This window comes from Cibotium barometz, chromosome 4, assembly GCF_041138505.1.
Source record: "Cibotium barometz isolate CiBa-2024 chromosome 4, ASM4113850v1, whole genome shotgun sequence".
In the NCBI taxonomy this organism is placed as follows: domain Eukaryota; kingdom Viridiplantae; phylum Streptophyta; class Polypodiopsida; order Cyatheales; family Cibotiaceae; genus Cibotium; species Cibotium barometz.
In genome coordinates, this window is record NC_141049.1 from 34,658,505 (window position 1) to 34,730,593 (window position 72,089).

General features: G+C 45.6%; 1 protein-coding gene across 1 annotated transcript; it reads left to right on the plus strand.

Moving 5' to 3' along the window:
- The first annotated feature begins 11,124 nt into the window (after positions 1–11,124).
- Positions 11,125–46,701, plus strand: SLP1 (Calcineurin-like metallo-phosphoesterase superfamily protein). Its single transcript, XM_086788199.1, has 9 exons — positions 11,125–11,476; positions 12,307–12,407; positions 22,648–22,761; positions 23,193–23,405; positions 23,578–23,713; positions 23,911–24,086; positions 45,571–45,659; positions 45,918–45,987; positions 46,122–46,701. The coding sequence occupies exons 1-9, from the start codon at positions 11,176–11,178 to the stop codon at positions 46,230–46,232; spliced, it is 1,311 nt and encodes a 436-aa protein (XP_086644325.1). The 5' UTR covers positions 11,125–11,175; the 3' UTR covers positions 46,233–46,701.
- The last annotated feature ends 25,388 nt before the right edge of the window (positions 46,702–72,089 follow it).

Sequence of the window (72,089 nt, forward strand, 5' to 3'; positions counted from 1 at the left end):
CATGCCACCTACAATATATCCATGGGCTTTGCATGTAATAGACACATAGGCACTATTCTTTCATGAACCTGTATTGAGCCTCATCATCTTCACTGATAGCCATCCAATTACATTTATGGATGGGGGGAATATGGTGGGGGTGCAAGCCTAGCCCATGGTATAAACCATCACACCTAGACCGTCCTACAATTAGTAGGACCCTTCCATGCCTCATCTTTGACCACCCCATTCAATCCACCTTGGCTCTATGCCAAATGCTCGATGCCACTAAATCCCTCGAGCCACAAGGGTTGCCTAGCTCCCTCGTAGCTGTGGGCACCACCATGCACAAATTCGTTGCCATGCCTCTAACAAGATAGTGATATTGACTCCCTAAGAAAAGAGATGTCAAGTAAATGTCATATAAAACAAGAAAGTAGTTTTGTTGGAGAAGCGCTTGTGTTGGAGAAGTGCACCCACATAGGCACACCTTTCGCCCATTGCCCATGCATGTCACTCGCCTATTTCATGATGAGCATCACAAGTTTTTTCACTTCTCGTATCTCATGTCACACACAAACACATTCATCGTAACATCATCAATGCCAACCCTTCAAGTACATCTCTAGATGGGGGGACCATGGCAGGTGCAAGACAATATAACAGTATGACCCATCACCTGGAGAACCCTTGACTTTGCAGGTACCTCCCTCAAGCTTCCATGCCTATATCCTCTACTTCAACTCTGATTCAACTTCAACAAAACCGCACCTTGGATGACATATTTGTGAAGTAAAGGCCCAATCTCGACATCACACAATGAGGTAAGAGCATAATACCCTATCGTTGCCAAGTTGTTTTGGACCTCCATGTAGCCATGCCAATCATTCCATGGTGGTCTTGGCACTAATTCCACCACTCATAGGGTATAGATTGCTTCTCCTAGCTAAATTATGTTAAAGGGTCCACACCACTTCCACAATCAACATAGGCTTGGCATGAAGGATCTCTACATTGCCTATCACTTTGCATGCCGCCTTGACAAGCTGCCTATCATTAGGGTTTCCCAAAGCTTCCCATCACTTTGCCTTACATATAGTTCGAATCAGTCTCTAACTAACCACATAACCTCGGCTACCAACTCTATGGAATATCTTGGACCATTCACGCCATCCACTGCTTGGTAGTAGCTTCACCACCAACTTGGGTGATGTGAGGATGCTATCACCATTAGAAAGTAAACTTACTTAATTGTTGTCACATGATGCTGGAACAAATAAAGCAACCTTATTATATGCTTAATGTCAAAGTCTGCACATTTAGTGTACATAGTTGCTTAAGACTAGTAATAGAGGCTAGACCATTTTTAAATAGAGTGAGGATGCAAAGGACGAGCTACTGCAGCCACAATGGGAAGTTGCATTTGTGGCTTAAAGGCAAGACCCAACGACACATGCTTGAAGGCTAAGGTAAGACCCAACGACACAATGGGAAGTTGCATTTGTGGCTTGAAGGCAAGACCCAATGACACATGCTTTGGTAAGGCTAAGGTAAGCTCTTAACTTGAACATGTGTCTAGACGTTGGTTATTACATGATGCCTTGTAGAGTGGATTTTAATGATGAACAAACCTCCTAGAATGAAGGTGCATTAATTGAACAAGAGAGGGAGAAGGTCATTGTCAAATGTCTAATTCTACTTTCTGAAACAATTTGTACTTTTCCAAAACTGCCTGATTTCTATGTGGAAATCTAAGAACTTCTATAAATGTAGGAATACTCATACTGTTGGTTATACTACTGATCATACAATGTAGAAGTAAGACTGCTATCGACATAAGTAGAAGACCAAACTACACTTTTATGGGCATAGAAGAGACCAATTTGCACTTCTATGGGTGTAAAAGTGCTTTCCCAAGATCAAGATTCTAGAGCAAAATTTAAAATTTGATAAACTTCCCATATATAAATGATGCTAGATTAATCCCGCTCCTATTATAAATTGAAAGTTCTATGTACGAATACAAGAGTGCAAGAAAAAAAAGAGATTGACTATGATTTTTATGTTTTTTCCAAAACATAAAAATTGACAAACATCGAGCTTTTCCACATGGCATTGACCATTGTATTTACTAATGCCTTCCACGGTATCCTCATTTGTGTGGAGTACAATAATAAAAACATAAAAACCAATACAAAACTTCACAAAAACCTCCACTCAACACAACCATCAAAATCGCGAGTTTCTCAACTCTGGGCCATTGATGCTTTGGTAATTCAAAGATGCATGGCACATTTAAGCATGGTGCATAGCAATGGCACCAGAAATGTTTAGCCTTGTTGATGCAAGGGTCATTAAGGGACTCAACGTTATGCTGCCGATTGCTCAACCTCATAGTGGTTATTACACGTCACTCCATAGTGGCCCTCGATCTGTCAGGTATGGAGTAGTGCATAGATGGAGAGATACATGGGCATCTCCAACTCCATAACACACTAACCTCACACACTCTTATGATATAGAAGAGATAGAGAATCAATCTTTTCTAGCTTCCAATTGCATGCAAGAAATCCCTCTCTAGCATGCACTCACAAAAGGGACTCACAAGACAAGAGAGCAATCTCTTCCAGCTTCCAATTGCATGCAAGAAATCCCTCTCTAGCATGCACTCACAAAGAGACTCACAAGACAAGAGAGCAAGAAAGTACACACAAATTTAGATAATGGGATTGTGTCCTTTCTCATTATCAAAAGTATCTTATATACATGACTACCTTTTTACATATGACTAGCCACGACTATGCATCTAGGGTGCCCATGATTCAAAACCCTTATATATATATACATGACTACCTTTTTACATATGACTAGCCAAGACTATGCATCTAGGGTGCCCACGATTCAAAACCCTTATATATAAGGCTATCCCCAGCTTTTATAATTTATAGGTGGGATCTTCATCATCTCTTAACATTAAGTACTTAGTGTGGAAGACTTACAAAATGTGTTTTATCTCTTAACATTAAGTACTTAGTGTGAAAGACTTACAAAATGTCTTCTATCACACTTACAAGAATATGGCATTAAGCCCCACCAACATGTTAACCATAGGGGTTAACATGTTGGTGGGCTTAATGCCATATTCTTAACATAGGGTTTAACATACATCCAGTACCTTAACATTCAAGAAGGAAATAAACAAGAAAAAGAGTCACCGCATTACTTATTGTCGTGCCTAGGATATTTAGTCCTAAGGTTAGAGTGACATAGAAATATGAACTCAAGAGTAGTCACTCAACTAAATCTACTCAGATGCCACTAAATTCACTCAATGGCTTGATGGTAGATTAATCAACATCCAAATTTACAATATGAGAAAAAGAACTTAGGAGAAAACTAACCTAATGACTTGGTCTTATTTAACAATACACGAGAGATGCTTTGTATTATAATTAGGAATATGTATAAGGTATGATGCTACAAGAATGATTGAGTGAAAACAATTCTCTCTACTACTCCTGTTACATTCCCGTAACGCCGCTACGGGCGTTACCACAAGAGGGGACGGCCTCTGGCTCACCACCCAGCCATAGAGGAAGAATGAGAATTGCCCCTCATCCCCCAGGCTATATAGTGTGTGGCCTGCCGTCCACACTAGCCTGGCCGCCCATGACTCCGCATGGGCGTCCTCTCCCACTGAACCCCGGATATGGCCATCCGGTCTGCCGCCGTCGGTCATCACAGGCATTACAGCCTACGTGACATTACCCCCCCCTTAAGAAGAGTTTTCGTCCTCGAAAACAAACTGGGGAAACCTTTTGGAAATTGCACTACGGCATTCCTAGGTAGCTACCTCCTCATCCCTATCTATCCATTTAACAAGTACCTCTTGGTACACGTTATGGCGGGTTTGTCTGTCTTGATACCCAAGAATCCTTTCCGGTTCATGTGGTATCTTTGGTGGAGTGATCAATTCCACCAAAATATCTAGAGAAACTACGTTCTCTAACCCGTGAACTGATTTCTTCAGTTTACTAACATGGAAGACAGGATGAACTTGAGAACTCTCCGGTAACTCAAGTTTGTAGGCTACGTCCCCAATTTCTTAAGGACCTTGAAAGGACCGCAATATCTAGGAGAAAGTTTATCACACTTTCCCGTTTTCATGGTTGCTGACTGCGCAGGAACCTTTAAAAATACAAAGTCACCTTCTGCAAAGGTCACTTGTCTGCGTCCTTTATCGGCAAATGTTTTAGCGCGATCCTGGCGCTACGAATGCTCTCGCGTGCAGCTTTGAGCATATCATTCATATCTTCAAGGGAATCCTTGACAGATTGAATCTTCTCCTTTTCTAGGCCTACAGCCATCGGAGATCTCGGCTGGAATCCATACATTAACATGAATGGTGTAAATCCAGTCGCTGAGTGTTTGGAGCTGTTATAGGCAAACTCCAATAAGGGCAAGTACTCTTCCCAATTAGATTGCTTCTTACTGACATAAGAACGCAACATATCCTCGAGTATTTGGTTAACCCTTTCTGTTTGACCATCAGACTCCGGATGATCTACCGTACTCATACTCAGAGTAGTATCCAACTTTTTGAAGATTTCCTGTCTGGACTCACACAACTATTTGAGTTTATGTGATATTTGAGGATATCCCTCCTTTCCCTCAAGAAAGGTTTTTGTCCTCAAAAACTCTACTCTCAAGCGGACTACGCGCTAGTGTCATAGGTCCAAGAACAAATCTAGACCGTGTTTAATATCATATGTTATATTCTTGAGTCCTTCCAAGAAACTTTTAAACATCTTGCAACGAAGATGTGGTATAGTGTCTACGCACATATGGTGGTACTATTGATAAACTGCTTTGCAACAGATCAGTGGTTTCACACTTGTAACAAAGTGCTTCATTCTTGCATATTATTACCCTTCATAAGCGGTTACACACTTATGAATCATTTGGGTGGGTCGTACCATCTATCAAGAAAAATTCCAAACTACTAATAACCACATTATCAATCCATAGATAATGACTGAGCTTGCTGCGAAGCCATAGGTTGCTAGATAATTGATGGTAATTACACAAGTCCAATGTCTCATTACATCATACATTCAATATAAATGCAAACATCACATTACTTCGTGATGATGAACTTAGGAATTTCATCCTATCCCTGTTTGGTGTTGGTATGAAGTATAACTATGAGAACATTATTTGCTGCCTCCTCATTATAGTGGCAAAGCTACCTACCCATCACAGGTGGCAATCTCTACCAAGCTATAATCAATGACAAGCAAATAAACGAGTACTCTTGTAAGAACTTCATAACCATATCTCACACCAAACTCATAATCACTACGGATTAAATGCCAGGGCTTGCAAAATTGAATGTTATCTGATAGGTAGAGGGGATCATCAAACTACAGATGACCTTGACAACTCACTAGGACTAGTGATGTGTAACTTTTAAGTTACTCCACTCTCCTTGCTTATTCCATACCATCGAACAAATCGGTCCCTCGATTTGAGCAACGTCAACATATTTATGAGTACCTCGATACTCATGGATTGTGGTTCGGTAATTTAAAATGTTGATCTAGAGTATCTTTCACTCGAGGATCTTAATTTTATTAGCAGCTATGTATTAGTAGTGAGTAACTACGTACCCACTATCATCACACTAGTAGTTCCATACTAGTCTGTGAGTAACTCCGTACCCAATGGCGTACCTCCCCCGAGTGGGAGTACCATATACAACCATCTATAACAAGATGCTTAAGTCACTTGCTGCTAAGAAGTGACTACACAAATTGACCCCTCCATTGCACATTGCATTACAATTTCTGGTATTACAACACGAATTTTTGGACATCTTATCATAGAGGTCAACTTAAAAACTAGTGCATAGGTCTTGTGGAGTCTCGGCTGACCTAACCACACCACTGGTGACTTCCTACAAAAAATGTGGCGCCGAAGTCACCACCTATGTACTTTAACTCCGTAAAGTACATGGTCTTCATCTATCATCTATGGAAAGTTGTACAACATTCCTGCGATAGATTTTTATCACCCTAAAATTATTGTGCACTATTTTAGTGTGAAGAGCTTTTTTCCTGGGTACCATGGTTCACCCCAAGCTCATCTTTTGCTAAATTCGCCGATTTAACAAAAGATATGTCTGCCTTCGAACACTCCGGTTCAGCCCCAGACTTTGAGTTTACTTCTTAACACTCCGGTTAAGTCAAAACTCACCAAATACAGTAGGATTTACCACTAAGCTCTCCGGCTTAGCCTTCTATCCTAACTTAGCCCGAGTTTATGTACACCTCATATGTCGGATCCGATACTAACAACAACCAGGCTCGTCTGGAGTGAGATACTACTCACTATTGCCATGTAAAACCTTATTAAATCCTAGAAATGCTCCACTCATTCACAGGGGTCATACGACTCATAGGGTTTACACGCACATGAACTTTGTAAGCAACATAGCCTGTCATGCAATATTACAATTGCTTATGTAGGAAAGTAATATATTTTCCAAATTCATATGGTAGCAACTAAAATGTGCTCACAATTGCACACTTATGTTGAACATAGGCAAGACTACGCTTGCAAAATGTTATAGGGCGTCCCCCATGCATGAAACTATCCAACCAAACTAGTCTTACTGCTAACCTCTAGATTTAGATCACTCCGGAACTAAATCACTCTATTAGCACTAGTACACCATCATGGTCTTGCTACCTAGAGCTTCTCCGAACTCTGTAACTGGGTTTTATCCCCACTTATGGCTATATTTGGTAATTTTCAAAGTTCAAATTTTATTTTGCACACTTTATCACTACAGACAAGTGTACATACAGACCTGCCAAAGAGTTAAGTTACATGCACAAGCCTTGGCGTCCCATTCCACCAATCGATTCCGTGAGAATTTGATGTCCCATACCATCAAATTACCACCAAACCAATTGATGTGACATATAAAAAGGCTCTTTCCCCCCTCAAAAGATCACCACAAACTCTCGAGCAGTGGGATGTCGACGCATGGCAATAAAAAGAAGAGAAAACCATGCTAGTAAGCTTAAGAACAGTTCTCTCGTCGATCAACTTTTATAAGGGCATTGAGCATTACATCTCAAGACTATACCCCTTCAGATTTACCTTTGATTTCTACAAATCAATCTTAAATCTGCTATTATATCTAGGCGTGTTCTAATCACTCAGATTAGTACTCGTAGATAAACCATTCAATTGAGTACTGTTAGCAGCACTCCTAGCCCCTTTATCCCAAGTAATACACACCTTAGGGATTACTTTTACCAGGCAATCACGTGACTAAATCAAACTAGTCACCACTCTCTAGGCTCAAGTAGTGACACTATTTTGTTACTTTTAACAAGGGCCAGCTTGCCTCTACGGGCCAAAGCTCTCTTGTTGCTACAAACAGTAAGCAACTTGTTTGGACACAAGGCATAACCACATCAAGACTACGCTTGTACATGGTTTTCATTTGCCAAAGTTTATCACAATCTTCTAGCATCTGTTAAAAGATTGTGAAGGGTTATGAGCACTACGACTCAATTAGGCTTACCTTGGTTTCTTGTGATAAGCACTTCGTCTAATTTGGGCACAACTGACGCCATTGCCAGTCCTCTTAGCCCAAGTAAAACAGTTTTAGATTTACACTATAGCCAAACTACGTGACTGATGGTCAATACTATATGCTCAGCTTAAATTTAGTCTCTCTGAACCAAATGTGTGATCTCTACATGTGCTACTCTCGGCCATAGACGTGTTCAATAGGCACAACGGCCATAGAACGGCTCTCTCTCGAAGGACTCGGCACTACGGCCGTGGGATTTGTCTCTCTCTTAGCACGCGGCGCTACGGCCGTGTGCATATATCATCGTGTGTGTTTCACACACACCCCGCACACACATTTAAAGCATGTGCGAGGTTACGTTATGTGGGAACCTCCCCCAGAACATTTTAAAAAAAAAATTAAGGCTCTACGACCTTATCATGATCGTGTGGTGCTCGTGTGGTGAGGGATGCTCGCAATGAAGGCAAGAGAGAGAGAGAGAGAGCTAGTATCTTTACTTGCACACGGATGTGTGTCGCCTCTGGGCTATGTTGTTGTGGCCACACACTGTGGCTCTCGGCGATGCTAAATGCACCGTTATCCGCTCGTGTCTTCTATGGTTTGCTATACAGACTGCACACGGCAAAGTTGCACCGTTGTTCAGTGGTGGCTCTTTGGTGGCCGCACTATTGTGTGTTTATCAGACAAAGAGAGGTCATCTCTCTAGCTAGGCCACCCCCGCTATAAGCTCCTTGCCTTACACGGGCATAGTGGCCAAGCTTGTTGTTGCCGCTTCCTCTTCTTGTCTTGCAAGCACCCAACAGATGTGGCATAGCTCACTGTCTTGCAACGCACAACACATGGTGATGGTCAAGCAGTGCTCTCTTCTTCTCTTCTCTTGCAACGCGCCCATCACATGGGAGTAGCACTCTCTTTGTTTGCAACACCCCCAGCAGACATGAGCTTCTTCTTCTTCTCTTAGTGGCGCTAGGCACTACAAACATATAACAAGAGAGAAGAAGCACCCGTGTGCTCGGCGATGCAAACAGTGAGAGAGAGGTCATCTCTCTAGCTGGGCTGCCCTCGCTAGCTCCTTGCCTTATCCTCATTTGCAATTGTTGCAAACGCAGAGAGAAAGAGCCTTTCATAGGTGAGAGAAAAAACTCAGAGAGAAAATAAAATAAAATAAAATGATTTTCTTTCTTCTCACACACAGTTTAAAATTGTAGAGTAAACAACCATTGAAAAAAAAATTTTGAGATAAGACTTATCTCTTTCATAGCCAATTCATGTGCGAGAAGTGAGTGATCGATCCAACCACGCTCTGATACCAATGTTACATTCCCGTAACGCCGCTACTACGGGCGTTACCACAAGAGGGGACGGCCTCTGGCTCACCACCCAGCCATAGAGGAAGAATGAGGATTGCCCCTCATCCCCCAGGCTATATAGTGTGTGGCCTGCCGTCCACACTAGCCTGGCCGCCCATGACTCCGCATGGGCGTCCTCTCCCACTGAACCCCGGATATGGCCATCCGGTCTGCCGTCGGTCCACAGGCATTACAGCCTACGTGACAACTCCCAAAGATGTTACTGCTGAAATCAATTCTCTCTCCTACTCTTAAAGATATTACAACAAACAAGAGGAGCTTTGTATTATAATTAGGAATCTGTGTAAGGTATGATGCTACAAGAATGATTGAGTGAAATGAATTCTCTCTACTACTCCTGAAGACATAACAATAGAGAAGAGGTGCTTTGTATCATAATTAGGAATTTGTATAAGGTATGATGCTACAAGAATGATTGATTGAAATTAGTTCTCTTTACTACTCCTGAAGATGTTAGTGCTAAAATCAATTCTCTCTACTACTCGTGAAGATATTACAATAGACAAGAGATGCTTTGTATTATAATTAGGAATCTGTATAAGGTATGATGTTACAGAATGGTTGAGTAAAATGAAGATACTACTGTTGAAATCAATCCTCTCTATTACACCTAATGATGATATTTCATAACAAAAATTGACGTAAGATGTGCTTCTTACATAGATTTATGAGATGCTAACCACTATCAATGACATTCTTTATCTTGTTATCCGACAAGCAATGATGAACAAGTTTAACAACTAGTTTGGAACAAGTTTAACATGTGGCATCATTGACCTTGTTTTTTACTACCTTCAAGTAATGTTTAGTTATCTCCAGTCATCCTCTTTTGGTTAGTTGATTGCTTCTCACATAAGCCTCCATTATCACCTTGGCTATAGGGTATACATAGGGCATGCCTCCATGCCAATCTATATAATAGATATTTTGAGTGGCAATTACATGTTAGTGCCATTAGGCACCTTGACACTTGCAAATAATCAACTAGAATAGCTTAAGGTATTACTAATTGTATTGGATTTACAAGGACATGAAGGGAGCTCCATTAGAGGTTATGATGTATACCTAGGTTGTGGGGGGTTATACATAAGTCTAGTATATTACTTCTCACATCATGGGACTTAATTATCACCTTGGCTATAGGTTATACATAGAGCGTCACCCCATGCTAATCTATGCAAAAGAGACAATTTACCAGGTGATAAGGTAAAACATCTTAAAATACATAGATTATTCTCTACATGGAATTACAAGGACATGAAGAGAATTCCCCAGAGGGTTGTGACATATATTAACCCCCTTGGTGGTCAATGTAAGACCAATCGCACACGACTTGTGTAAAAGCAAGCATAGATGATAAAAGAGAAGATCTAAAAAGTATATAATGCACACCCCTCCATCTCTACCCACTAACCACCAACACTTAAATGTAAGTCAACATGACCCAAATATTGGTAAAGCGTGAGGCAGTCCTCTCACATGTACACACACACACCCACGTGCCAAGCTCCACATCTACTAATCACACATGACTTGTGTAAAAGCATGCATAGATGATAAAAGAGAAGATCTAAAAAGTATATAATGCACACCCCTCCATCTCTACCACCTAACCACCAATAGTTGGACGTAAGTCAACATGACCCAAATATTGGTAAAGCGTGAGGCATTCCTCTCTCACACACACACACACACACACACACATGTGCCAGATTCCACATCTACCAATCACACATGACATGTGTAAAAGCATGCAGAGATGATAAAAGAGAAGATCTAAAAAGTATATAATGCACATGCCTCCATCTCTACCACCTAACCAGTGACCACCAATACTTGGACGTAAGTCAACATGACCCAAATATTGGTAAGCGTGAGGCATTCCTCTCACATGTGTGCACGCGCACACACACACACACATGCACCCAGCTCCACATCTACCTCCATCGGTTGTGAGTCAAGACCCAAATATGAGTAAGTGTGAGGCAGTTGTGAGTAAAAAATCAAGGTATACATCGAACAAGGCTCCCAATTCCACACACGTGATGCTGTGGCAAGGGGAGGGGGTGACTAGGATGATGATAGGGAAAAAGGTGGGGATGGGAAGGTTACAAGTGGCAAAGGCTGTGTGTATGATCTAATTTAACTATACCGCTTTGCAAGCTTCTCTTTCTCTTTTATGGGATGGGAAGAAGCTAGCTCACGACTCGTCTAGCTATGGCAGACCCATCTTCATCATGCCTCGCCAAAGTGCCCCATTTCTTGTGTAAAGACCCTATCATACCTTCACTGCAGCAGACTGCACGTGTTCACTTGAATAAGCCCCTCTCAGTCTCCTCTCTCCACCATCGGCGAGGCCTTCTTCTAGGCTCTGTTGCAGGCATCTGCTGTTCAAATTCTCTGCGCAGAGATGGTACCCTGCTCGATGATGGATTTGAACCCACCTTGGAGCCCATCAAGATGGACAATGCGCACCCGCCCACTGTTGTTTCGGCTCCTCATCGCCGCATTATCGCAAGTACTTATCTCCTGCACTCAAACCCCTCTTGAATCTTTTAGTGTAGTTTCTCTTTGTCAATTCACTTGACCTTGATGGGTTCAAATGATGGTTCTCTTGGCCTTGATGGTTTCTAATGATGGTTCTCTTGGCCTTTATGGGTTCTAATGATTGTTCTCTTGGCTGTGATGGGTTCTCGTGCATTTTTGGCCTCATTGTTTCTGCTTTTATTTGGCCTTTTACACCTTTGCTAGATTACTTGGTCAAATCAGCATTTCTTGATGGGTTCTTGACGAGCTCAACAGATATTTTAGCATTTTCAACTCACCCTCATACACTCTCAGATGTGTTCATTCAATGGATATTTTGGCTTACACACCCTTGATTGTTTTTTTGGTCCCAAAGTAAGTGTTCTTGATTAATTATGATGTGAAATTGCAGTGCATTGACCTTATTTTCTCTATTTCGACTCACCCTTCATGAACTGCGGAATGGGTGGAGAGGCATCCATTCTGCAGGTTGCCAGGAGCTCAGTTGCAGAATGGGTGTCTCGACGCCTAATCTTTGATGTCATGGGCATAGGGAGCATGCAACATCAGCCTCCTGAAATGCTTTCCGAGGGAGGATTTGTTCTGCACTCACCATGTCAGCACTGTTGCAGAGTGTATGGCAGGTTGACGGTGGCTTGGATATTTTGGCCTTTATAACTTTGCTGGGTTCTTTATAACTTTGCTGTTAAGTTTCAATGTTTTTATTTTCTTTGTTTCAAGTCACACTTACACACCTGTGATGGGTTCAAGAGATACTTAAACTAATTGATGGGTTCTTGCTGTGCTTATTCCTTTCTGCAGTTGGAGATCTTCATGGCGACCTCAATCAAACCAGAAGAGCTTTGACATTGGCTGGACTTTTAAGCTCAGATGGCCTAGACAGATGGGCGGGAGGTAGTGCTGTAAGTTTGACCAAACCGCTGTGGTCTTTTTTTTTCCCATTTGTTTAACTGAGGTGATTTTATCCCTTAAACAATGATTGCTCTTAGAAGCACATATTAAACTGCTTACAAAAAAAAAACTGTTAACAAGCAGCCAACTGAGAGGTGCTGCTGTCCACCTCCTTAGCTTTACTGCACCCAAAAACAGCCCAACAAAAACGAGTTAGTTTAAGTATATGTTATGATGATGAGAATGGCCATGCATGATTCTAAGCCCTTTTTATAAAGGGTTCAGCATGAAGATATGATTCAGGGTGACCACTTGGGACAGTTTCTGCATCCAAGAGCAAACCTGATGCACCTATAGTGAGGGCTTCCCACTGACAAGTATAGTGATGGCATTGGCAGGGGAGATGTTCAGTAGTTTCTATCATGGGAGTTGGCATTGCAAGAGCAGCTCTTTGATTGTTAGTGACAGGTCCCTTTAGGAGTGTAAGCCACTTGACAATCCTGACCTTAGGCAGGTAGCTCACCTCCCAAAGGGAAACAGCCACAGTCATACAGAAGGAGCGAACTTGTTTTGATGAGCAGGTTGAGTTTTGTTCAATAGAAGCAGTGTTGCCAGAGGTCAAGCCCTAAGCTTCAAGGGGAAATCATTGGAGGGACCCCATATTTCTAGTGTGAACGTCTTGGTAGAGAGTTCTAAATCCACCACAAAGCAGGTTCACTGAGTAGTCTTACCATTCATCCAAAGGATATGGGCCTGCTGATGGGGATCTCCGATCAAGAAACCACAAGAAGGAAGATTCCTGCTTGAGCTGCACTTGGTGCTGCACAATCTTTCCTTCGCTATTCTCTGTGGAAATGACCTCTTTAGATATTTGCTCAACTCAAGTAGGCAGCTTTGATTCAGGGAGACAGGATGTTGGAACCTTGCGTGAAAGTGTAGTCAATCAAGACACCGGGGATACAGCCCTTCAGGCAAGGAGCAAATATTTCCCCATGTGAGGGGCTTCACCATCCTGGGTAAAGGTACAAGCAAGAAGAGCCTGGGGTCCCCTTGGACTCAAACTTTTGAATGCTTTGGGAGCCATACAAAACCTCCAATGGACCTGGGGTTGGCCTGGTTTTCCCTGGAGCTTCACAAGAAGATTCCTTCCAGGCAAGAAACTTTCAATTCATATTCCGAACCAGCTCTTTCTCCACCCACACAGTGATTTTGTTCAGGAGACCAAGATGAGGGGTGAGATCAGTAGACTTAGCTAGATAACTCTGGATGCCTGAGGTTGCACAGCAGACATTCAGTAAGTCTGGGATCCTAAAGTTGATCGCAGTCGAGACAGTGGTGCTGAAAAGTCTTAGGAGGTGAACCTAGGGGTGCACTTGTTTGTCCTTGACATGAGGAAGGAGACATGTAGAGCTATTGAGGTGTGATAGAAACTCAGTATGGTGGTTTATTTACAAAGATTTGTCCACTGAGGTGGGAATAGTTTTATGCATGAACCTACACGTACTCTTGGGTGCTGATGATATGAGTGGGGATGTCATTGCAGTAGTCTAGAGCAGACAGAGAGGGTGGGATCAGGTTCTAGAGGTTATGCTTTGTGCATATGGTTCCAGGCGATAGCTAGAATATGTTTGGTAGGAGTTGGGTTAAAACTCAGATTCCCTCAGACTTTGATAGCTTGAAGGATACATAGTTGTGGTGCCTGATAGTTAGGAGTCTCCGAGAGGGGGATATGATATCCCCTAGGTGCGAGTATTTACCAAATCTTGGAAAGGATGGGTATTATGCTATAGCTAGCAGATATTTGTCTCGGTGATTTCAAGTTTCCGATTCTGTGAGGAGTTGGAGGATTAAGGGATGGTTTATATTCTTCAAGGACCTAGAAAGGTTCTGTTTTTGTCTTGTTTCCACGATCATATGTTGGAGGAACAACAGCTTCAATTGAGCTGGTTCCTTGATACGTGGCTATGTGGATTTGATAGATGGGTATAAACCTGATTTTGGAGACAGTTGATGTAGGTAGTTGGTTTCTCCTTCATTTATTTCGAAGAGTGGAATTGTCCTTAGTGGGGAGGAATGTTATGTACCTACTAATCCTGGAGATTAGGGACTAATCCAACAGGGTTAGGGGAGCCCTGGGAGGATCAGAGAAAGCAGGCTTGGATGGGTGGCTAAGGTTTAATATTAAAAAAAACAAGGTTATTGGCTATTTATGACTAGATTGCTATTTAGTAACAATATGCATATATAAGTGACTCTTGGGTTATTATTGATTCATTGTGGTTTGGACGTGGACAAGAGGCTTACTCCTACCATGAACGTGGTGGATCTTAGGCGGTCTTGCCGAAGGTTTGTAGGCCAAGCTTTGGTGGTATTGGACACTAGGGCTGACTGGCTTGGCCTGTGGGAGTTGAACCTTACCCTTTGGCTCGGGGGTGGTTTTAGGCGGACGCGAACCTACGGTTGGGTGGTGAGCTTGCTTGTTTGTGCCTGTGTATTAGGTTGAATCTTCGAGGGATCTTACATTAGCACTACTATAGGCAAACTCGACCATTGGGATGTACCGCTCCCAATTAGATGGTTGCCTGGAGACATACGTACGAAGAATGTCTTTTAGAACCTGATTCACCCTCTCCGTCTGCCCATCGGACTGAGAATGATCAGAGGAACTCATACTTAGCGTAGTCTCCAATTTTTGGAAAACTAGTTGCCAGAAGTGTCCAGGAAACATCGAATCCCTGTCACTCAATATGTGACAAGGCAACCCATATAACTTGAAAGGTGTCCAGGAAACATCGAATCCCTGTCACTCAATATGTGACAAGGCAACCCATACAACTTGAAAGGTGCTCAACAAACTATTGCGCCAAATCAATTTCTCTAATGGTTGACCTTGTAGGTAAAGCCTCGCCATCTTTGTCAATCTGTCTACTACCACCACCCTAATGGCATCATGCCCTCTGCTGGTCTGTGGCAATTTGACATCCATATTTATATGTATTAAAAGCTTGCTTTTCAAAAAGATAACTCCAAAAATAAAGCTAAAGAGTTTTTGAGTTTGGCACACAGGAGTTTGGCGGTTGGCACGTGGTTGGCCATTTGCGGTAGACCAGCAGCTTGTCCGAGGTGTGGCCACCCTCAGGAGTCTCAAGGACATTGTATTTGGGATTGCCCGAAGGCTCAGCAGGTTTGGCAACGGATTCTCTGCACTGGCTGCTGGAAATTTCCAGCCAACGTTTAGAGTTTGTTTTCAAAGATTTTGGATGCCTAAAGCATGTGGACATGCATATTGAAGTTTGACATCACATGGGATGGTCAAATCTCAGTCAACCTTGGTCAAAGTTGGTCTAACAGAGCTGAAACAAGGGCTACGATTTGAAGTTAGAGAAACACTTGAATTTGTGGCCTAGGAAGTGCTTGCAACCATCCGGAAGGAGAGTCAATATGGCTGAAAGCACTTGTATGGTATCCGGCGGCAAACTAGACAAAAACAGTTATCTGGCATGGAAGTACAGGGTTAAAAGTTTTCTTCAAGGCAAGGAGCAATGGGTTTGGTGTCAGGTAAAGAGCTGCAACTGGGTGAAGATCAAATCGAAAGAAAGCGTAGGAGCATGGATCACGAACGCAAGTCATGCATTATTTGGGTATATCTGTGTCTAATCACATGATAGATCAAGAGTGTTAAAGTCCAAGGGAAGCTTGGGCTAGGTAGGCTGTTCGAGACATCTACCAAAGCCATGAAGCTTCGACTAATGTAAGAGGCTAGAGCTGAATGACATATAGAAGAAGAAATATCAATGACATCATCTTGAAGATTAGAGGCATAGTTGATCTGTTGGGTTCTATTGGAGTCAAGGTTGATGATGATGGTCTCATCCTTGCTACATTGCATGGTCTAAACAAGGTGTCTTGTAGGCAAGGATTACAAGCCCTTTGAAACATCTCTATCAGGTAGGGAGAAATATCCTACTTTCCAAGAGCTGATCCCTCTTCTCATCAATGAAGAGTTGAGGCTTGGACATGAGGCTTCATCTAGGAGGGCATTTGAGCAAGCCTTTGTAGCAGGCAAGGAAAGAGGAGGTAGAGGTTAAAGACGTAGAGAACATGGCAGGTTTTGGGCAGCAAAATGCCAACTCAAACCAAGGCTGAAAAGCCAGTCTGGAGCTAGTTAACATGGGTAGAGTACAGGCCCACTTGGATGTGCAACTTGTAGAGGCTAAAAATTATGCACGAGCTGTTAGCACATTCATCCCCAGTTTTTGCCCATTTCTGGTGTCCTTTTGGTCCCATTTGTATGGCCCTTGATTGTGGGCTGGCCACCCCTATTTTACATATTTTTCTGGGATTTTTCCCAGCCCTTTTGGTATTTTACCAGTCAGCCAGGTCATATGCTCCTGTCGGCCAGCATATTCAGCTCCAATCGGCCAGCCCTCCTCACCTATAAATAGGTGGGGCTGGCCTCTCATTATTCATTCAGTCTTGTACATATTTTGCTCCCTCACTTATGAGACTTGTAGTGTCTCTTGCTTGGGACTGTTTTTTGCTTCAGTATATTCAGCATAGTTTTCTCCATATCTCTCTCTCTCTTGCACTCTCTGTTCAGCACATTCTAGTGCCACTCTGCTTCCGCTCTGTGCACTCTTTCATGGTATCAGAGCTCCCGGTTTAGCAACCTCTTTGTTGCCCCAGATTCAGCACTCTTTTTTGCACCTCCTTCTCTGCGTTTTCCTTCAGATCTGCAGCTCTTTCATGCTGCGTTTTCTGGACCGAACCTACTCACTTTGCCTCCGCGTTTTTCTCTCAGATCTGCAGCTTCCTTTGCTGCGTTTTCTGAACTGAACTGGCTGGTTGCTGCGTTTGGCTTCATCAACACAGCCTTCTGGTACTTTTGGTACTGTTTGACCAGTTTTCTTCTCTTCCACGTGGAGTTTGGGACATAGGTGGCCTGTTTTCTTTAGGACAGCAGCTTCCTTTGCTGTGTTTTCTCCTCTCCCGTGGGTTTGCTCCTTTGCAGAGGGGGTCTTTGGTGTTGCAGGCTTTGGTGGCACTCTTGGTACCTGTGGAGGACACTTCTTTTTCAGAGATTGTGTGTTTTTTGAGGAGAGCCCAAGCTACTGTCCTTGTTGTTGCCTTTCCCTCTTACACCCTCTTACAGCATATTCCCAGGCTCTGTGTGGTTGCCTTTCCTCTCTATATCAAATCCGCATTTTTTGCTTCCCTCTTTTGGTGACCTCAGGGTTTTCTTATTTTCAGAAACTGTTTGCACCCCCTGCTACCACTTCTTTGCATGAAGTACAAGCTCGGGATACTCTTTTATAGCATGTTCTTCCCATTCTCAACCCACAGGAAGCTCTCAAACTTGATATGCCTTTCACTGATGTGGAGCTTGATGATGCCTTGTCCCATCTCAGCACTGGTAAGGCACCAGGGTATGATGGCCTCACGGTGGAATTTTTCTTACACTTTTGGGAAGACCTTAAAGGTGTTATCCTGCAAATGATTAATGAGGCTTGGCATACAGGAGTACTCCCCCAATCATGGAAGCATGGCATAGTTAAACTCATCCCCAAGCGGAATTTGTGTGAGCATCTCATGGATTGGAGGCCCATCACATTGATGCCTGTTGTTTACAAACTCTTTGCTAAAATGCTGGTGCACCGTCTTCACCAAGTGCTTTATGAAGGTCTGCATCCCTTGCAATATGGCTTTGTTCCTAGGCGGCAGATCCATGATAATATTGGCAATGCTCTCATGGCTATTGAATATTCAAAATATTCTGACCAGGATGTTTTTATTATGCAAGTGGACTTTGATAAAGCTTTTGACACGGTCAACTGGGATTTTATCTCACAGACAATGGCTCAGATGGGATTCGGGCCAAAAATGGCTAATGTCATCTACTGCTTGTATGCTGACTCTACAGCCCAATGCATCCTTGGCAATCATCTTTCTCAATCTTGGTCCTTGGGTCGTTCGGTCAGACAAGGGTGTCCACTCAGTGCCCTCTTATATGCCATTGCCACTTACCCACACTCTCTCTATATATGGCATGGCTACTAGCCTGCATGTCAATTTTGACAAATCCAGCCTCATACCTCTGCATTTATATGATTGGCATGTTCTTTTATGGCCCGGACACATTATGTAGCCCTATGATGTGGTCCGCCATCTTGGTTACCCTATTGGCTGGTACATCACTAGGAAACAACAGTTAAAGTGGATTTTTGACAAACTTCATGCCAAGCTCCACTACTGGAAGCTCTCCACCTGGCCACTCCATGTTAGGCTCCGGATTGTCCAGTCGATTATCATGGCCTATGTTCAGTACTATTTGCCTTTGATACATTGGACCTCTCAGGACACTTCTGCTTTCATGTCTCAGGCTATGGAGCTGTTATGGAAAACAAAGTCTTCTGCCAAAGCTTTAAGACTTATGCGGATGGCAAAAGTTTGTTCCCCGAGGATGCATGACGGATTGAATGTGTTGAATATTGCGCATCATGTCTTGGCAAGGAAAATTCCTCTCCTACTCACCTTTTTTCGTCAGACGCAGCCATGGACTCATATGCTTGCAACCATGTGCACGGCCTTATGCACTTCTGCACATGGTGCATGGATCACTGATCACTAGGAGGTCATTTTGGGCTGATTTGTAGGTTCTATCCCGGGCTGCCCTTTTGCCACTTCACTTATTTGCGATTGGAAACAGGTCCTTTCGCATGCTCATTGGGCACCCTTCCTTTTGTCTCATGCCAATTCCCTTCGGCAGGAAAGCATTTACTGGAGTGCTGTTTTTGATTCTCCATTGGCCCTGCAAGAGCCGATTCGGGCATACAATCTCAGCAAATTGGGGATTAGGTGCATAAATGATGTTGTTGATGCTACTGGTCAAATGCTTTCCTTCCCTCAGGCTATGGCTTCCTATCCACTAACCATGCATCACAGGTTCATTTGGGGGAAAATTGCTGACTTGCTGCAGCCTTTTCTTCCCATCCCTCCTTTATCTAACAGGGACAGATTACAGGATTGGCAATTACACCCGGTGGGCTCAAATTCTCGTCCTGTTATTCTTTCTGACCTAACGGTTAGGACGACATACTCTTTCCTCCAGCCATCACCATGGATTCATTCACATGCTAATTCTCTTTGGCATATGACAAAATCACTTGCTTGGTGGCGAAAGAATCTTTGCAATTTATGGAGGAGTAAATTGCCTCTCAAGCAAAAGCTTTTCCTATGGCGTTGTCTTACAGGTTCCTTATCTGTGGAGGTCACTCTTGCTAAACGAAGGATTGCATCTGCTTCTTGTCTTCGATGCATGGCCCCTTCTGAAACGGTGCCTCATTTGTTTTGGACGTGCTCCAGCACTAAGGCCTTCATCCGCAAAATTTCCATGTTACTTCGCCTTCGTTTTCCTAACTCTTTTTTGGAAAACACTTTTGGCTTTTTGGTAGACTCCCTACAACCACGGTCCATTACTCTTTACTTTTGTACTGGGTCAGATATTGGGCTTTTTGGACCATATGGCAGGATCACAACATGAGATATTTTGGGAAACCGTTCTTGCAATCTTATCAGTATTTTAGAAGCTCCTTATGGCAATCTGTTTATGATGCTTGCCACCAAGGAGATCTTCATCAGTCATGCCTGGAAATAGTTTCTCTTTGCTTTTGATTTCCCGTTGAGGCTCTCCGTTTTGGAGACTCTCATGTAAATTTCATTGATAATATACTGTTCATGGATTTACCAAAAAAAAAAGTGAGTATATGCTCTTATGTAGTTATATATATATATATGCTCTTATGTGTGTGGAGTGCGTGTGTGAGAGCATATCTTGATACAGAGTTCTACACCCACTATTGGGCACTGATGACGTTAGTGGGGATGTCGTAGTATCTAGTCCATACTATGCATAATGGAGTTGATAGTTATATAGTCTTGTGGGTTGACTACCATGAGTATATAACATGCACGTTCCTAAAAGGTGAATTTGGGCATGTTCTTGGATTCATCTAGGTGTATATATATATATATATATATATATATATATATATATATATATATATATATATATATATATATATATATATATATATTCAGTACTTCCCGTCCCTTGACATCTAGATTGAGCTTCACATACAGAGGGGATCTTGTGGAGATTGTCTCATCCTATGTCTACCTTGGTGTCACTTTCAATGGCCCATGCTTCACCATCCTTCCCGCAACACATGCTAGAGTGACACGGGGATATGCAGCCTTGAGCTTACTTGAGCGGCAGTGCTTCCAGGAACATTTCCAAGAGCCCAAGATGAAGGGTTGGCTTTTTGACACCCTCATCACACCAGCCTTGATGTATGGAGCAGCCTTCTAGAGGCCAGATTATTTAATGAGGATTGGCAGTGAGTTGAGAGGCCCCTAGTCATGATGTTCTCCCACAGCGAACCATTGATCCCACACTAGATTATCCAGGCAAAGTTTGCTACCAGCCCCGATGGTAGTGGATGCACTCTTCTAGACAGTCACATACCGATGGTAGTGGATGCATTCTTCCAGACAGTCACATACCTCCATCGCATCAGTCACATGGATCCCCACAGGTAGCCGAGGCTTGCCCTGGAGTCCTCAAGACAGCTATCACTCGAGGGCCATTCTGGAGTATGGTATGCCTTAGTTTCCACTTGGTTCTCAATATATGGGCTCCGGATGGACCGCCTACCACCCCTTCATTACAGTTTGGACTCCCCTTTTCTCCGGTTCTCTCACGGGGACGATCTTCTCAGCCTCTACACCCTTTGGAGCTCCCAACCAAGATGCACTTGTAGGTAGATCACTTCCTCATGCTCACTGAGGATGGATTCATTCGGCAGCCGAGATACCTGAGTGTTCACATTTCCTGCTTAGTGCAATTGGCCAGATACGGGTTTCATCCCACCGCCTCAGAGTGGAGATAGGTAGAGCTGAGGCCATCCCCTAAATCAGTTCATGAAGTTCATGGGTTTTTGGTAATCACGGGATGGTATAGGATTTTTATCAAAGATTATGTCTTGGTAGCTGCACCTTTGATGGATCTTCTTAAGAAGGATTGCAAAATAGTGTGGCTGCTATCAATCCATCAAAACAATTTTGATCAGCTCAAGGTCATTATTACTTCTGCCCTAGTCCTGAAACTTCCTGATTTCACCAAGGAATTTGAAGTGGTTTTACTGATGCCAGTAGTCTAGCACTTGGTGGTGTCTTAGACCAATAAGGAAGACCAGTCGCTTATACTTCCTGCAAGCTGAAGCAATATGAAGCAAATTATGCCACCCTCATACGGAGACCCAGAGAGGAGAGGATCTAGTGATTATGCAACAGAGAGGTTTAGATGGAGGAGCATTACATATGCCACTGTCTAGTATACTATGAGATCAGCGGGAGGTTTCATTGTCTGTTTCGTGAGGGATTTGGTACACTCTCCAAGATCATTGACTTCCCTGACCAGTGTTGCCTAGGCCTTTTCCTGCTGGAGCTCCGTAGACACAGGGGCACTTTCTTGAGAGAGCTTCGGTCCCAGCCACCCAGCCCGCTCCCTCGCCAGCCCGCTCCCGACCCACCTTGCCTGAGAGGGGTTACCTCGGACCAGGCCTCCGCACTGCAGCGTGCCCGACGCCCCCAACCAGTATTCCAGATGAGTTTCCATGGACAGTTTTGTATCACCCCAGTGAGATAGCTATGTTTATGTCTTTTTTTTGTTTTATTTTCCATTCCATGATGAGATATGCCATGGACATTATTATATCACTTTGGTCTCATAGGCCCATTGGGTCTTTAATAGACGCTTAATATCTCTCTCTCTCTCTCTCTCTCTCTCTCTCTCCCCCCCCCCCCCCCCCCATTTTTTATCTATTAGTTTCTGGATTTAATTTTTAACTTGCCAAGTTTCAGTATTTACTCTATTAGTTGAACTTTAAATTTTCAGAAATTTGTATATTTTCTTTATGTCCTCATACACTTGTTAAATAAGTGCAATTATTCTCTCCATTCATAAGGTGGGCTATATTCCAATCTTATGAAGGTATGTCCAAGTTTGGTATTACAACTGTTTTTCAGTTACCTTTATTTTGTTTGCATTTTCTATATGTAATGCATTTCAGCAAAATGAGTGTAAGCTATAATCATTCTTTTTCTTCTATATTTAGTGTTTGAAAAATTTTCATGAACAATCCTGAAAAAATATGCAATCATTGGTACAAGTGACCTAGAGTGCATGTGCAGGTGTTAGTGCAGGTTGGCGATGTTTTGGATCGCGGGGGAGATGAGATTGCAATTCTCTCACTTCTGAGGGGGCTAAACATTCAAGCACAACTAAAGGGTGGGGCTGTCTTTCAGGTTCTAACTTGAATCTTACGCAAACTTTTTGAGCATTTCAGAATTCAACGATTGCAGATTTGGGATTTTACATTTTGACTTTGAGAAAAACCCAATGTTGTTATACCCCTCGGTATATACCAACTCTTGAAAAGTCTTAGAGGCTCATCCGAAATGAATGCCCATTTTTTTCTCCCTCTCTCTTGTACCTGCATCTCAAGGGTTCGCGGAATCATAGGATGCCCTTCTAGCAAATTATGATCTGGTGGGAGTAGTGTTTTCATGATTATTTTCTTAATTAACTATCCTGATCAATGTATTCAGGCTCTCAAACAAGAGCAAAGTTTTTTAAAATAAGAGCAAGATACATAAAAGTAGGGTATTTTCTGTACAACTTTTGGAGAAAAGTTAACCCCAATTAGCCTTACCGAGTTTGTGTCACCTTGTATCAGGTTAATGGAAACCATGAGACTATCAATGTAGAAGGGGACTTTCGATACGTGGACCCGACTGGTTTCTTTGAAGTGGATAGTTTTGTGGATTTCTGTGAGGAAGAGCACCAAGGCAATTTCGATGCTGCTTTTGCAGAATGGAGGGTTGTCTCTGAAAGACGAAAAGTAGCAAGACACCTCTCACATAATTGGATGCCTTGGAATCTTTTGAAGGTGGGAACAAGAGCTTTGCTTTTCTCTTCTGTATTTAAGATTTTGATGAGATGACATTTGCATTTTTCTGTTTCTTCAATTTTCTAACCACTCACCCATGGTTTCATTGATCTTTTTATACACATGTAATATGATGTTAACATGTTGATCCTGATTCCTGATACAAAAGCAGATGCAGAAAGGTGTGGCTGCCCGAAACTTTTTATTTAGTCCTGGGGGACCATTGGCTAAAGAGCTCTCTCGACACGGGGTGGTGCTAAGAGTGAATGATTGGCTCTTTGCTCATGGTGGCATTCTTCCTCATCATGGTGAGTTATCATTCAGTCTGATTGTCATGCAAAGATTATAAAGACGAGTAAACATGATCATCGTGGGATCATCAGTTTTCAAAGTGAGTGCGAGTCCTTGGAGTTGTGGATTTGCCTACTTTACCATGCTGGATGTGTGATGTTAACAAAGTTTGTATTTATGGCATTTGAAAGATAAACATTGTAGCTCTTTGCAGTGGAGTATGGCCTTGAACGGATCAACAAAGAAGTGAGCCAATGGATGATGGGAGCTCGAAATAGTCTTGGTCACCCAATGCAAATGCCATTCATTGCAACAAGGGGATTTGACAGTGTTGTTTGGAGTCGATTATACTCACGAGAAACTTTTGAGAAACCTGAGGAGTCAATAAGGGTAAGTGGGTGGCATAATACATTTTAAATAATATTGATCGGAGTCAACCTTATGCGGAATGCCTATCTTTGTTAATAAGACTCTATATTCTATTGAAAATATCTTGGAAACTGTTGCTCAGGGTCCTCTCTCTCTCTCTCTCCCTGCTTTACACTAGTTCTTTTCATCGTTCAGCAGTCCGTATGGAAATCATTTCAGAGTGCCTCTGCCATGCTTGGTTCTGCTCTTCATCTCTAGCAAAACGATAACAACTTGGCATAGAAGTTTATGCATTGTGTATTTGAATTTCATGTTTTTACACATGATTTTATACATAACCAGCAGTACTGAAACGTGCACTTACATCCCATTGGGCTTCTGTAACCCAGCATGAGTTCACGGAAGCCCTTTAACATGGTCATGGATAAACATACAAATAAAGACCAATCAAAGGGTTTGTTACTGTCCTATATTTACAGGATTCTTCTAAGGATGAATGCATAATTAGGGAGTATAGATGGCTAGTCCAGTGCTTGAGGTAGCCAATGTGAAGAGAGAAGGCCTAGGTGTCAGCAGTTTGACCCCTTGCTTCTTCCTACAATATTTTGAGAATGGGAGATGGTCCAAGACAACATGTGCATCACATCTATCATATTTGTTTATGGAATTTTATGGAAGTTGTGAACTGTTTAATGAAATGCATATTGCCGGGTTTATACTGCTGGTGAAATGCCCGATTGGATCCAAGGACGCCTGGAACCACTCCATGGACATATCTGCATGCATTGCTTGAATCAAGCTATACTTTTGTGTGTGATCCTCTCTAGGAAACAAAATCAGGGAATCTCCTCTCTAAACTAGCAATTGTCTCCCAAGTCGAGTCCTCCACACTCTGTCTTTCCACTTGATCTTATACTCGGGGATCAACTTATCCCTAAGCTTCCTCTCCGTGAAATCTAGTATAAGCTGTGGCTCATGTGAAACAAAGGACAAGTGCTCAACCTCTACCAGTTCTTGAGGTGTAAATACGTTATTCTCCGCTCCCAATTTCTCCTTGAGTCTACCCACATGAAAAACTGGATGAACTTTTACATTAGGAGGCAATTCCAATTTATAAGCCACATCACCAATCCTTTTCAGGATCCGATAAGTTCCAGAGTATCTAGGGGACAACTTCCCAATCTTCCCGGGGTCCGCAACATCTCAGAACTCTTGGGTATCCGTAGATAAACAAGCATTCCCTTGAAAAAATCCCTCGGTGAATGCTTCTTATTAGCATAAAACCATGCTCCATCCAAAGCACTTCTGATAGATTCCCATGTAGTGACTAGCATCTCTTGCATATCCGCTATGAAATCTCTAGCTGCCGTGTCAATCTTTATACCCTTATGTCCCGATATAGTTACTGGAGTTCTAGGTTGGTACCTCCACATCAACATAAACAGACTGTAACCAGTAGCCGAATGCTTAGCACTATTATAGGCAAACACGACCATTGGGATGTACTACTCCCAATGAGATGGTCGCTAGGAGACGTATGCACGAAGCGTATCCTCGAGAACTTGATTCACCCTCTCCGTTGGCCCATCAGAGGAACTCATACTTAGTGTAGTCTCTAATTTTTGGAAAACGAGCTGCCTAAACTGTCTAGAAAACTTCGTGTCCCTATCACTCACTATGTCACGAGGCAACCCATACAATCTGAACAAATGCTCAACAAACTGCTTAACCAAATTAGTTGCTCTAACGATTGATCTTGTAGGTAAAAATCTTGCCATCTTTGTCGGTTTGTCGCCCACCACCCGTATAGCATCATGCCCTCTGCTGGTTCGTGGCAATCTGACAACAAAATCCATGGAAATACTTTTCCACTTCCCAAAAGGGATCTCTAGAGCATGTAACAACCCTCCAGCTCTAAAGCGCTCAGCCTTATTCCCGTGACATTGATGACACTTCACCACGTATTCCTAGACTTCCATCTTCATCTTAGGTTAGTAAAACATGCATTTTACTAAGTCATAGGATGACCTGCTGTAGGAGAGTTATGACATTCATTAATAATCTTCTTCTTCCTAATCTCAGCAGAATCCTGTACACAAACTCTATCATCCCAAAACAATAATCCATTCGGGATCAAGTATTGACTCCCAACCACCCTAACAAGTGATATGTCCCCTCAGTCCTAGTCTAAAGCTGTGGAGCTCCTTGCTTGAACTTGCTGGCAATACCGAATGAAATGCCCATCGGTTCGACATGGCCCTCTCAAGGAGTCATACAAGTCAACACTAATCCGGTGAAACTCAAAAGATTCACCTCTCCAATGTGACTCAAAGCCTCTGCAACCCTGTTCTTCAAACTGCCCTTCCTATACTGAATCTCCATATCAAAGTCCTGTATAAGCTCTACCCACCGTGCCTTCCTCCCTCTCAACTCAGGTCTATGACAAATATACTTGATCGACTCATGGTTAGTCAAGATAACAAATTTGGATCCATACAAATAACGTCTCCAAATTTTCAATGTATATAGCCACATACAATTCTTTCTCTTGAGTATGCCACTTGAGATGGCTATCATCAAGCTTCTTGCTTTCAAATGCCACAGGTCAGCCCCTCGAGATTAAGGCAGCTCCTATTGCGTAATCATTGGTGTCAGTCTCAACCACAAATGGTTGGCGAGGATCTGGAAGGCTAATATAGGTGCTTCCTTCACCTTGAGCTTGAGAGTACAAAAAGCCTCATCAAGCTTTTCATTCTAGGTAATAGGACTATTGGACTTCCGTCCCCGTCCTTTGAGAAGGTATGTGAAAGGAACAGTCAGATTGGAATAACCCTTCACTCACCTCTTAAGAAAGACAATAAATCCCAAGAATGCCCAAAGTTGCCTCACTGTCTCTAAGGAATTGGCCAATCCAACACACTTTGGATCCGCTCAAGATCAATGCTCATACCATCCTGATAAATCCGATGACCTATGTATGTGAGTTCCTTACAAAAGAGCTCACACTTAGAGAGTTTAGCATACAGTCGTTCTTGTCTCAGAATCTCTAAGACCACCCTAAGAAGCTCAACACGCTCCTCGAGGGTACGACTCTAAACTAAAATATCATCTAAGAATACCACAACGAATTTCCCCAGATAATCTTGAAAGAGATCATTCATCATCTATTGAAAAGTAGCAGGAGCATTCGTGAGCCCAAAAGGTAATACGAGAAACTGGTAATGGCTATATCATGTACAAAAACTTGTCTTATAGACATCCTCCTCGGATATACGTAGATATCTGGTGATAACTAGTACGAAGGTCAATCTTCGTAAAATAGGCAACACCTTGCAACCTCTCTCTCAAGTCGTTTGCTTTGGGAAGATGATACCTATTCTTTATCATAACCTTATTCAACTTTTTATAATTCACTCTCATCCACCAAGTACTGTCCTTCTTGTGCTTAAAAAAAACTGGAGCTACCAAAGGAGATTTACTCCTGCGAATCTTTCCCATCCAGAGATATTCTGATAATTGTCGGGTAATCTCATCCTCTTCCAGCTGGCTCATCCCGTAAGGTGCTATACTCATAGGCTAAGACCATGGAAGCAAATCAATCTTATGATCCACCGACCTACTGGGTGGCAAACCATAAGGCAATTCAGTAGGGAAAACATCGGCAAAATCTGCCTTAATATCCTCTAAAGCATGTCTTCCAAGCATCCAACTTAACCGTGTTCAAACTACAATTAACATTAGATGAAAGGGGATCAAGCACACACTGATACACCTCATAATCTGAATTTCCAATAATATTATGAAGCTCTACTGAATTTAGTAGAGGATGGGACCGTAAAATCACCCTTAAGACAATCGGAAGACAAAGGACAAAGTATGACCCTCCATAAGAAAGGACAAAGGATGATCCTTCCAATCGACATGAACATCATGGCTAAAAAGTTACCTTTCACTTCTAGCCATATGTGAGTTGCATTGGGCACTTTCTTTGCGTGCGGACAATTTGCTCTCATATGGCCCTTCTGGCCACAAATGAAACACCCGCCATCTCAGAAAGTTCGGAGGCCTTGGTGGGTTTTCTTCTCTTTCTTCGAATTGGAATTGCCCAAAGCTTGGGTTTGATTTTTGTTATGTGAAGTCTTCCTGAACCTAAACATATGTTTATGTTGGGAACTCTGTTCGGAACTGCATGGAGTGTGAGATTTCCGAGAGACTTGTTTTTGATTCTGGCTAGCCATGGTCCTCTCATAAATCCTAGCATACTTGATGGCATCCTCAAACATTCTGCTATGATTATTCCTCACCTGGAGATTGTGATCTCGAGTAAGTCCATGGATAAAGAATCCACATAAAATAGTAGCATCCATGTGTCCTGCCCGAGATTGCAATCCCCTAAACCTCTATAGGTATGTGTCAAAAGACATGTTACACATATTCAAGTCTGCAAACTTGGCCACAACATCAAACTCCTCCTCTGCCTTGTCGCAAAACTGTGCCTCAATTTGCCCAAGTAGTGGGCTTATCCCCGAGTTCTTTCCACCAAGTAAGAGCCTTCCCCTTCCGGAGAACCCTCACCATCTGAATCTTTTGGGCATCTAGGAAAGGGTGAAACTCGAAGTGCACATTCCACCGGTTGAGCGAGGAGTCTACAATCTACTGTGTCCTCTCCTTCTCACCTGCAAAAGCGTTTGGCGTGAAAGAAGGTGCTTACTGCAACTGTACCTGGAGTAGGGGCTGATCCAATCACTGCCTGGTGGAGTATCACTTGATCCCGCAACTGCTGAATATCAGCCTGTAAATTGGCCTGGAGTCTGACCATTTGCTCGGATGCCTTTGATTAAAAACACCAGAAGGTACTAAGGCCCCCCCCCCCCCCCCCCCCTTTACATTTTTTCTAAAAAAAAACAAGGGCTTCCTGTTTTAACACGCCCACTTGCTTTTTTCCCCTAAAAATATAGTAGCGCCAGCTTTAGCATGGCCACATTTGCTCACAGGCTGTACGGCTGCCTGTACGGGCTGTACGGCTGCACGCCTGCTGTACGATCTGCACCAAATCACCCTTCCCTGTCTTGCGCCACCTTGCAGTAGCACACCTGTTTGCTGTGAACAGTCTGGCTGCTGTCGACAGCTTATGCCAGCACAGGACTGTACGGCCAGCAGTGCGCGGCATTGCTGCTGGTTGCCTTGGTGGACAGCCTCACTGCTGTACAGGCTTGCTGCTGTACCACCTGCTGCCATGTGCTCACACCGCCAAAGCACCATCCCATGCTTACATAGGAGAGCAGCAAAATCATGTGAACTACAACATAGCACCGGCCATTAAAAACAAGAGACTTAGGGTTTCCCGCATTTTAGGGTTTCTTTGTTTCCTGGAACAGCATACCCCCCAGTCACTCATGCGCCTCTCTCTCTCTCTCTCTTTCCTCTCTTTGCACAGAATCTACAACTTCCTTCATGCAACCCTAACAAGGTAACACTTACCAAATTTGCAAATCAAACAAGAACACGGTGACCAAGAGGTATTTGGACAAGGCGACTAGTGACAACACATGGCAGACACGCAAACCTTATGAACTTCTCTGCTTCCGTGATCAAGGAAGCTCTAATATCAACCGTAAAGCTCCCATAGGACCACCTGATACACAGGCTAAACACTCAAGATTAGAACATATACAAGGGTGCAGGCAAACTCACCTCCCGACCGTAGATTCCATGAGGAATCTCCCCCGAGTAAGGGGCTAAGGTTCCTCTCCCCACAGGCCAAGCCAATCAGCCCTGGTGTCCCATACCACCAGAGCCTGTCCTAAAGGGGCCTTCGGCAAGACCACCTGTGAACCACCATGTGCATGGGAGGAGTTTGGTCCAGGCTAAGACCATCAGTCAAGTAATATGACTAAATGAATCACAATGACCCATAAGTCACGTCACTTTTATAGTGACTACTACCTGCTATAAATAACAATCCAACTATAAATAGCTAGTAACCATGGATTATCACTAATAATCAACCCTAGCCACCTGTAACCTGCATGTGGCCTTTTTTTTTTTTCCGAGAAAAGATCCTTTCATTAGTTATATAAAAACGCCCGTAGGGCTACAAAGGATCTCTCCTGCTCCTAAGAGAGATAGAGCAGCGAAAACAGCATGGCATCCCGGGAGACTCTCCCTAGGTGCTGCAAAATACAAGCATCAGTACAAAGAACTGAGCAGCTAAATCATACAATAGGGGGTGGGAAAAGCCAAACAGGTGGCCTGTAGTGCCAACGGGGGGATCCCGTGTGTAAGGTGTAGAAAGGGCCACAGCGCCAAGTGGTGTGAAAGGCTTGGCGCCGTAAGATCGCCTCATCCGAGTCTCCCCGGATGCGGTCGTACTGTCCTCGCAGGGTGTGGATCAACTCCTGCCAAATCCCCCGTACAGTCTCTGCTGGTGGCTCCAATCTCCCCTCAAAGGCCGTAAAGCACCCGGCCCTCCAGGTGAACCAGATGGTGAGGCTGCTGAGGAGCTCCCATCGTAAATCCCTCTCCTGTGTCCAGCTGGCGGACGAGAAATCCGGTGCCGGAACCAGGCGAGGCTGGCCCCTAATAAATCTAATGGCCTGACTGCCTTGCTCCATCTCATAGCCCATAGCAGGCCCTGACGAAGTCGACCAAGCAGCGGCACCCCACGTAAACATACCCTCTGGAGAGAGGGGGGCCAGAATACGCAGCATCCGCCGCCAAATTTGCTATGCCTGAGGGCAATCCCAAAGGCAATGTCTCTGTGTCTCCATAGGGTGGCCGCATCGGACGCAGGCCGCCGGAAGACCACTGTAAACAAGCCAAGTGCCAACTGCTGAGCCCCTGTGGGCGACCAGCCACACTGAAAAGTCGAGATTCTGCGGGCCTGTCGACTAGCCCAGAGCTGAGCCCAGAAATCCTCCAGGAACTCCTGCGAGAGTCCCTGTAGTCGCCAATGCCCCGCTGCCACTGGAGAAACCGTCCTCCTCGCCGTCAAAATATGCCGCCCCAGCCGAACAGTATACTGGAAAAAGGTGATCTCTGTGGCCTCAAGGGATGCATAAGGATCATGCCACTCGTACTCCCCGGGGTCCCACTGTAGCCGGGCCAAGGGGCGCGCTGCATATGCCCATATGCGCCAATCCGGGAGCACATCAGCAGGGTCGGGGTCAATATGCCACTTCCGAGAAGCGGCGGCCACTACCCGAATCCTCTGAAAGGTGCACTCTGCAACCAAAGGGGACTCCATCTCCACTCTCTGGAGTCTGCCCTCATCCTGAATCTCATAGTAGAGGCATCTGCCATCCTCAGTGCTAGCTCTGACAGCAATCAGGATCTCCAACTGTGTAAAGGCTCCCATCCACCGTGGGGCCACTGGCTCGAGAGGCGTGAACCACTCCTCTGTGAGTGCCTCCTGAATATCATCCCTCATAATCAACCCCCCTCTGAAGTGACTCAGCCTCTCCACCTGGATCTCCTCTGGTAGACTGCAGAAAGCCTGCCAGTCTCCAAAACTACGAGCTGGGCCTGCCGCTAAAGGTCCCCAGGCTAGACGAGGCCGAGAACCCAGCATATGACCCTGCTCCGTGCGAACCACTGGGCTCCAGATGAGCGGCTGTCTGGCCCGCTCCTCAACACAAGGAGGAGGTCGCTGAGAGAGCCCCGGTCTCAGCAGCTCCCAAGCTCTCAGGATGTCCTCCCATCCTCTACTGAGGCCTGTCCTCCTCATCTCAATGAAGATCCAGCGAATCTCTGGTGCCCAAGTACCCCCTGCTGGGGGCGCCCGAGCCTGCAGCCGCTGCAAGAGGAGCTCTTTCCAAGGCTCAGCGCCTGGAAGCAACCCCCGAACAATAAGCTTCCCCAATAGGGCTCTGCTCTGATCGACTGGATCTATAATGCCCAAACCGCCCTGAGCCAGCGGAACTGTAATAACTGCCCATGCAACCTTTGCCCGAGCTGGCTGACCGTCTCGCCCAGACCACAGAAAGTTCCTGATCAGCCTCTGTACCTGGCTGATGCAAGAGCTCGAGAAAATCCAGCAAGACGTAATGTACCACATGGTCGCTAACAGCACGTGATTTGCCACCACCACCCTCCCAGCCAAGGATAGTCGAGCTGTACTCCAATAGTTTCTTCCGAATGCTCAGAAGAAGCGGGGCAATCTGCTGCTCAGGTGACAAATCTAGGCCAATCTGGCATCCCAAATACCGCATTGCTGTGCCTGGAGGAATCCATCTAAAACCGGGGTCCGGGCTCCATGCCGGAGTGGGAGCACTACTGATCCAAAAGGCCACTGTCTTGCGCCAATTGATCAATGCTCCCGAAGCTACACTAAAAACCTGGAGCGACTGCTCAGCCCGAATAAGATTGGCCTCATGGCCATGCAAAAATAAGCCCGTGGCGTCTGCAAACTCAGCATCAAGCAGGTCCTCCCCCCGGACTGGGAGCTGCAGTCCTCTCAAACCAACCTCTTCTGCCGTCAAATACATACTCATAGCCTCCGCAAAGAAGAGAAAAAGGAAAGGGGCGAGAGGACACCCCTGAGACAGACTGATCTGGTCAGCTCAAAACTCGGCCCCCGTCCTCCTGCAATCAGCACCTGGCTGCGAGCTGTGGAATACAGAGCTGCCACCCCTCTGATCCATCCTGGCTCAAAGCCCAGGCGAAGCATAGTGCCCTCTAAGAAACCCCAATCAACTCTATCGTATGCCTTCTCAAAATCGAGAAGCATCACGACCAAGTCCTCGCCAAGAAATCTAGCTCGGGCCGTCGCCTCCCAGAAAGTAAAGATGTTGTCAAGGATACTGCGCTCCTTGACAAATCCTGTCTGAGTAGCATGAATCAACTCCCCCAGGAAGGGCTGGATCCTCAAACTCAAGGCCTTTGCTAAGACCTTGTAGACAGTATTGAGGATCGTAATAGGCCTCCAATGCCGAATGTCATCTGATACTCCCTCCCCCTTGGGGATAAGATAGATCAAGCCCTCTGAAAAGCTCTGCGGCATCACCCCAGTGTCCAAAACATGCTGAAAGCCCCTGCGGAGGCCTGGCCCCAAAAGGTCCCAATAGCGCATAAAAAAGGCCGGCGTCAGACCGTCCTCCCCTGGGCAACTATGTCGCGGCAGGACCCTCAAGGCCTCGGCAAGCTCAATCTCTGACAGAGGCGCACCTAGAACTGTACGCATATGGTCTGTGACCCTCCTCTGCACATGGCCCACACGGTCTGCCTGCAAACATCTCGATCCTCAGTGGCTGGCTCCGCTGAAAGCAGGTCACTATAAAATGCAGTGGCAATGGCTCTGATCTCCCCGAGCTCAGTAGCTACCGATCCATCCTGTCTACCAAGCTGGCGGACTCCTGCTCGCGCATGACGGGGTCCAGTGATCTCAAAAAACTCTCCAGTCACTCTATCACCAAGCTGCGTCCACTGAGAGGCCTGATGACGATAGTAAAACTCATGTCTCTGCTCCTCTACCTCTCTAACCTCCTGGCGTGCCTGGCTCAGCTGGGACGCCACCCACTCACATGCAGGCTGCTGCTCCTGAAGGCGCTGTAGCGAAGCAAGGCTGCGTCTCAGCCGTTGCTCCCGCTCACGAATCTCTCCCAGTCGTGTCAAAGCTGCAGCGTGTAGAAAAGAGCTAAGATCAATGAGTCCCCGGGCACACTGGCCTGCTGCATCCTGGTCAGAGCACTGACTATCATGCCAGATCCTCTCAATGTCCTCAGCGAGACTGGGATCTGTAAGTACCCTCTCTGGGATCCTCAACTGCAAGCTGGGCTCCCGTGTCCCCTCCTGCAAAGTCAATATAACTGGCGCATGATCTGAAAATGAGGTGCCAGTGAGAATGCCAACGGAGCCCCCTCGCTCCCCTAACCAGTCGCCCACATAAAAGCGATCAATCCGTGATAGATTAGTCCCTCCCTGCCGGCAATCCGACCAAGAGAAACTAAGACTGTCCTGAGACCGGGAGAAAGCCCCATGCTGCCATGCATCGGTGATCCTCAATGACATGCAAAACCGGTCCCAAGCTGCAAGCTCCGTGCCGTGCACTGTAACATGACTGCCTCCCACCCTATCTGCCGGGTCCTCAAGCATGTTGAAGTCTCCCCCAACACACCAATGTGCGGCCTCTGGCAATGCATCTGTAACCTGAGTCCAGAACTCTGCTCTGGCACTAGCATGATTGGGCGCATAGATGTTGAGCACACCCAATAGCTCATCATGCATCCTCAGAATGACATACTGTGCTCTACCAGGCACAATGATCCCTCGATCCACAATGGCCTGCCGCCATACATCTGCAATGACCATGCATACTCCTCCCTGTCCACCCAAAGGACCAAACCCTGCAGACCAAAAAGTGTCCCATCTACCAGGCATCACCGAACCATATCTCCGGATCCTGCTCTCACCCAAGTGGTGCTCCTGCATCATCAAAATATCAATGCTGCCACCAATCAGCATCTCTGAAGCTCCTGCCTCAAGCAACCACGATAGCGTATAAAGTGTGCTCCGCCAAGGCCCTGTACATTCCATGAGATGATCCTCATGGATGCCCTGCTGAGGTGGATGCTGTCTCAGCCGTACGGCGGGCCTTCGCAAGCGGCTTGGGTGGAGAGTAGTCCCCATCCGAACGGCTGCGAATCTGCCCACCCGGTGTACTGCAAGAATCCCGGATCAGGCGCCAGTGGCTGTGGCCCATGGCGACTGCCTCCCGCTCTGACAGAGCAACCTCGTGTATACACACATATCCAGGGTCGTGTGCTAAGTCTGCCACTATGCGCACGACCAAATGCCGAATCCCTGAGGTATCCACACTCCCGGGATCCAAGAAAAAATGAGCCAACTTCCAAAGTCGGCCTATCACATCTGTCACCTCCAGATCGCTCATGTGATGAGAAAACTCAACTGCCTGAGTCTTCAAAGTGCTGAGAGCGAGCTCTAGAGTCCACTCCCGATCGCAAGGGCCACATAGAGGGAAGGAGAAGGCCATCGCTGAGTCTAGTGCCTCCTCCCCGCGGGCCGGAGGTATCACTACATGAACTCGGATGGGTGCTGGCTCATGGGGGCCCTCTGCTCCAAAAAGCCGTGTGAAGGTATAATCAAAAGCCTCCGAGCGCTGTCTAATGCCAAGGCGACTCAGCCGACTGCGGATAGATGAAATCCGTGAAGCCCTAATCGGCATAGGTCTCCTCTGTGATGCTCGAGCGAGGTCAGTGCTCAGCGCTCTCCAGACTGCAGGTGAGCGCCAGGGAACTGCCAAGGCCTCCCGGGAAGGTGAGGCGGGCGGAGGGGGAGGAGGGGGAGGCGAGGGAGGTGGAGAGGGAGCCGCTGCCGAAACCGGAGCGGAGACGGGAGGAGGCGATGGTGGAAGCGAGGCGGTGGGAGGGGACGGGGGTGGGGGGGGCGAAGGTGGGGGTGCTGGCATCTCCTGGTCCTCAGACGTCGCCGCAAGGATTTCCTCCTGGAGGGGAGAAAAGCTGTTCCTCACTGGGACCCAGTGAGGCTGAGACTATGGCTGCTGCTGCAGCGGTCTCTGGGCGTGCTGCTGTGGCTGTCTCCCTCGGCGGCGCCCCTGTCCAGGCTGCCACTCCGAGGTCTCTGTGGCCTGAGCAGGTGTCCCGGAGGTAGCCTGCCGAGCCGAATCTGTGGGCGGGCCATCAGTAGCCTGCTGTTGTGGTGGGGGTCGGGGTCTCCTGCGAGGACAGGCCTTGGCCAGATGACCGACCTGCCTGCAAATGAAGCACTGGTTCGGGAGCCCCGAGAACTCCACTCTCTGATCTATCCACCCCCCCCCCCCCCCATCCTAGGTAGCTAAATGACCTTAGGAAGGGAGGAGATGTCAGACACCAACACTCTTACCGAAGGTAGCCCAGCTGCTCTGGCCACCACTGAAGCTGCTGAGGGGCCCGTCTCTAGTACCGAGCCCACCAATGCTCCGAGCCTGGAGAGGAGCGGAAGATACTCCCGACGGAGACCAGGGAAACAAACTGTAACATGGAAGAGGCGCTCTCCCTGCTCCGCCGCTGCTGGGTCAAATCCATGCTGCCAAGGTCTGAAGAAAGCCCGAGCACCCCTGATGTCAAGGGGACTCATGGCAAGGACCTGGGCGGCCTCGAACTCGATCTGATAATGTCCCCGGCCCAGAAGCTGTAATCCAGGATCTTGCCCACATCTGCAAGAAGGCGGGCCTGAAGAAGATCCCTGATCTCCCCTCTGCTGGGGCGAGTGCCGACTATACGGCAGATGGTGGAATGAGCCTGGAGGGGTTCCACCTCTGCGGTGAGGCTCGCTTCCTCTTCCGGCGAAAGAGAAAGCCTGATGGGGGTGACCTCAGGGGCGGGCGAGGGGGCTGCGGATGAGTCCCTCTGAGGTGGGGCGGGAGGAGCCTCCATCAGAGTCTGAAGCTGCGGCGAAGGCGAGATCCTGCTGGAACCGAACTGCACACAGAGAGGCGGGATACGGAGCGAAAAAGGGAAAACAAAACCCCAAGGGGGGGCGGAAGCAAGAAAAAGGAAGGAGGGGGGGGGGTGGGAGAAGGCGAAGGAGAAAAAAGAAAAAAAACCCTAAAAAAGGGGGAAGGCGGGGGCTGCGCGCAAGAGGGAAGGGAGGAAGCGAGCAGGCGGAGGGGGGGGGGATGAGGCGCAGCAGAGGGGAGGGGGGCGCGAAGACAAGGGGGGAGGCGCGAGGAGGCAGCAAGCGGAACAAAAAGGGGGGGGGGCGCAAATGCAGAAGCAGGCGGGGGGGGCTAAAAGGGCCGGCGGCGGGCAGTGCAGGGAGGGCGGAGGGGGAAGGAGCAAGGGGGAAGACGGGGGGGCGAGCTGGCAGGGGGGAGTATCGCGAGCAGGGAGAGGAGAGGCGGGAGCTTCAGCGAACCCGAAAACCTCCTGATTTTACTTAAATCTTAGTCTCTGCTCTGCATGTGGCCTTTCCTTAATGTCAGGGCTCCCCAACTCTGACCAGATTAGGACCTAATCCCGAGGATTAGTGGTCCGTAATTGAACACTGACAATGAATACCAACACAAGGCGCATGGCCCCCAGCTGACGGCAACTTCCCAATACTACTGCCTAGCCTTAGGTCTTGGCTGCTTGGGAAAAGGCTTGCTTGGGAATGCCTCAACAACTTCTCCCACATCCACATTTAAGTGGCTAAACCGAAAGTGCCACAAATCACCAATCTAAGAACCTGTCAAAGAGGAGAGTGCGGAGAGTTTATATATACCATTCTCCACGCCCCCTTCCCAAACAACCTGGCCAGTCTCGCGGGGTCCCGTAGAGCGACAGATTGCTCCTCAAACTCCACCCAGAAGCCAGTCTTGCACACCTCATGTACTGACAATAGATGAAAACCAAGTGTGGAGACGTAAAGAACACGAGAGGAGTGCTTCCCCCTTCTGCCATCGGGAATGATATCCATCCGGCCCTCAGTGTGAATCGGTATGGAGGAGTTGTCGCCAATGAAAATGTGACTTGACTGCCGTTTCAGATCCTGAAAGAAGTCACGGGAAGGAGTCATGTGCCTGGAAGCACCACTATCTAGAATCCATTCTCGAGTATCCTTGGCGGTGAAGCCAACTACCTCCTCGCTGGAAGAAGATGAAGCATCAGTGTCCAACATCTCTAAGTGCACAAAAGCTGGAGTCTTTGCAGCAGAAGCTGAAGAATCAACACTCTTCCTAGTCCGCTTGGGTCACTTCCTCCAATAGTGGCCTTTCTCGCCACAATCATTACAGGTTCTCTCGGCCTCTCAAGGGTAAAAAAGAAGAAGAAGAGGCTGCAAATAGAATGCAAGGTGGCTGTCCAATGGTGATGGCCGCCTTCTACCCGATCTCCAAGTCCCGTACAGCCCAAAACAGCCTCCAATCAAAACCTCAATCAGCAAACCCTCGACATCCCACTGTCTCCAAGCTTCAAGCCACCTGGGGCTTTGATACCATGTCAGAATGCACAACAAAAATGAAGACAATTGCTGTAGAGAGCAATACACAGATGAAAGAGAGAGAGGAGCTAGTGTAACTATGCTATATACACCAATAAATCCCGAAAATATACAATGATGAAGCACACTATTTATGGCACAAGCAATAGTACAAGTGCACCTTTGTTTAGGGACCAAAGAGTATATGAGACCAAGCACGACTCAATGTAGACTGGTTTGATTGATATGAAGTACACCAAGTACATGCTTTTTTATAGGTTGCAAACCTTATCTTTTGACTCACATACAGTAATAAGATAAGTACACATGACATACTTATCTCATCCCCATTTAAGGGTGGGTTCACACACACTTACACAAACAAACTCGGGTACACATACAGAAGGTGGACACACACGAGACTGGCACACACATGAGACTCTGAAATATCCAACATCGTGTTCAAATCACCCGCCTAATCTTAGTCACAAAATCCATTGAGGTCCTTTTACACACCATATATTTTGCCATACTTTTGAGTACCTAGGATGTATCTGAGCACCCACATATCTGCTTTTCAATGATTCTCTCCAGGCTTGTTAGAAAACCTACTTAAAAGACCAGTAGCAAAATTGATGTCTGGACTTTGGCGTGGTATCTCATAAGAAGGTCACACTCCTAAGTGATCTCTTATATAAACAAGATCTAAAGTGTCTTCCTTGCTTACTTCTACCGGGAGATGAAAATCTTATCTGATTTCTGCCAAATCTCAATCCCAAAACAATAATACATAAGTCCAAGATCAATCATCTCAAACACTGCACTTTTCATCTGCTTTGTTTCTGACTTTTGATGATCCTTTGTCAAGATAAGGTCATCTACATAGAGAACAATGGACATATACATACCCTAACTCACAAAAGCCATACAAATTTGCATATATAGTGCCTATTGTAACCTGCAAACCTTGCTCTCATAATTAGGAACAACAAATCCTAGTGTTTTCTCCACATCTACCTCCTTCTTGAGGCTCCTGTTGAGGAAAGTGGATTTTACATCCATCAGGTGGAAGGGCCAAATCCCCCCCGCCCCTGCACTGCCAAGGCAAGGATGGCCTATGCAAAACTTTCAGCAACCAGGTACGCCTTGTACTCCTCCAAAGCACCATCAGATTTGTATTTTTCTTTGTAAACGCACTTGATGCGAGTTATCTTGTGTTTTGGAGGGCAATCCATATTGTGCTTGCATTTGATTTCCTTGTTTTACGAAGCGAAGCTCCTCCTCTATCCTAAGGTGATTGTTCATCTAGACTCACCATAATCTTCTTTGCTTGAGATAGAGCCGATAGCCCTTTGCCTCCATGCTATAACCCAAGAATATGCATTTCTTGCTTTTGGCATCTGTTTTGGTCTTGTGAGCATTGGAACATGTACATAACATTCACACCCAAAAACTTGTAAGTTGCATGTGCAGTTGAGGGGTTCTTACATGAGTAGGCTTGTAGTGGAATCATCCCTTTGACAGCCTTTGTTACATTTCTATCAAGAATCTAAACAACAATATTAATTGTCTCATCCAAAAAGATTTTTTTCCCTTGAGCATACTCCTTGCCATTTTGATAATAGCACGTTTTGCACTTTGCAATATCTATTTATTTGTTTCGACGTAAAAGCGGTAGTGAGTTGCCACTAACATTTTCCTTGTACTCTACTCATCATACTTGAATTCTCCCCCTCTATTTGTCTTTAATTGCTTCAACTTGGTTCCTGTCTCAATGCCAACCAGCTAGCTATTCCTTAGACTTTCCAAAACTGTTCTGCAATCATCAATCAAAGTGAAAACATAGGAAGAACCTCCAAGTGCAATAATACTCATCTTTCCACAAATATCTGTGTTAACAATGAGTTGAAGGGGAGCCTTTGTCCTAAAACTGGCCTCTTGTGAAAAGGGTTTCCAGTGCTACTTATCCATCATGCAAGATTTACATACATCTGGATTGTTTGAAATTGGTAGCAAAAGAATCTAGCTTACCGTTCTGCAATTTTGAAATTGTCTCCATAGCCAAATGCCCATATCTCTCATGCCATAGTTTGTTGCTATTCAAATCAGCTTGGATTGTAAACATCAAGAGCTCGTATAAGTTGTTGCTTGGAATGCTGTTGGCAATGACCTTATCATCTACATCAAGAATGAGAGTCCCATTCTGTTCCAAGTGAACTCCCAAATCACGGTCTGTAATGGCCAAGATAGAAAGGAAGTTCCTCTTTATTTGGGACCCAAAGAACTTTTCGCAGAACCTTCTTTAGACACGAGTGAGATAGTGCATGTGTCTTTGATAGTGAAATTGTATAGTTTTCCACACCATGGTGTCATCTCTCACATGCTTAAAAGAGGAATATGAATCCTTGCAATTGGTGATATGCCTAGAAGCCTCACTATCAATGATCCAAGAATCATTTTAAACTGCTACATTTGCTGTATCATTGCACACCTCCTCGATGGCCACAAACAACTCTTTAAACAAGATGCCTGGATCCTGTAGTCCTCATTCATCTCGCCTCCCCTATTCTTGATCAAAATGCAAGCCAGCATAGCATAGCGTTGAGAGTCGCCTGGTAGATGGAAAACAGCAGAATTCCAATACCCGGATGTAGATAGGTGTATGTGGACAGAAACGTAGCTGGACAAGCTGATGTAACTTGACGGAAATCTTTGAAGAGTTCATGGTTTGGTAATTGTGAGAGCACAGTGAGGTAAAAATGACCCATTCTTATATCAAGAAAGCAAATACTCCCCAGCCCTGGCCACAGGGTTGGTGGGCGGGGGGGTGTTGTGCGTGCTGTCCTTGCCGTTGGGACCTAGTGCAGTGTCCTGTACATGAACGTTTTGTATTTCATGTTTAATTGTTTAAATTGATTCAGTGCATAATTACATTGTTAAGTAAACCGCTTCCTCCAAAAAATTTGACATTTACAATGGCCAGCCCCTAGCCGGGATTTTGAGATTGCCTGAACCACCTCCAAACCTGTCCCACCTTCTCCTTGCTGATTTGCTACTGGTTTTGTCCTAATGCAAGTATCCAGTACTAATCTCCAGGCATCAATTATCTCTTTATTGGCATGCACCTACATTAACCTTGTGCAAACCCTTCTCCCCTCAATCACTCAATGACAGTATTTCTTTTAAAAAGGCTCACAAATACCTTGTACATGGCTTGAGCAGTCATGACATGCATTTGGCAGCCAAGGCCTGATGTGTGTGACACTATTTGATGACTTTTTGCAGCAACTTACAGCATAGCATTTTTTTTTTTGTTTTTTTTGTTTTATGAAAACCATTGTTTCATTGTAAAAGCAATGTACATTCATAGCTGCCCCAACATGGGGCAGCTACTACAGAAAACTAGAAACAATGATAAAACACTTCCAACTGGGCCGTGGAAAGATCTCCAAGAAAGTGGGCAGCTTGGAGAGACTGGAGCAAGGAAAATCTGGAAAAGGCAAAGACACCATAGCCGATTACCATGCTATTGAATCCATGGCTGTGGGACAAGAATGTGATAGGCATTTTTAGCTGTTAGATCTGCAAAGGAGGAGGAGGAATAACTTGGGAGCCCACGATCAAACTTCCAATCTAGGAGTGGAGAGTAGAGAACAATGGCGGAACCGGCTGAAACGTCTGTAGCATAGTAATAATAGCATGCCAAACAGGCCGATGGTGCATACCCAAATGATGACGCCTGCTGGCCTGAGGGAAAGAGAGGGTGCAGCCCCTTTCATCGATCACATCAGCCACGGTACAAATTCCCTTGCAATGAAGAAAATAAGCCTTTCATGGTTGAGAAAGGGCTAATGGGCAATCAAAAACATGGCTCCAATGTATGCTTTGTTGGCAAAGGGTGTTGCCAGGATCCGAAGGGCGACTTGACCATTTCAAATAAGAGAGTAATAGTTGCCAGTCATGAAGCAGACAAGTAGAAAAGGGACAACTAGGAATGCGTCCCTAAAAATACCCAAATATGACATCTTGTATACCAAGGGTCCAATGCCCAAAAGCATCTGTCCGGAGGGAGGCCAACATACTAGAAAGCATAAGTGTCCAAGGTTTCTGCTGCCCCACAAATGTCAATAAGAGCATTGCCTTCCAATACATGAAAATGAATATTAAGAATGTTCAAGCCCCCATGCATTTTTGGCGTACATACATAATTATTCCGGAGTAGATGAACCGCTTTACAGTCCGTTTTAGTGCGCCAAAGACATTCCATTGCTTTAGACATGAATCGATCAATATCTGTAGAGGACCAATGAATGAGAGGAAAATGGAACTGGACATATGCCATAATGATAGATTGAACAATCCGAAGGCAAACATGACGCAGCTAAGTAGAAAGTTTCCAATAATCAAGCTTAGGAAGCACCCACTACCTTTCTTGTGCCAAAGAAATATGCCATCCAATGGGGTACCCCAAATTCCACACCACCTGATTTGGAGGAATCAAAAGATCGGGCTAGAACAATTTATTCCAGTCATGCTCTTTCAAGGCCAAGAGCTTGGATTTGTCAAAATTTACTTTTAAACGATTGCCATACCATACAAGTCAAGGGCATGCATAATTTGTTGAAGATCTTATTCAGAGTTTTGTAAAAAGAAAAAAGAGTCATCCGTATATGCTTGACTAACAAAAAGCGAACTCCCAGGAATGTTAATGCCATGTAAATGTTGCGTTGAAACCAAGGCATCCATGTGTAATAGCAAGGGATGAGTCACAATAGCATATAACAAAGCACTCAATGGATAGCCTTGCCTCATTATTCATAGAGTGGCCTAAGGTCCAAGAGGAGGAAAGGGCATTAGCCAATAGGCAACGCGCAAGGCCATCCTCATAGAGCCAATAAACCACATTCTGCATTTTCGGCCCAAACCCCAACCGAGCCATGACTGCAGCAATGAAGTTCCAACGAACTGTGTCAAAAGCCTTTTCAATATCCACCTACATAATGAGAACATCCTGATCTATGTATTTGGCATATTCAATGCCTATATAAGCATTGGCAATATTATCCATGATCTTCCTGCGTGGGACAAACCCATATTGAGCTGGATGCAACCCACGATGGAGAAGATGTGACAATCTAATAGCCAGCATCTTCGAAACCAACTTATACACCACATGCATTAGTGTAATTGGGCGCCAATCTGACAATCGTGCACATAACTGTTTTTTGGAGATCAATCGCAGCAAACCTTGTTTCCACAAAGAGGGCAAAGAACCAGAGATCCATGCATTATTGATCATATGCAGCTGAACAGGGCACAAGTGATCCCAAAATTTAGTAAAGAATTCTACTGTCAGACCATCCCTTCCAGGGGATTTAGAGCATCCCAATCGTGCCAATGTAGCAGACAACTCATCCTCTGTAAATGGCAGCTCAAAATCATGTGCCTCATCCGAAAATAAAATGGGTTGGACTTACCCAAGGAATACATTTTTGGCATCCATCTCAGCAAAAGAAAAAGGGCTAGGGGCAACAAATAAGTCAGTATAATAATTGTGAACAACATCATCAAGCTACTACTTATTTTCTGTCCAGGAACCGTCCGGCCTTTGGACCCGGTGAGTGCATCCGACGGGAGGTATGAAGGCTTTTAAAAAAAGCCTTAGAGGAGCACCCCGTGTCCTTCATGGCTTTCTAACGTGAACGCAATTGCCATTTGTGGAGCTTATGACAATCATTGTTAGCTAAACACTGATAGGCATCCTGAAAGCAAGAGTGCTCATCAGAGGACAAAGAGCGATGCTGAGAAATATCCGTGAGAGATTGAATTTGATTCTTTGCATTTGCGACATGTCGGCACAAGTCTCCCATATACCATTTGCCATAATCTCGAATGACATCCTGCATGCCCACAATAAAACGGTCCCATGTCCAATCTACATCCATTGAGGCATGTAATGCAAGATGATCAATAAGCCCAACCACCATAGCTTTAAAGGCCTGATATTTGATGTAACTATTATTGACCAATAACAAGCGCTTGCATGGCAGTGATACATCATGCATTGGGAGACCAAAAAACAAAGTCATACAAAGCGGAAAATGGTCTGATAACTGCAGACTGAAATCCAAGTTCCTCTCACGAGTGAAAGCATCAAATTGCATTGCATGCAGCCTATACCATCGATCCAGTTGAGCCCAATACTGAGTAAATGCATTATGATGAAAAGTAAACCTAGTACGACCAGGCAATAAGTGTTGCCACAAATCACAAGCATGTAAAGAATCAGTCATCTGACCCCAAGCTTGGCGTTCTGTCATAAGCATATGTGATTGCTGTGTACTACTGTCCCCAGGAGCAGGGGAATTGTTAAAAATCCCCACAAAGAAAAGCATTGCCCATCCAAGGGTAAGTAGCCAAACAATGCCACATAGCAGCCCTACGAGACGAAGTTTGAGAAGCATACAACAAAGCAAATTCATAAATGACCCCATCATGCACTGGACCACAAGGAAATGACCATGGGGGTCGTTGTAAGCAACCTGTGGCTGTAATTCATGGTGTATCAACATAGCCACACCAGAAAAAGCACGAGTGAATCTTGGGTAAGACATTTTTGTACACTCTGCCCTTCGATCTGAAGAGACAGGACTCAGGCCTGCCCACTGGATTGCAAATAAAGTTAACATGACCTCCTTGAAATATGTTGATAGCCTGACTCACCTATACACATCAGCACTAAGGCACAGAATTGCAGATTGTTCTTGCAATAAAGTCAAAAAGTGAATGCATCTTAATGTTTTGTAAGCCAATGGACTACAGAGCTTTTGGTTGATACACAGGTGATTATAAATGGACACAACTTGTTAAGTGCTCTCCATTGTTATATGCAATATTTTGCAAGTACGATCATCCTCCCAATCAAACTACTTTTTTAGAAATGTAAGTATGGAACATATCTTCTAGAGTTTGATTTATCCTCTATGTTTGACCATTGGATACAAAAATAATCTGCCAAACTCATCTTCAGCTAAGTATTCTATTTCTTGAACACTACACACCGAAAACATGCTGTAAAGCTGGGACAGCAATCTCTTTAGTCGGTAGCCCATAAGAGCCTGATTGACTTTTCCACAAACAACTAAGCTGATTATGGAGGAGTTACCAAGCCTTTGTGTGAATATATCTAGCCAAAGGTAATCCACCATCATGCAAATGGCATAGGCCCTTGAAGGCTTGACTCGTCCGTGGTGATCCAACCACAGAATCTATAGAAACACTTAACCATTCTTTCCAAATTATGTTTCCATGATTTGACAAATTCATACAATTTTATGGAGTGGTGGTGTTTTCACATTTTGTTAACTATGTTTCCCGTTCTTGTGGTTTCAACACATTACAAGTTTTTAAAACCCCTTTTTCAAGTTGTCTTACCATCATCAAAGATTATTATGTGAGTCTCTCTAGGATTGAATCAACAACAATGCAATGTTGAGGCTTTTTCTCATCTTCATGAAGGAGTATGCTATGTGAGTTATAAATGGTAATGTCTTTACACACTTGTGCTAATTAATTTTGTCTGTGTCAGGTCTGTGCGGTGCTCAAAACAGCTTTAGAAGCTGCTGGGGCAAAGGGCTTGGTGGTGGGTCATACACCACAAACCCTGGGTGCCAACAGGTATGCGTCAATTGCAATCTGATCTAAAAGAGTGAAAACTGAGGTACATATGGGTGGATGTATGTACCTGTTCATGCTGGCATGCCTACTCTCTCTCTCTAGACAGATACGACTTTTTTTCTCTTTCCATGTTTTACTTGCAGTTCATACATGGATTGCATGTACTGCTGTATGGTCTCATAGATCCTTGGGGTTTTTTTGAGGCATTAATGAAATCTTTCATTCTTTCACTCTTTCAATTGTGGTTTATGCTGGCAGTAAATGTCAGGGGCAAATCTGGCGTATTGATGTTGGAATGTCTAGTGGAATGTTGAATGCTAAACCGCAGGTATGATTTTTATTTTTTTCATGAATACATCTCTGCATTTTCGTTTCTTCTCAGAGATTGTTGGAAACTGAATAATGTGGTGTGCACTGCTTTACCACATAGTTGCATTAATTTTCGCTTGACTGCTTCTTCAGGTATTGGAAATTCTCAATAAGGAAGTAAGGGTTTTGAGCAGTGCTCCTTATCTTATGGATGAAAAAAGACAAGATTCCACAAAAAGTATAGGGCATTACACTACCATTTAGAGGATGCCTTTTAACAATTGATTGCCAATTGACACCCTGAACATTGCCTTCAATCAAGTCAAATATCTAATGCCCTTTATAGAGGGTTGTATTGTACAGAAAGCCAGCATTGGTATTCAGTTAAAAGGATACCATACATGCCTGCCTTACCGAACATGTGAGCGTAACAAGCATGTTCAGTAACGAGATTACGCCTTGCACTCTGCATTTTTTCACTTGGGCCTACTTTTGAACACCTATGCTTTGAACAAAGGTCATAAAACATTTATGAGAGATGGTATACCTAAATTCTACAGTTGAAAAGAACCATTCTGTCCTCGCACATTTAATGAGCATTCAAAACTTTGGTGGTTAAAAACATGAAATGTTTCAGAGATACACCCCAAAAAGGATAGTATGACAAAAGCATTACCTTCCATGTGATTCAAATGATGCTTTGCTAATAAGAAAAGAAAAAGACATTGCTTTATCGTGATTGGTTGAAATTGTGGCAAAACAATCACAAATAAGAGATGATTATGTTGTTCTGGTTGTATTCAAAATGTGTCGTATTTGAAATGTGCAATGTGATAGTTCAAAAAGGTTTCTTTAGCATGTTCTAGTTTCATGAGTTTTCTTTAGAACTAAATACCAAATGAAGGACATGTGCACTATGAAGGGGCTAGGATCTCTCATGAATTTGTCGGTGCCTTTCTATCACTGTTCTTTCTTCTTTTGTATCCAAAATGTAGATCCTTCTATTAGTTTAAATGAAGCCTGTCTAGAAGGCAGAATACGCAACATTGCAACAACAGCAAACCAGCTCTCCTTTGCTAAAACTTCGTCTGCTTCCTGTATGGAACCTGCTGTTGGGCCAACTCCAAGGAAGGGTCCCAGGCACCTGCTGCGGGCCCAGGTCCAGTGAGTCCAAATCCTGGGGAGAGAATGGCCCACAATGATGGACCCTCCTCTGTAAGAGTACTGCATCGATCGTGATGCTGGCGCTGGCCTGGTCTGGTGGTGTCAGCTATTGACGCGCTGCCAGCCTTGGTCCCGTTCCATTGACTGCCGGGGCGCATCTGTTGAGCTATCACCGGCACCTGGGTGTCGTCCGGTATCTGCAGGGGGGGACAGCTGGGGGCAGAGGGACACAAGTGGGCGAGGGCTCCGCTGGTGACCCCCCCCCCCCCCCCCCCCCCCCCCAAGCGACCGGTCCTTTTTCCCACAGTGCGTGGAGTTCTCTGGGCTTCCAAGCCAATGTTTCATTTGGAGACAGATGGCCACCTTGCTCGTGCCTGCCCTCGACATTGCTCGTCAACCACCCATATCCAACAGCACACGGCTGTGGCTCCAGGACCCAGAGTGAAGGAATCCCATCAGTTCTGGAAGCTGTGGAGGCAGCTGGCCGCCGGCCGGGGGGGGGGGGGGGGGTGGGGGGCTCAAGAACCTATCCGGCATACGACCAATCGCTCTGGGAGGAGCACCATGCAATCTTTGGGGAGCCTAGGAAAGCATACGGTAATCAGGAAGCCCTCGTGCCAAAGGGTCCCAATCAGGAGAGAAGCCATGGTTCCATCGGGCTAAGAACACCTGTGGCTTCTGAACAAATATCAGGCTCCGCGCCAGGGTGCTCTCACCTAGAGCTGCCGAATCAAACTTGAACCTTTACTCTGAAGCTCTCTGAAGTTGGACATCAGTAATTCGACCATGCTCTCCCACAAGGGCTGACTGTAGGAGACCCCTAATCCGGCCGCTCGATGGTCTGCTGCCAATGAACTTGCAGACAAGGGTGGTGGCCTCCAATGAGGCAATGGAAGAGGCTAGGAGTTGAGATCCACTTCGGAAAAATGAACCTGGTGAGCGGTCTCAGTTAGGGTAGATGGAGTGGTGCCATGGAGTCCTCTGAGGGGGAATAACCAGAAACGGCGTGCCGATGTCGAGAAGGGCACAAGTGAGACCTGGGGGCAGTGTAGGAAAGCGAGGGGAAAGAATTGTTTTGAGGGGGGGCGGGGGGGTGCAGAGAGGGGGAAGTGCACGTAGGGGCTGCAAAAGTGTGGGCAGAGAGCTGCGCGACAAGGGCCGGGGAGCTTTGTGGGGGTTGCTGCTAGAGGGCTCACTGGACTCCAGCTCCATGGGCTTTGGGATTTACCTTCTATGGCTGTTCTTGGATGTCTTCTCCAGCTTCAATGTAGGAGCTCTTGCCCAGGACAAATTGGAAAATCTATTTTGCAACAAGATAAATATCTAAAAAGGTTTTCTTGAAGAAAAACTTGTTTGGTTTAAAAATGAGTGAAGAAGAGACCTTGGGAGAACACTTGAGCAAACTTGGCTCCATTCTCAAGTCTGGGAATGAATGTTGAAGAAGAAGATAAGAAGGTTGTTCTTCTATCCAGCATAGAAGAAATCACCAAGTTTTCAGTGATTTTGGCGTTTCTTAGAGTGGCCAGAGAGACACCCTTTGATGACATGCTTTCAATGTTAATAGAAGAAGACCATCGTTTCTTAAGGATCAAGGTGAAAAGGCATTTGATGGACAAAGCTATGGAGGCTCAATCCCTTCCCGAGTGCCACTTCGTAACCCATAGAGCTTGATTGGGGTGTGTCACCTTGATAAAGTGACTTGCTCAGAGGGGGAAGCGTGCGCAGGGGCTGCAAAAGGTGGGGGGGGGGGGGGGGGGGGGGGGGGGGGGGGGGGGGGGAGCTGTGTGATGGGGGTGGCGGGGGGGCTGCTCGAGGATTCACGGGACATGTTGCACATTTGTAGAGGATAGTATTGGCTCAGCCTCATACAAAATTGAAGATGCATAGACCGATTATCAATGCTAGCTGGCAACTTGTTGACACTCAAAGATATGTATAAGTGTGTCAAATGAGTAAGGAAGACACAAGGGAATATGGTGAAATGGTGACAAGACAAGGCTGTAGAATATCCACGAATGAAATGGTGCCGCAGAGAGCTTCGAGATCTTCTTCAGAGCCGTTTGCTCACTGATGTGGGCAAAATCATTGATATACAGTTGCTCGGCCGTGGTTTCTACCAGATTGAGTTCGAGTCCCAGGAGGCAGCCGCACGCATTCTACAGATGTCTCCATTGGCTTTGCGCTCCTCCAGGGCTCATTTTCGACCATGGATCCATGGTTTTGATCCAATAGCAGAGACCTCCTCCTCTTTCATCCCGAAGGAGGAGAGGGGCTTTCCAGTGACCACTTGTCTGCCGGGACTCCGCAGGGAGTACTTACACCTCTTGCCACAGATTGGGAAGACCCTGGGGACGTACATCGAGTCACCTCGCACGACAGCCTCGGTGGTTGCCAAGGCAGCGGGTCTCCCTTCTGTGAGAGTTCTTGTTTCAGACCCGGCTCAACTACCGACGGAGATACAGCTTCCCACCTTGGCAGAGAATGGCTGGCTCAGAAGGAGGAATACTCTGGCCTCCCGAACCAGTGCTTCATTTGCCGTCAGGTAGGACATCTAGCGAAGGCCTGCCCTAGGCGCACTCAGAGGCAGGCTCAGCGAGACGGGCCCAGCAGGAGTCTGGGCAGGAGCTCTCAGGCCAGCCAGGCGACCACCCAGAGACAGCACGGGCTCGTCCTGATTGGCAGCGAGTTACTCGGCGCCGTCATCCTACTGTTGAGAGAGAGACAGCTCTCCCACGAGGACGGCAGGCCCCGCAGCAGCAGTGGGTTCCCACAAGGAACCGATTTAGTGTCCTTCAGGAGGAGCCGACTGGGGACTCCTTGAAGGGCGCATTGACTTGTCATCCGCAAAGAGAGCCGCAGGAGGAGCCTACAAGTCCGGGCGGCCATTCATCCTCTTCACCCTCTGCCGCCACCATTCCGCCCTCTTCCTCCCGCCCACATTCACCCCCTTCCTCTACTGACCCGCATCCCTCGCCTACGTCCGCCCCTTCACCTGACCTTCATCCACCCGCCTTCCCCCCTCCAGTTGTTCCTCGCACCACGCCCACTGTTACCCCTCCCCCTGGCCGGGCTCCCACACCTCCTGGCAGTGCTCGACGGTCTTTATAGGCGAGCAGAGCTGCACAGGAGGGTAGCTCCTCTCCTTGTCCCCCAGTGGTGATCAGCACTTCCCCATGGCTGCTATTCCGCCTGGATTAGCTTCTTTTGACTATCACCTGCGGGGCGAGAGGTTTGGGTATGAGTTCACTAGACACTTCGGTGAACTTGATGACAGCAGGCCGGCTACTCCTCTGAGGGTGCATGTAGCGATCCTTGCCTCACGTGGGGCAACAGCCATTGACTCTTTGAGGGCCTGGGCGCATTTGAGGCCGTCACTCTTCCAGACTCCCCCGGGCACCGATGAGGAGCGCCTGAGGCAGCCATTGATCTGGAACCCCTTGATCCGACTTCCCGGTGGCCATATGGTTGGATCGCGGTCTCACGTGTCGTGGGGCCCGTCCGGTCCAGCCCAGTCCTTAGACGACTGGATTTGTTTTCAGCAGCTGCCTCTAGAGGCTCAGGAGAGGAGACTCAGTGGGATGAGGGGCAGAGAGTTGATGAGACAGGACATTGAGGCGGCCATCCCCCGGGAGTGGCGGACCCCAGTACAAGACCCTCCACCTCCACAGTGGATGGGCGTCTTTACTCAGCATGAGATCCTTCTAGCGGTCTGCGGCACAGCGGAGAGAGTCGCCCCACTCACTTTCGAGGTGGGAGAGGGTGGCCAGCTTCAGAGGACACGACTAGATTTGGATGAGCTCCAGGGTTGTATTTTTCAGAGGGTGCGGGTGGTCGGCTTTCATCAGAGACAGTGGCATGTAGACCCCTCATCGGCTCGATAGGGGAGTACTGTTCTTGGAGATTATGGGCTTGGGACAGCAGGCCTCTTATTCGCCTTCAGTGGGATCCAGGTGAGTGGTTTTGGCGAGATCCCTACTCGGCCCCTACCAGCCCAGGCATCCCCTTTTTCAATACACAGCGAGGCTGGGGCGGCGGATTCAGAGGCACAGGATAGCGAGCACCCCGGTGGCGGCCGAGCATTGGCGGCGACATGGGCTCTCCCCTGCCTTTCTTAGGGACTTCTGGCAGCGCCTTTGGGCCAGCTTCCGGCCCCGGAAGGTGACACTTTTTCTCTGGCTCACAGCGCATAGAGGATTGGCTGTGGGGGCCTGGCTAGCTTTTGGCAGACACCCACCGTCCTGCCCTCGGTGCGGCCATGCACAGGAGTCGCAGCGGCACTGCTTATGGGATTGCCCATAGGCACAGTAGGTCTGGCAGCGCGCTCTCAGGATGGTTTTTGCAGGCTCACCAGGTGAGATGCTGGTGACGTGGGGTGCAGTGGCTTGGGCCACGGACAGCGGCCCGGCCCTTGGATATGAGGACGTCCCTGGCAGTGCGACCATCCAGGTCTCTAACAGGGCGATGGCGGTGGTTCCGACGCCAGACTTCTCTTCGGCAGGGGGACGGGCACAGATGGGAGATGATCAGCAGCATGACAGCTTGGCACATATGGAGAGCCCGATGCAGGGAGGCCATTGACCGCCAGGCGACTTCACTGGTGGAGGTCATACAGGCCCTCTGGGTGGACATCATTCACACCTTGAGAGGACACTGGGTGGGGGAAGCTTCAGGGCGACTCGGATCGCATGAGAGGTCGCCGCAAGGCTTTCCTCCGCACTTGGCAGCCTGGCCCTTTCCTCATCGCGAGGGGCGAGGATGTCACTTGGCACTATAGGCCTCTAGTTTGGCTTTTCTTACCTCCCACATGTACTACTAGGTAGCCCCCCCCAGAGAGCGGCCAGCCACGGGGGTGGAGCTCAGGTGTTCACTGTGTGTTTTTTATCCCTCCTTGTGAGGTGAGCTTTGTAGCCTTATGGCGTTTTCTCATTAACTAATAGAAGGATCGTTTTTCCAGAAAAAAAAGAAAAAAAAAACAGCCATTGACTCGGCAGTGGCCTTCTCCTTCCCACTTTGTGGCAGCTCACAAACAGATTGGACTATCTCAGCTGCTATGCGATTCATGCATGCACAGATCATTGAATTTTCACACCATCTTGGAGAGTTGGAGTGCATGGAATTGCTTGCTTACTTCTGGGATTTGGTTAAGTGCCAGGCTCACCAGAGGCCACTGAGTGACATATTGTCATGTATTTGATTGTGGACTCCAGGGTGACTCCAGGCTATGTATATGTACATGAGGATGAGGTTCCACATGATCTTGCCAGAGAGTTGGCCACTGAGACCTGGAGTTGTTGAGACACGCCTTGAGAGGCCGCTTTTCAGGATTTAGGGGGCGTTTGGACTCAGATTTCTCTCCGTCCAAACCTATCTCCAAGATTGCTCGGCTAGCGGCTGTGGCCGCCTCCTGGTTCTCGCAGTCCCCATGAGGATCATCTCATGGAATGTACAGGGACTTGGAGGTTCCAATTTTATGCGATACCGTGAGCGTTTGCGCCAAGAGATGATGCGTTGCTTGACTGGTGGTCCAGTGGATGTTCTTATGTTGCAGGAGCATCATTTGTCAGAGAACCGCATTCGGCGTTGTGGTAAGCTTATGCATAGACACCCTGAGGTGTTTTGGTCAGCATCGTTTGGACCCTTTGGTATTCAGGGGGGAGTATGTATGTCTATTGCAGATACTTGGCGGGCTGCCATCATTGACAGAGGCATTATTATTCCTGGCAGAGCACAGTGGATGATTTCAGTGGGGAGAGATCAGGCTTGGTCTCCTGAACCTGTATGCCCCGAATCATGAGAGTGCTCGTGCAGAGTTTTGGACACAGATTGATGTTGCTTTACCTCGAGCTGATGAGTGGTGTATTGGGGGTGACTTCAACATGATTGGAGGACAGATGTGGTGGTAGCCAGACCACTGTTCATGGCACAGAGCTTGCAGCATGGGAGAGATTATGTATGACATTGAGGATTGTTGATGTATGGCATTCTAAGGGCTTTGCACGGGAGCGAGGTAGTCTCCTCTTTTCTCGTTCAGATCGGCGGATTGGCAGCACGAACCTCTCTCGGATTGACAGGATGTATGCTAGTGATCTACTTGTGGACAGAGGAGGTTCTGTGGGGATTCTTGCTGTACTTGTATGTCAGATCATGCGCCAGTTTTGTTGGTTCTCTCTGAGGGGGATAGGAGATTCTCCCACTCGATGCGTATCCCAGAGAATGTACAGCTTGATGAGAACCTGGTTGAGCAGATTGAGCAGATTTGGATTCGGACTCAGTCGGAGTCGGAATCGCGGGCACAATCAGTGTCGATGGGCCTTGAGCAGGTTAGTGCCCTTCTCAGAGAGGAGACGAGCCGGAGATTGGCGCACACTAGAGAGGCTGAGCGCCGGCTACACAGGAGTGTTGCCTCCCTTTAGAGATTGATTGAGCGTCATCCGGATACTGAGTGGGCGTCATCCGGACATAGCTGGCTCAGGCACAACAGGAGCTTCGCGAGACAGAGGAGCACAGGCATGATTTTCTGTTTCATAGACAGGCGGCTCAGTGGACTCAGGTAGGGGACCGAGTGACTGGGGAGTTCTTTTCGATTACTGGACCTCGACACTCTAGAGCAGGAGTGCGACGGCTCCGTAGGGCCGATGGTACTATGGCCACGGAACCTGAAGAGATGCGAGAGATTGCTACGCAATTCTACCGTGAGTTATTGACAGAGGAGGCTCCTTCGCCGACTTGCATGGAGAGCCGAGAGCAGGTTTTGAGATATGTTCGCAAGATAGTGACTGATGATATGCGCTTGCAGCTATTGGCCCCTTTTTCATGCAGTGAGTTACATGAGGCTTTGTGCTCTTTGGCACAAGACAGTTGTCCAGGAGAGGATGGTCTTCTTCCCTCTTTTTTCTTGCGATATTGGGATCTTTTGAAGGCGGGGCTGAGGCTTGCCTTCCAAGAGATGATGGACAGTGGTATGATGCCTGAGGCCCTATCTGAGGGGTTGATTTGCCTTATTCCCAAGGAGGGAGGAAACGCCGAGGAGATTAGATAGTGGCGGCCGATCACGATCTTGAACTGTGCCTACAAAATTATTGCTAAGGCCTTGAGTTTGAGATTGCAGCCTATGCTGGACAGCCTCATCCACCCTACCCAGACTAGTTTTGTCAAGGGCCGTAGCATCCTTGATAATATCTTTACTTTTTGGGAGGCTGTTTCACTTGCTCGTATGAGGGAAGAGCCCTTGGCAGTGCTATTGCTTGATTTTGAGAAAGCCTATGATCGTGTGGATTGGGCTTTTCTCGAGGCCACTATGCTTCGGATGGGTTTCCCTGAGGCTTGGATCAGGGGTGTGGCTACACTTTATAGATCCGCTCATAGCCAGGTCTTGTTGGATGGGGAGCGTGGAGAGTGCTTCTCCCTTTCTCGTTCGGTCCGACATGGCTGCCCTCTAGCGCCCACGCCCTTCCTTTTCTTTGCTGAGGCGATGAGCTCTTACTTGACTGCGCAGGATACACGCCTACAGGGCCTCCGTCTCCCGATGAGGGAAGAGGAGTTACTGGATTCAGAGTTCGCAGATGATACAGCAGTTTACTTGCATGGCCATGCGGCCAATTTGACTCGTTTTCAATGCTTTAGAGCAGTTTTGTGATGCCTCTGGTGCCAAGATTAATTGGCACAAATCATGTGGCTTTTGGGTCAGTAGAGACGAGGTACCGCCGTGGTGACCTAGCATGCAGTTTCAGTGGATTCCCCCTGGCACGGCGGTGCGGTATTTGGGATGCCATGTCGGACTTGATTTGACAGCCGAGCAAGAGATTGCTCCTTTACTTTTGAGCATTCGGCGGAAGCTTCTTTTTTGGAGCTCTGCGAGACTTTATTTGGCTGGACGGGTGGTAGTGGCGAATCAGGTGCTTTTGGCCACCATGTGGTACATTACTTCCTGCTGGATATTCTCAGGCTCATGTATCAGCCAGGTTCAGCGCCGCCTGATCAAGACTTTTCTGTGGTCTGGGAGAAACGGAGGGCCGGCCAAGGCCAAAGTTGCTTGGCTAGTTATCACTTTGCCGACAACACAGGGAGGTCTAGGGATTCTGGACCCAACTTGCCAGAGCCGAGCGCTTTTGGGCAAGCTTATTGTTCGAGGACTCTTACCAGGCATTGAGCCTTGGAAGGAGCTCCTCTTACACAGACTTGGTAGATGCACTCCAGCTACTACAGGAGACCCGTGGCAGGCAGAGGTCCAATGGATTTTCACAGAGATGCGCAGAGTTGGTTTCCCGCGGAGGACTGAGGACAGATTTGCATGCAGTTTGTTGAGGACATGGGAGCAGCTACGCCCTGCTTTGATCCAGACTCCTCCCTCTTGCAGTGAGGAGATCATGAGACAGCCCCTGGTTTGGAACCCACAGGTTCGGACAGATAGAGGCTACATGGTTGGATCCAGACCGCATGTCTCTTGGGGAGCTTTGACTGCTGGACCTGCTCGGTGCCTTGGTGATTGGATACAGTTTCAGCAGCTTCCTGAGGAGCAGCAGAGTTTGAGGCTTGCAGGTTTGAGCGTTGTTCCGCAGATGATTAGTGATATTGAGGCAGCAGTGCCAGGGACTTGGTTACAGCCTAGGATTCAGACTCCACCCACCTGGATGGGGGCATTCACGCGTTTGGAGATACTCATTGCAGTGAGAGGCTACTCTGGAAGACCAAAGTTGGCTGAAGCTGTCCGAATAGAGCAAAAAAATCCCAAAGAGCCAGAAAGCACCCACCTGCATGGGAGGGAAGAAGAGGAGAGAGGCAAAGAAAAACAAGGACGACGGAAACAAAAAAAGGGGGGGGGGGGGGGGGGGCGCTGGAACACGCAGGGAGGAAAGGGGCAGCTGCGCGATTGAAGGAAGGGGGGGCATGGGCTGAGGCGCGCATTAGGAAGGGGGGGGACAGAGGGGCGGCGCTGGAACACGCAGGGAGGAGAGGGGTAGCTGCGCGACTGAAGGAAGGGGGGGCGTGGGCTGAGGCGCGCACCAGGAAGGGGGGGGGTGCAGGCGATGTGCATGCGAGGGGGGGAGCCCAGAGCTCTTCACCACTCACTCTGCCAAAGGACTTCTCTCACTTCCTCCAACGTTGGTCTTTGCTTGTGGAAGTAACAGTGCTATGCCTTCAAAATTTCTTCGCGATCGAAGCCTTCAACACAGTCCCCAACAGCCGGTATACTTCATGGCCAGCCCTCGAGAGAGAAAAGAGCAGCCAGCATTAGGGCAACGTGTAATAGTGGTAGAGAGCCATAACCTTGGAGTAGAGAACCACCAAGAATAGAGAGGAGTTGCCAACATGGTAGATGCTAGTTTGTAGTATTAGAGCCCCTCTAAATGAATAGAGAGGGATCCAATTTATAGATTTGGGTCTTCCATGAGTGAAAATGGAAAGAGAAGGCTACGATGACAGTGACACGAGCTGAAGTGACAAGTGTGAGGCCACTTGGTCTCACTTTGATCCACTTTCTTGCCACATGTCCCAATCTAAGAGACGGGTTCTTCCATAAACTTTATCTCTAAAAATATCTCAACTGGTGACCAGATCTTTACATGGGGTGCCGTGGCTTGGAGCACTCTTTCAGGACCCGCGCTTGGATATGAGACGACAGGAGATAGTCTTGCTCTTCAGGCTCAGCGAGGTCACCTTCTTCCACTTCAGGTTCCAGACTTCAGCACTGCTTTATGGTCGGGAGAGGGGATCCTTGCTGGGAGGTCATTAGCAACGTGGCACTTTGGTTTGTATAGGGGGCACGCTGCGGACGCATCTTTGAGCAGAGGGTCATTCCACCAGCTGAGACTGTTCGGGACTTTTGGCTGGAGCTTATCCACACACTTCGAGGTCAGTTTGACAGACTTCAGGGGACTTCAGACTCCATGATCCTTCGCAGGCTTGCCTTCCTTCGACTGTGGAAGAGCGGCCCGTTCTTTAGTGAGCAGCAGGGCATTGTGCGCTGGAGCTATAGGCCACCTGTGTGGCTATTTCCCCCTCCACCTCATACTTGAGATAGCTTCAGAGAGTCTGGGTGTGTGAGTGGGAGAGCCTCCCTTTGTCTATACTGTGATCCCGCCTGATCGGGAGTTTGTAGCCCACGGGGCAGTTTCATTGATAACTAATGGAAGGATCTTTTTGTGGAAAAGAAAAAAGATGCCTCGTGGTCCCCATTGGAGTGATGTATTCTCCATGGACATCTTGGATAGTGATGCCAAGGAAGCTCTCCACAGGACTCACAACCAAGGCCTTTTAAAGGTGAAGGAAAAAATCTAGAGAGACAATGGAGGACTTGGATTGATTTTATGGATGAGTATAATGATGTGTCTAGTTATAATTAAAGAAATAAGTTGGCTCTTGTCTGGCTAAAGGTCACAGGGAATGCTAGAACTGGATGGAAGAGTAATTGCGAGTCCAACCATTTAGACCGGAATCACTTGTCTTGGGAGGTTATGAAGGAATATCTGCCACATCAAGGGCTATAGTCACTTGTATTCCACTCATTTCATATCATTATTATTGAGTACTTTCTGGCATCAAGCTTCATCTCTCTTGCTCTCTGAGCTTGTCTATCACTGTGTGTGCGTGTGTGTCTATGTGAGTGTGCAGAGTATCTTCTCCCTCATCCAACATTGGTATCAGAGCTAAGGTTTACGGCCTCGGTTTTAGAGTCTTGGTTTTGGAGACTGCGTGTATTTGACTGTGGGCACCTACCATCGACATTCACAGATCCTCCCGCCTCGACCTCCTGCCATTGGCCTTGACGCTCTCTTTGTTGGCGTAGCCACCTATTGACTTTTCAGAGCCTAGCCATAGAGCCATTAGCTTCTTGCATGACGAATGAAGATGACGAATGAAGATCAATGCAAGGATGCAACAAAAAAGACACTTAGGGCTCTTGTAAAGAGTTCCAAGTTGTAGATAAATGTGGGAGTGGGCTTGACAATAATCCCACATGGGAACTTTTGGGAGTTTTAGAGTTTTTGTATATAAAAAGTGGCCCATTTGAGAGCTAAGGGGACTCTTTGGTCATTTGGTTGAGAGGCTCATAGAGAGAGCTTGCTCCATAGCTCCTTCTCATGTGCTCTCCCAAGGCTCTCCATCTCCATTCTTGCTTCAATCTTGTACTCTCTATTCTCTACGTATTCAATGATTTGAGGTTGCGGTCTACACACTTGCTAATCTAGATTTCTTAATGATGTTTTGATGCTAAAATCTGATTTGTGAATTGTAGAGTGCATGTGATGAAGCTTGTGCATGAAATGATGTGTAGTTGAGGCTTGTGTGATAGCTCTTTGCATGTTAGATTCTTTGCAAGGGCATTGAGTGTGTGATCTCAAGGGCGCCTTGTGTGTTTTCTGTTTTTTGATTAGAAGCAAAAAAAAATTAAAACCCGATTGCGGTAGAGAAAGCCCGCCATTAATTAGGTTTAAGTGCTTTCTGTTTTTGTATTTTTTGGCATACCTTTTGTCACTAATCAACTAAAACACTAACATTTGTGTTTTTTGTGTTGCGGTTGGGAGGGCTTTGTGACGCGGCCCTCATCTTTCCTTCCATCATCCAGCAAGAAGTGTTGAAGGCGGCTGTTGGCTGACTGGCGAGGGCTAGGCGGCTATTGGCTGACTGGCCGGTGGCGTGGAGAGTGGCCGGCGTGGAAGCAAAGTGGCCAACGTAGGTGACTGGCTGGCGGGTGCGAAGTGGCCAACGTAGGTGACTGGCCGGCGGGTGCGAAGGCAGGGTGGCCAGTTGCAGTTGTGAAGAAGTGGCCGGCAGCTGAGGCCGGCGAAGAAGAAAGAGGAGGGCCACAATTGAAAGTGAAGGGCTGGCGAAGGTGGGCAGCCATCTCTGCCTCACCCGCTGAGGGAGAGCGGCAAAAGCGAAGAGGAGCCAGCTGGTGGGAGGCGAACAAAGGAGTCGTTGCGACCGGCACTTGGCTGCAGGCAGGCTGCAGGCAGACGAGGAGAAGAGGCTAGTGCGAAGGTCAGCGTGGAGCGAACTGGGCACGGGCCATAGAGAGTGAAGCTGGTGCGAAGGCAGCAAGAGCCGGTTCGAAGGTGACAGTAGAAGGCGGCCGGCTGAAAGCAGAAAAGGAGGGCCGAAGCGGTGGCTGTGGCTGTGGGTGGCTGTGGCTACTGCTGCGAAGGCGGCTGTTGGCTGCGGGAGGAAGAGAAGGCAGACCGACTGCATCTGAAAAAGAAGGTGAAGGCCGGCAGCTAAGCAAAGGAGAGCAAGGCAAACGTGAAGCCAAGTGTGAAGGCGGAAGCGGTGGTGGTTAGGTAACCGCCGAAGGTGAAGCTAAGGCAGTGAGAAGGCTGTATCTGAGGAGGCAACTGCAGCACGTGAAAGAGATAAGGCTGCGAAGGCGAATCCGCAGAGAAAGCGCCAGGAAAAAAGATTAGTATTTTTTTTAAAAAAATAATTTTTAATTTTTAATTTTTAATTTTTAATTTTTTTATTAATTTTCATGTTTTTTATATTTTTTTAAAAAATAAAATAATAAAAATAAAAAGAAAATAAAAATAATAAAAATAAATGTTTTTAAAAAAATAAGAAAAGAAAAGAAGAAATTAAAAGAAATTAAAAAATAATTAAAAAATTTATAAATTATGTGTTTTTTTTAGGAGTCCATATTCCTTGCATATTTTGTAATTTTGTAATTTTTTTTAAATTTCTATAATTTTTTACATAATTAGTGTAACTTATATTTTTTTTAAATTTTTATAATTTTGTGCATAATTAGTATTTTTGTGTGATTAGTAAAAAATTTAAAAAAAGAAAAAGAAAAAAAGAAAAATTCTATAAATTATGTGTTTTATTTTGAGTCCATATTTTTTGCATATTTTGTATCTTTTTTTAAATTTTTGTAATTAGTATTTTTGTGTAATTAGTATTAAAAAAAATTTTAAAAAAAGAAAAAAAAATAGATAGTTACACACATAATCATGTTAGTTGCATTTAGTGGTTAGATAGGGTAATATATATATATATATATATATATATATATATATAAAACAAAACAAAACAAAATAAAAAATAATAATACAAAAAAAGAAAAAAGAAAAAAAACCCAAAAAAAAAAATTTGACCTTATGCACTTGCGGTCGGGACGTCTTATAGATTCTGTCATAGGGTCTAGGGCACCTTCTAGAGTATCTACGCAGGAAAGTGGGACCCAATCGGTAGAAAATTTGGCAGATGTTGCTGAAACCCTTTCTGAATCTCAATCTGATACCCTTTCCTCCAGAACAACTAGTTCATTGTCCATGGACAATCTTGGGCCGTCAAATAGTCATCCCGTAGCCCCAAATAGGATACCCACAACAACGGTATCTTGTTAAGATCGCAGACATTTTCTCAAAACTTGATAGAGCACCTCTAGTCAATGACCAGGGTAACATGTACATGGGTGGAGATGGTGTTCGCTACGAAGTCACCTACCATCCAGAGAATGTAGACAAATTAGGGGAGCTCTCTAAAACCGAGTTCTTAGACTTATCAAAACTTTCCAGAGCAAGGGAGTCTAGAGATGATTGGCTCATTGAGCCGGACATGCATGGACCATCCAATGCCTAGTCCTCAAAGCCATCCATTGATGATTTACTTCTTGCAGATCTAAATTTGAAAAGGGATAGGAAAGGCAAGAGCAAAATGGATCAGGGGGCTGAGAACCAATGGGAGTTTATACGACAAATTCCAGTGACAAAGGTCTTACAGGATGACCCACTTCAAGAGGTCTATAAGGACTCGTTAGAGGGATATTATGCCACAACTAGATTGCCACAGCTCAATCTTCCTCTAGCACTGGTGGTGGTAGTTGAGAAGCTTCCAGGACACATGAACCGAATAATTGATAAATGGGCCAATGAATACAGAACCTTAGATTGGAAGGAGATTCGGGAACTCACGTGGAAAGGACAACCATTATTCATGGAAGTGTTCTCAACAAATACAGCCAAACCAGGAGAGACAGCCTTTCTTGGAGAAACTGTTGCTCCTCCCCTACGAGAGTTCACTAGAGAGGGACCTTCAACATCTAAGTGGACCACTGTTAGTAGCCCAACTCTAGCACCAAGATATAGTCCTACACCAAATGTGCGACCACCGGTCACACCACAACAACATCTTTCTCACTATGACAATCGGAGGAGAGGGGAGCCAACTCGGCCTCCCATAAATGCACCTCCTGAAATGCGGGTGACAAGATCTTTGGAGGGGTTTGGTGAGGCTGGTAATAGGGAACCCACACCAATTTTGGATGCATGTGGACCATCTTACCAAAGAGAGACAATTCCGACTGAGAGTGAGAGGCCGTAGGCCCTATGATGAGTATTCAAGACAAGTAAGGCCATCAACTCTTCAGAAACTGGTAAAGAAGTACGAAGGGTCGGGAGATCCATATGACCATGTAGCAGCATTTAGGCAAGCAGTTCGAGCTGAGCAAGTGGCTGACAAGCATACTCAAATTGAAGGATTCGGACTCACTCTTGAGGGAAAAGCCCTTGGTTTCAGGCACTAGAGGCTTCAGACAAATCTTCTTTACGAGTTTTGGAAGAGAGATTCATTGCTGCTTTTTCCTTGATGGGAATTCAACATGACACGGTAGCACACATCTACTCTTTCAAGCAAGGCGAGAATGAGAGTGTTAGAGACTGTGTAAATAGAATGAAGCAGTACATTAATCGTTGCCCAGAAGATGAGAAGCCCGCTCAAAGTCGATTAATTTCTCTCTTCTTAAAAGGACTCAAAAATTCAACACTGCATACACATCTCTATGCGAAGAAGCATACAAAGTTCAATGAGTGTTGCCATGATGCTATGGATTTCACCGATAACTTCAAATTTCAAGATGGTTCTGGCCTTGAGGTGAAACCTAGAGATCAGTGGGGTGATGACCAAAGTTCAGGGTCTAGCGCACTAGTAAATCCAGACCAGATAGCTAACCTAGTACAGCAGCAGCAACAGAGAATGAGGAGTGTACTTCCTACAGGTCCTCATCTTTGTGGAGCATGTGGCGGTAACCATAAAACAGAGGAATGTAATACCTTTTCTCCTCTAGTCACAAACCAACCCACAAAAAAGTGGTGCCAAGCCTGTGCTTGGAACTTTACCCATACCACACAGGAATGTACTCGCATTGCAAGAATGAGACAGGAACGTGAGCAGCCAAGGGGAGGAGTGGTTCCACAAATGTATCAACAGTATACTAATTTTGAACGTAAGCCACCGATGGCACAAGAGCAAGCACGACCTGTTCTGGGTGCTCAACCTCCTGCTCCTGGGACTGCTCCTGGAAGGGTTGTGGACTACGACAATTCAAATATGTGTAGAGACTTGGTAAACCCAGGCTATGTGGAGGAGGAATACGCATCATATTCATCCAAGGAAAATCTCTTTGAAAGTCCTGCATACCCAAGCCAAGCACTGGAGATTCAACCAGGGGAACAAAACTCTTTAATGTTGTTAGACGGCTACCAACCTAGGACTCCAGGCCCCTCAGGTCAATGGCAGCAAAGGAAAGTAGAAGCCAAACTAATGGGTCCCTGTTATGAGTGCGGAGAACCCCATTGGGCTCGTGATTGTCCACATCGCTCAAGGCAAGCATCTCGATCCAATACAACAGTACAACAGTTTCCACCAATTGAAAGATATTGTCTAGGGTGTTGTGTAGAACACTTCCCAAAGGATTGTCTGCTGAAACCACATGAGGAAGGCACCTCTCAACCAAAGGTCTCACTCAACCTTGTAGGGGCAGTTCCATCACCATCTTCATCTGAAAATGAGGATGTCGTGCCACTTAGAGTCATGACTAGATCACAGACACGAAATGCCGAAATACAGACTGATGAGACACCTCGAACTAGGGATGTAAAGACAAATCTAGTGGACAAGACCCTACAGTCCAATAGAAAAAAAACCACTAGGAGGAAGAAGAACCGAAACAAGCAAACTAAAAGTGCATCCACTAGTTCTCAAGAAGCCTCTAAACAAAACATGAGGGATAAAACTTTTACATCCCAAGAAGTGCATGAGGAGCATCAACCTCAACCTGGGCCTAGTGCTAAACAAGATGAGACTAGTACGACTGAGGATAGTTCTGAGGATTCAGTTTTTGTGGATAAAGTGAATGAGACTCTAGATGCCATCATTGATGTTCATAGAAGTCGCATTGCAGCTTTATCTGAGCTACCCAAGAAGCTTCAAGAATACCCAAACCCTCATGAGGAGAAGATCAATCTAGCTGTACATCAACAACTCATTAGGGAAGCTCAGTCAATACTTGAGGGACCACCACCACCTATTCCTCCGGGCCCAACCTCTCTTTAGCCAACATTAGAAACCATACCGGAAGTATCATCAAGTCGGGAAATGAAAAGTGAGCTCATTTCAAAAGCTCATAGCGAAAGGTCTGCACCAATTGACACCCAATTGAAAGGAGGTATTCTGCCACCACCTAGCCTTGTCTTCCCATGCAATGATGAAGTTATTGATGCTAATGAGGACATGGCAAATGAGATGTGGGCCGCAGTTCATGAGAAAGTTAATGAGAACATGTCCTCTATTAGTTCGCCTCCATTCTCTGAGGTGGATTTTACCAGGGGCACGGAAAACAATTCTGGACGCCCAAGCATCCAGGAGGAAGTTCAAACAATTATTTCTCCTAGAAGTAAGCATACAATGAAAACCTTACCATCATATCTGGGAGAATATGAGAACTGTTCTCAAACCTTGAGGATACCCTTCATGTATAAAAGGTTGACAAAAGAGAAGGATATGAGTATCGTGCAAGCTATTTTGTCAGCACCAGTGGCTTGTACCTTACCTTTGCTTGATTTGATAAAAATTCGACCTGAGTTATGGAATGATATTGCCACATGTTTGTCAAAGCAGGTATTGCTACAAAAGGGTCACCATGAGTGTACTAAACACCCCAAGACAAAGCATGTTATGCCAGTTCCTATCAACAAAGTAGGAAAATTTTGTGACGATCAGGAAAATGCTACCCTCCCATTAGAAGTGCGAAAAGTAGCTTCAACTGCAATACTTGATAGTGGTGCAGGAGTGGGCATTGTGACAAGGTCCATTTGGGAAAAGTGGAGCAAACCAGCTATTAGGAGTACCAGGATGCGCTTGCAGCTAGCAGATGGAAGCTTAGAACATCCCCTTGGGCTGCTTGAGAACATATTGGTCACCACATGAGGGATTGAATATGAGCACACCTTTGCAGTAGTGGATTTTGAAAAACATCCAAACTATGAAGTGATATTGGGTAGACCATTCATGCGACAATTTCAAATGATTCAAGATTGGGGATACAATTATTTGTACCTCCGACATGATTCTGTCATCACAAGAGTCAACCTAAGGAATCACTCATATCGTGATGTAAGGTCTCCAATAGATGAGTTTGATTCTGCTTCATCTGAGGGCTCAAGAGTTACATTGTCAAACGGGCGAGAAGATCTGTGGATGTGTGGAGCCTCATGTAGGGATTTCAACACTGAGAGACTTAAGGGTAATTGAAGTGTATCAGACGAGGCATACATTCCACAACCCTTCCCTGAGCATTTAATTGATCCACTAGAATGGAGTCATGTCCTTGCAACATTATCGACATGTGCTTTACCTAAGCCAATTCAATTTTTTGACTCAGATGGATATGATATTATTCCTATACGATTGGTACAACCACGTGACCTTCTAGAAGATTTGTACTATAGGAATGCATCCACAACAGTACTGCATGTCGAGGAAGTCTCAGTAGAGGATTTAACACTCGAATTTGCTAATGATGCTGATAAGGAAGATGGATGGGACTCTGATTTTAATAATGATGTGACAATCCCTGAGGAAGAGTTAGGAAAGGCACGCCTACTCTTGAGAGGAAGGGAGGTTCAAGTAGAGATCCCTCGAAGCCGACCTAAACGTAAATGCTGTAAGAGCCATAAAAGAATCCGTAAACACGATGAGAGGGAACGACGTGAGAGACTACAAAAAGAAAAAGAGAAGTCTAAGAGTGAACACTCTCGACCACCACCTCACTTCTCAGGAAAGAACGGATATCTATACTATGTCCAAGCACAAGATAGTATCAAAGACCAAGTAAAACGATCAGATGGATTCCAAGCAGGGGAAAAGCTAACAACTGTTAGCAAAAATCGTAAAAAAACGAAGAAACAAAAACCAAAACTCAAGTCTAAAACCGATTCAAAAGAGAGTGTCGGAAGTGTAAAGACAACGGTTGAACAAAAAAATCCGATGCAAGATGGCAAAGGAGAGCTCAAAACCGCGTGGTCTTCAATGAGTGAAGACTCAAGTGGACAAGAACAAGGTCTCAATGTTCCTCCCAATTTCACACAGTACACTCTTCAAGATCGGAAGATTGTTCTTCAACAGCCCATGCGACAAAAACCAAGCGTGCCAGGGGTTTCATATGATGGTCTAGAAGATGCAAAAAAGATTGATATTGCTAAGCCAGGAGAAGAACCTCGCTATGTGTGGATTACCACAGACTTGTCCTTAGATGAGGAGAAGTTATTACTTCAAACAATAAAGGAGTATCGTGATGTTTTTGCTTGGAGTTATAAAGACCTCAAAGGAGTTGATCCAAGCATATGTCAGCATACAATTCCATTGCGAGAGGATGCAAAGCCCTCCAAGCAACGTCCTTATACTTACAATGAAAATTTTGCACGGAAGATAAAGGAAGAAATAGACAAGCTCTTAGAGGCAGAATTTATCTATGAGATTGAACACACTGAATGGGTCTCCTCTATTGTAGTGGTGCCCAAGAAAAATGGAAAACTTTGAGTATGTGTAAACCTCAAGAAGGTAAATGCAACTACTGTGCGTGATCATTACCCACTTCCAATCACACGGATCATGTTCTGGAACAAGTTGCAAGGAAAAAGGCATATAGTTTCTTGGATGGATTCTCCGGTTACAATCAAGTGTCAATTGATCCAAAGGATCAACACAAGACAGCCTTTGCTACTGAAGATGGCATCTTTGCCTATCGTGTTATGCCATTTGGTCTAACAAATGCACCAGCAACCTTTCAGCGATTAATGAGTCATGTATTCAAGGAGTATCTTAGGCAATTTCTTGAGATCTTCATGGATGATTTATGTGTTCACTCACAAGAGCGTGATGATCATATAGAACACCTCAGACTTGTGTTTCAAAAGTGTCAACTTTATCGTATATGCTTGAATCCTGACAAGTGCAAATTCATGGTAAGACAAAGGAAAATTTTGGGCCATATTGTTTCTCGCAATGGGATTTCAACAGATATGGATAAAATTGATGTCATTGTCTCATTACCTCGGCCTATCAACCCTAAAGGGGTACAAACATTCATGGGACATTGTGGCTATTACCGTAGATTCATCTACATGTACGCTATCCTAGCCAGACCATTATATGCTCTTCTTGTAAAGTTTAATTGGACTGATGAGTGTGAGGAATCCTTTGAAAAGTTGAAGCAAGCATTAGTGACTGCACCCATCTTACGGGCACCAGATTGGAACCAAATCTTTCATGTCCATATTGATGCTTCAAACTTTGCAATTGGATGTATTTTGGCTCAATCGAGAGAACATAATAAGAATTTTCCAATCTCATATGCTAGTCGACAGTTGAACAATGCTGAGAAGAATTATACCACAACAGAAAGAGAAGGATTGTCCATGATATATGCAGTGAAAAAGTTTTGCCATTACCTTTTGGCAAACAAATTCATATTTTTTGTGGACCATCAAGCATTGCTATATTTGGTAAATAAGCCTTGTGCAACTGGAAGGATTATGAGGTGGTTTATCATCCTTCTTGAGTTTGATTTTGAAGTGGCAGTTCGAAAAGGAACAACTCATCTTAGGGCAGATCATTTGTCTCGAATCACCTCTGGCGAAGCTCCTGTGGGTGTGGATGATGATATGTTAGATTCAACACTTTTCCTTGTAGAGACAGCTCCTAGATGGTCTGAATCCATTTTAGAAATTTTGACAAGTGGGCAGATACAACTAGCAGGTCCTAATGTGGACCTATGGCGACCGTTCAAGTTAATCTCAGGGAGATTATATCGTCAGGGTAATGATGGAGTGTTGCGGCTTATACCTAACCCCGATCAATATGAGGAGATCTTGGAATGGGCACATGCGGGTATCGGTGGAATCCATGCATCAGCTACTACTTGTGTGCGACGTATATCTCAGGATGGGCAATGGTGGCCTACCATGCATGCAGATGCTGAAACATTTGTTCGTAACTGTACTTCATGTCAAATTCAACAGCCAATTCATAATGCCACATTATTCCAAATTTCAACTACACCAAGTTGGAGTAAGTATATTGTGGACTATCTTCAGCATGGTCATACGGATCAAAAAATTCCTAAACATCGAAAGCACGCTATTAAAGTTGAAGAGGCAAACTATATGCTGATAGAGGGTCAACTCTACAAGAGGGGCAAGGATGGCAACTTACGCATGTGTGTATGTGAAGCTCACTATTTGAAAATCTTAACTCATGCAGATGCAGGTGTTGGGGGTGGACACTTTTCGGACAATACCACAGCTAAGTTGATTAGGTGGTCTGGGCTTTGGTGGCCAACTTTACAAATGGATGCCGAAGAATATGTAAAACGTTGTGACGATTGTCAAAGGACCAAACCTCCCATCACAAAGGACAATATGCCATTGCGGCCTATGTTAAGCACACGTGCTTTTGCAAAATGGGGTATTGATTTTGTCGGTCCCATTAAACCTCCAGCTCGTCACACGCATGCTGAATATATTATAGTCGCAACGGACTATTTGACCAAATGGGTAGAGACAAAGGCTACAGTCAAAAATGATGCCAGAACCACAGCCAAGTTCCTGTATGAGTACGTGTTTACACGCTATGGCTTACCCATTGAAATCGTTAGTGATCAAGGTGTACACTTTGTGAATGAGGTCATAGAGTTTTTGCTTCAAGAATTTATGGTAATTCACAAGCGTTCTGCACCCTATCATCCCCAGACCAATGGACAAGCTGAGAGTACTAACAAGATTCTCTACACAGCACTCACAAAGATTGTTGAGGGACATAGGACTGATTGGGAGCAAAAGTTGCACTCAGTTCTTTGGGCATATAGGACAGCCTATAAAACATCTGTGGGCACAACCCCATTTGAGCTTGCTTTTGGATTAGACGCAATTCTTCCCATTGAATTTCTTGTACCTACTCTATGAGTAGCTAAACAATTGGATTGGACTGGTCATGAGCTTTCACAACGCGTTGACGAATTGGAAAAGCTTGATGAGACCCGCTTATTGGCGGTAATGGGGATGTATGCCGAGAAGAGGAGACAGAAGCAATGGTATGATAGAAATGTAACAACTAGCCGATTCAAAAAAGGAGACCTGGTGCTCTTGTACACACTTAAGAAGCATAAGAGAAAGCTCAAGAAACGGGGCCTAGGATTGTTTGTGATTAATGAGCTTACTCCAAGTGGTGCAATGCGTTTAGAGACACTAGAAGGTGAGCAAATGCCTACCTTCATTAATGGAAGTCGTCTCAAGAAATACAATGAACCATTAACTGAAGCCATGCTTCAACAGATGCATGCCGCACAAACACGGAAAGAAGCACTTGACCTACTTAAACGTCAGGCTCAAGAAGAGGCTAAAGCTAGAGTTGCAAAAGCCAAGGAGCATCGCAAAGCTTCTATGTTGGCCCTACAGTTGGCTACTGATGAACCATATGTCAATCCATTCAATATTCAAGTGTGCCTTCATCTTCATGAGACTACCTACTTTGTCTCTGCCTTAATTGACTCTGGTGCAGATTATAATGTTCTCTCGTTTGACACATGGAAAGCCTTGGGACAACCACCACTTGTGCAAATTCCTGTTGACTTACGAAGCTTCTCAGGTGAAGATAACCCTATAGAGGGAAAATGTGTCATTATGATGACCATTCAGGATCACCAGATGTCAGTGTCCTTTTATGTGGCACGTAAGTCCAAGGCAGTAGTAGAGGCTGTTCTCGGTCGATCGTGGTTAAGTGCTACCAATTGCTCATTAGATTGGAGGAATAGACAATACAAGTTGCAAATTGATTCTGATTGCATCTTGGGATCTGCTACTCCACGAGCTTTATCGTGTCAAAAGGGTAATGTTTCTACCTTACACAACCCACTCTCAAAATCTACTCTTGAAGCTCCAAAACAAATGATGTGGATAATTGATGAGTACTCAAGTGAGGGCCATGGCTGGCATGTTCCAACTACTCTAGTTGTTGCTCAAAGAAGGCCAGGCAAGAAGGAATTATTAATTTGGCTACCCAAAGATGCGTACAAACTTGTACCATCTAGTCCAGTTGCTAAGCCTCTTAAGAAGCACATCTTTTCCAAGCCTAAACCTCAGATTGTTACTCGTTGGGTCCCAAAACATGTTCTTAAAGCACAAGGCTATTATGAGGGGGCAACAGCAATTTGGCTTCCAAAATGCCATGGTTTGCTAGGGGTAAAAGAGTGTTTCAGAAAGATTCCAAAAGCCACCCTTGATTTTCCATATCAGTGGGTGCAAAAGAAATCAACACAAACTCTTCAAGATAGGATAGGTGGCTGTGATAGCACCTACAAATCTACTTGTGTTGATCTTCCTAAAACATGTATTGAAACACCGGTTGTTCCAATTTCTCCTTGTTACACAATTCCACCATCAACTTGTGTACCTAAGACAAGTCCAAATGAGTCTCATTTGAGCATAGATTCTAGCATTTCAATGCCTAAATCCTCTTATCTTGCTCAAATTCCAAGACAATTGCTAAAATTCCCACCTAAGAAGGACATACCAAAAACTAAAGATAAGGCATTAACACTACAATTGAAGCTCTTTGGTAGATCAATGTTTGAATAATGTGGTTCCTTATGCCTTTAGAGGATTGTGTTCTTTTTGAGATAATCTTGTTTTTTATTGGAATTGTAATGATGGATATGAGTGTTCTAAATTTCATTGTTCTACGTCCAGATAACTCCTGATGGATATTTGGCGAGATACATGTCCACCATGCATTGACCTTGATAGTACTCGACCTGATCATCGCGCGGGGGTTATAGTGCTCCTCCGTTTCAAACACATTCTAGATACTTCTATGCTCCCTTAGGTGAAAATTGCTGTGGGCATCACTTTGTCACGTTATTCTATCAACAGCATCACCCATTTCCACATTGTCAAGAGTGTGCACGACTCGTATTAGGAGAAGCTTCACATATTTGTTGGATATGCCGCTCTTACTTTAGACGATATGGCACAGGCTTAATGAAACAAATTGTGGGAATTACACCCCAACGCCATAATCTTCTTAATGTGAGAATACCAGAGAGAGGACCAAATCAACGTAGATTACCTGAGGAGGTTCAAGCACAACAATGGAGGGATACATGCTTAAATGACTTGCAACCACCTATCTTGCAAGCCCTCCTTTCCCAAGCCTCAACAAATTGTGGGAATTACACCCCAACGCCATAATCTTCTTAATGTGAGAATACCAGAGAGAGGACCAAATCAACGTAGATTACCTGAGGAGTTTCAAGCACAACAATGGAGGGATACATGCTTAAATGACTTGCAACCACCTATCTTGCAAGCCCTCCTTTCCTAAGCCTCAACATGTCAATATTGGATCAATATGAGTACTTATATTGCGCATTTCCAAAATCAAAATTGTCTGCTTAACCTTTCCATAGAACCAATGCCATGTTTTAGTGAGGAAGCACTCCTTCCTCTACCACCTTCTCCAGAGGCCGGTTTTTGTGAAGGGTTGTCCCTGCATCTTGAGGAAATTAATACCATCTTTCCAGCAGACGTGGACACGGATCCACCACCAGCGCAAGGGTAAGCTCAGCGACTCCACAATAAGATCGACAAGCCAGGGCACTTTTCTCCCACTGGGTTTTTTCCCTCGACTATATTCGGTGATTGGCACCAATAGCAAATTTTATTCCTTTCTTTTTTTTCTTGTTTGTTAATAAAATTTTGCAGAGATCTCAGCTAAACAAGGGCATCAAACACGCCCCAATAGTCCACCTACCGTGCACACAAATTAGGAAGGGGGGAGACATGCTACGCCCACAAAGACCAAGGAGGAGCAATCTGCACAAAATCAGCAATGCATCAATGCAAACGAACAACATCAACGGGCACTACAACAGGTGTATTCAAATCTTAATCTTTTGTTCTTTATGTGCTTTTATCTTTTGGATATATGGTTTGCATGTTCACACAATATTGGCTGGTTTAAGTTTTTGATTAGTTGTTAAAATATGATGAGTGAATTCTAGATTCTTAGAGGACTTAGTAAAAGATATTTCTATTTAAAGACAGTGTAGGATATATACCACTGGAGTATGCCAAGTTCTTATGCTTTCAAGGTATATTAGTTATCCCTAGTGGTAGCTACCTCTTAGATATGAGTTAGGTGCTAGGATTAATAAAAAATTTATGAAAATATACCCTAAAAAAATATATACAAAGTGAATTGAGACATGACGTGTCTACAGCCATGTGAGATGTTGGTAGGACCTGGGGTTGTCTTAGCACCTTGGGGCCGATGCCTTGGTTTCCATGGGGTGAACACTGACATCTAAAAACTTCAGAAAAAGACCTTCAAGGAATCTATCACCTTGATAGATGTTGGTAGGACTCTGGGGTACACTATGGACCCTCGAGACTGATGCCCTCATCTTCATGGGGTACTCCTTATGTCATAAAAGAAAGAAAAAGGGTCTGTCGCCCTTGAGATACTTAGCGATTTTTAGATTCTCTTGGCGGAGGTCTCTTGGCCATTGCTTGGGTCTCATTGGGATGGAACCTTAATCTTTATCACCTTCTACACACACATCAAAAAAAAAAAAGAGTTCCAATCACCTTTGCTCATATTTAGGAGTAGGTTTGCCACTTAGGAATAACT

Bases quoted from the DNA above. Each gene is read 5' to 3' on its own strand.
- SLP1 (XM_086788199.1), top strand. From the start codon at position 11,176: ATGGCAGACCCATCTTCATCATGCCTCGCCAAAGTGCCCCATTTCTTG. The intron at 11,477-12,306 runs GTACTTATCTCC...TCCTTTCTGCAG, and splicing joins TCATCGCCGCATTATCGCAA to TTGGAGATCTTCATGGCGAC. The intron at 23,714-23,910 runs GTGAGTTATCAT...AGCTCTTTGCAG, and splicing joins TGGCATTCTTCCTCATCATG to TGGAGTATGGCCTTGAACGG.